General features: G+C 38.6%; 1 protein-coding gene and 1 long non-coding RNA gene across 3 annotated transcripts in view; both read left to right on the forward strand.

Moving 5' to 3' along the window:
* The window catches only part of nlgn1 (neuroligin 1), a 529,881-nt gene extending 525,003 nt beyond the window's left edge, over positions 1 to 4,878 (forward strand). The window contains exon 13 of the mRNA XM_034710260.1: positions 1 to 4,878. This exon is cut by the window's left edge and continues 2,892 nt beyond it. The gene's annotated coding sequence lies outside the window, so the exon portion shown is untranslated.
* An 11,402-nt stretch (positions 4,879 to 16,280) lies between these two features.
* On the forward strand, positions 16,281 to 49,295 carry LOC117805727. 2 transcript variants are annotated; one of them, XR_004629503.1, is made up of 4 exons: positions 16,281 to 16,424; positions 18,799 to 18,906; positions 48,921 to 48,983; positions 49,099 to 49,295. It is a non-coding gene; the product is annotated as an uncharacterized LOC117805727 (long non-coding RNA). The 2 variants fall into 2 exon arrangements; XR_004629504.1 differs by having other exon boundaries at positions 49,102 to 49,295.
* Positions 49,296 to 72,089: the final 22,794 nt, after the last annotated feature.

Consider the following 72,089-nt stretch of genomic DNA (forward strand, 5'->3'; position numbering starts at 1 on the left):
AGGCCTCTGTTGTGAGAATACATCCTTTCCCTTTTGGATTGCTCACAGGCACTGTGCAGTCATTCAAAATAATGAGTGCAGACTACTGGTACCCCATGTAACACTGCAGCACACAAGCTGGTTGGGGGAGGGATACAATCAAGCCAGTCTTTGGCAGTGTTGCCTTTTTGGGAGAAGATTTAAATTGAATAAACTAATTACATCTGTTGGCTCCAGATTGTTTCTCTGGATGAAATGAACTGCGAGGGCTTGATCTGGGATTTGAACAAAAGAAAGATTCCAAGGCTATTATCACACATCATCCTCATGGGCCAGAGGCTTTTTAATACCCTTCTCTATTAAAAACAAGCTAACAACTTGAAAAAGTGTGAATGTCAGAATTTGGAAACAATCAGTCCACTAGGTCTTTTGGCCCTGCACCAACTTCCTTGCTTCAACACCCTATTGCCCCCTTTCTGACATTTGTATGTCAACAACATCAAATATTTGCAGCTGAAGCCACATGTGGTAACACTCTCACACAACCATGTGCTGGGTAATTAGGCATGGTTACTCCTAGTGTTTGGTATCAACACAAGATATTTAATATAAGCTAATTATAAATATTGCCTGGACTTGAATGAAGATTTACTAGACCAATATAAAAACAACACCACCTTGTTTTTGTAGCAGATTGCTGAAACAGATTTCACATTATGTTTAGGTGAACCTTTACACAAAATAAAAACTGATGTTGTTTTGGCTGCCCACCAACAGTAATAGCTGAGGACATTATAAAATCAAAAAAATGTCTCAGCACAAGAAAATGTACTACACAGAATATCACATAATATCAACCCAACTGTAGCCAAATTAGGATTCAGATTTTGGGAATAAACCATTATTTTTGGACAGCTCTAAACATCCAAAACCTTTATAAAACACATCTCAGCTGTTGTTACTTGTTGCATTTAATTTATTGGTGCAAACAAAGATTTGCAAGCACCTGACATATTAGAAAAGCTTAAAGCTGTCTGCATGGTGACAGTCGCTAACACGATTAGGCATGTGTGGTGACTACATACAAACAACAACAGTCCTACTTCCCCTAACAGAACAGGCTGACCTGCTGGATTGCTTGAGGATTTAAAACTAGACGGAAGGTCTAAAAAAAGGTATTGGACTGGCAGTTCTGCAATGACTCATGAATCAAGCATTATATAAGCAAGTAAAGGCGTTAAATTGCTTCATCATGCCTTAAAACTGACAGAGGAGAAGTTTGGTTACCAAAGCAAATTAAAAAAGAGAGAAAAGCTGCAACTTTTGGTACTAACACCATCAGATGACCTTAAGAGAAGACGCTGAGAGGAGCGCTGACTGTATAGATTGAGAAAGTTAAAAAAAACACTGCTACTATCATTTAAACTTAAATAAGCAGCTCAGTGGAAAGAGAAGTAGTGTTGGCAAGACTGATAAAATCTGGAGCTAGCTTCGTAATTTGAGAGACAGCTACAGCAGACCTCATCAAGGCTGATTAAAAACACGAGCTATCAGATGCCTCCTTGGTGAATGAGAAGATGGGAAAGACGTTTTTAATACTCGGCGTCAGAAATCAAAAAAGGGAGGGAGAAATAATTCGCTGACCACCAAGAGAGGACCTATCATGTTTAATGAGACTGAAACAATTGCTGCTCATTGTTGGAGATACAGTAGATAGCATGCGAGAAGATTGGTAGTTCAATCAGTCATGCCACCATGCCCCACTTAGGAGACTCATGTACTTGAATACAATTTATACTGCAACATGTGTGCATAATGTCATTTTCAACCATATTGGATGATATCTGATTAGTTTAATTCAACTTTCTTATCATTTAAAGTTGTTTTTTTGTTGTTGAAAGTTACAGACTACAAGTGAAAATATCAGTTCATTTCATACTTGTCAGACTGTCTTCCTCTTGGCACATTCTTAATCTAAGCCATCAGTTATGAGGAAACAAAAAGGCTTTCTGAGAAGTTTTAAATTCATGTTTTTTATCTTCTCAGAAAAACAAGTTGATTATGAAAGGCTATCAAACATATCAAATGCATTTCCTACCTCATTTAACTTTTCCATAGTGCTTTAATTCAGTGGATGGTTGGGAAATTGCATTGCTTTCTTTGTATATTCTTCAGCCCTTCGACATGTTTTTCTCTTCTGTTAAAATAAAATGGTAGCTTTCAATATAAATAACATCCACGGTTGTCAGTTTGCTTTGCTGTCTCCAGCAATTGCCAGAAATGCTGCTCTAAGTGGATGTGCATTATTCTGCACAATAATACTAGGACTTACAAAAAGCTAAACACCACCTCTAGTGGTCATAAACTTGGCCACAGGGTGTCTTTCATGCGTGTTTTATAAAAACGTCACCTCACACTAAATAACTATGTTAATGATTGAGGGTGATGATATAACAGGCTGCAGCTTAAAACAGTTCATAATGAGTAAAATAAATCTTCCAAGTGGGTTTATTATTTCAGTGGAATAAAAATCACATTTTCCGATGTCTTTCACCCTCAAGTGATTGAATAATATACTGTACATATGATGTAATAATATTTCAGACAGCATATTCTTTTTACACTCACTTTTTTACAATTTGTACACTCCATGTGTGTTATCCCAGAGTGCAGCTCTTAGAGAATTCATAAAAAGCTGATTTCTCCCAATTTTGTGAAAAGCTGGAATAAAAGCTGTCAAAAATAATTATCTAAACTTGTTAGTTGGCCATCATAAATATATGTAAAAAGTGCAACAATTAAGTGTATGACCTTATCACCATTAGGAGCTTGGAAGTAATTGTAAGTGTCCCCTCAAGACTCAACGGCATAATTCAGCAGCATTAACTCCATAATAAGAAACTAAACCTAATTTACTGAAAGAGGTGGTGCTATGCTTTTTCATGTTTAACAAACAAATATTAGGTTAAAATATTGGATGCCAATACCCTAGGTGGGCAAAGTTGCAAATTGAGAGTTAAACATGTGTTGGAGTTATCCCAGGATGAGACTGCAGGCTGCTCTGAATGGCTTGTACAAAAAGTCAAACGAGCTAAATAGAGGAACAGGAGATTTGCCCTGATTGGTGAATCTACCTCAAAGTGCAACGCTTACCACACAGAAATGTACTGGTCTGTGCTTTGTTGCTGGGGATTTTGTTTGTCCTTTCCAATCTGCCTGGGGTCCAAAACATATGGCAATATTTCATAATTTTTCATATCAAATGGAGAAACACACCTTTGTAGCGTGGCAACATTGAGTGTGGGTTCTGGAGTGCTGGGGGTTGGGCCCTTAAAGAGACAGCAGCAGGATAGAAACATTTCAGACAGAGGGCGACATGAGTGTTTTCAAAGACAACAGTCTAAGAGAAGTCAATAATCTTTTGAGCTGTAAATCATGTACAGCTCAAACAAAGCTATCAAAGGGACAATATAACAATATAAAGCCTGAAAATGAGCATGATACCCCTCTTTAAGTTCTGTTACAAGCTTAACCAAAAGACTGACCAACTCACACACCTATCCTTTCATAGAGGAAACATTCAGCTTTTAAACTAAGAACTAATAACAATAAAACATGACTGGATCGTTAAATGAGCATGTAAAATATGAAAACAAGCTACAATTTAATTGCAGTTTTGATACTGTTCATATGCTCTGGCAGTTTTTACAGGGAAGATCTTTTTCTGAAGGAGAAGGGTTTACCTTTCATTTAAGTTTATGGGACCATACAGACATAAACAAGAACCTTTTTAAACATTTTTTTTAAACAAAGTCTCTGGTTCATGACTGATGTGTGGCGGTTACAACACTTATATTTCTCTAAGACTCAACAGTCATGTTAGGACACTGAGTGGGTGCAGCACGGCGCAAGAATTTGTTTCTTTTGGGTGTTTGGTTTTAAACCCACATATTTCAAGACCACCATGGCATTGTTTTAAACTTCAAAATATGCTTTTTCAAACTATATAACAGCCCTTATTGAGTGCGTTAAATGGAAATTCATGTTCTGATATTGTTTATTTTCCAGTTAGAGATACTTTCCATGGATGACAACTGAAGCTTGTACTCGATATTCATCAGTGTGTTCCTGCAATGTGCCTATTTTCTGTTTCTGTATTGATATATTTAATATTATGATTATTTCATGTGTCATTTGACATCTGGCTTGTCCTGACTAAGACTTGAATTTGGGTTTATATAGTCATGTGCTTGCAAGAGCACATGCTTCAAAACAAAAACAGTGTACACCTCTAAAAGGCAGATGTAAGATAAAAGTGTGAGGATGCTCCAGAGTTCAGAATGACTCCCACCCAATGTCAAGCTGTGTGTCAATCATTCAAAGACAGGAACTCGGATCCTATCCAGGTAGCATTTCTTCAGTAATTTCTGTTGAAATCCCAACACCAGTAAGTTTAAATGAGCCAGTCCATTTAGGTGAGTATGAATCCACACAGTGTAGGACTGAAGACTCTTAAGAAACCCTGTTCTAGGGGGACGCTTCACTTTTGTTCCAGTGTAAACCTGCCCTGACCGTGGTCTGCTGTCAGCCTGTGCTGTAGTGTACGGGACGGACAGGGAAGGGGGGAACGAGCACTGCGAATGAATGTAACGCAACGTGCCATTTTCTAACCTCAAAAATCGCAGCAGAAACGACAACAAACCAAACCCTCAGATTCATCCTGAGAGGTTTTTGCTAGCAGTCTTAAGGTGGATTTGTTCTCTGAATGCCATGTGAAACAGGGGGGTACTATGTGAGCTGGTCTGGCATTTGTAATGTAGATTATTTGTCACTTGTCTTTCTTTCTGGTTAAATAGTAATTACTCTTCTGGAGCACAATAAATGATTTTAATATGCTGATATGTTTTTTTCTCTCTCCTCTCTTGCTTCTTCATTTATTATTTTCTGTGCCTGTTCATGCAAAGTGACTAATTCAATTGGTGAAGCATACATCAAGTCTCACTCACAAGTAATTACTCTGGCAATTTATTTGTGGCTGGATTAAATTTGTTTTCAACGACTGAAGGCAGAACAAGCTTTGTCGTCATCTGCATGCACATTAGGACTAAAAGCTAATGCCTGCCGACACTTGGGCTTAAGGAATCCTACGCATCACACTGTAACAGGGAAACACTCCGGTAGCAGGTTTACATCCATCAAACAGTCTCAGTGTGAAGGGCTGAACCTGCTGATGAGAAACATATTAAACCATTTCATCCTTGCAAATCTTTCACAAACAGCTTATATGTTTATTTTTATACTCTGAGGACTCAAATGACATTTCTATTATGTGCAGCTTGTATTGTTTACTCCATTCATCTATATGTATGTGGGGCTTCTTTGATTCATTATAGCTGGATATGGTGTTGTATGTGAAAAGTTGCTGTTAGCTTAACATTATTGCTTATTGATTTTACCCCACATACAGTGGAGCTCTTTCACTGTACAGCCTTTAACTGGGCCATCAATCATCTTCAGAATCTACGGTGGCTCAGGAGGCTCAGTGAGCACAAGCTTAATGCATGCAAATAGACACATTGAAAGCTTAATTAAAAAAATCTCCGTTGGGAAATATTCAGAACATACAAAAAAAAAAAAAAAAAAACTCAAAGTGTGACAACTGCGGTAAATCATTCACACAAACAAAGAAGAAAATCACTTGATTTTTCCCCTTTTGGTGTCAACATTCTGATTGCATGATATCTGTATTACCTGATGATATTTCAGTTGTTTTCTCTGGAAACTTGTGGATGTTTTTTGGTCCTTTCTGCAACTGCTGTGTGTTTTGTCATGTCGTTTTTTGACTTCATGTTGTGTTTTTTCATTTACTTTGGTGTGTCTTTCCTACAAAGAAGGAATAGGGACACATTAAGGCTAAGAAACTGTCTGAGATTTTGATTGAGTCATAACGTTACAGGAATAACATTGTGATTCAATATTTGTTAATTAGGTCATGAGAGCAAATAGTTAACAATATAAAAGTTGTACATTTACGAGGATAAAGTTCCAATTTTATGAGTCGTAAAAAAAGTTGTAATCACAGGATATGGTTGATCTATGTAATTTAGTGGCAGATCAGAAGAACAGCCAGCCGCATGCACTACAATGCGGGAAACGTGAATCAATTTATATTCAACATCCGAGGACAAAGAGTGGTCGCAGATGCATCCCCGGGCTGCCTTTTAGCTGATCTTCTTCTCATCTGCTAAAAGATTGTGTATTCATGTATTTGTGAAACCTTTACCAAAGTGCAACTTCTTAAGATGCTTCACATTCATCATCTAAGTACATGTGGCCGGCTGTTCCTCTGATCTCCCCCTTCAAAATAACACACAGCACACTATCGACTAAAATATTGACTTCATTCACATACTTTGGGAATTAATTCTTGTAAAGTTATGACATCACCCTGCAAATGTATAATTTTATTCCTGTATATTCACTTTATTCTCAAAATCTCTCTTTTCCCCCCTCTTTAACACAGCCCTAATACTCTGTTGTACTATATAGGTGTGCAATCTTGATTTAAAGTGCTACTAACCCTGTCTCCCCAGCTATGCTATCCTGAAACCATACAGCACCCCGAGAGTGGCATTTGCTGGAATTCAACATTATTCCTCCCCGACAGAAAATCTGCTCTTGAAGAACTTCAGTCACAAATATTTCCATGTGGAGTTCAAAAGGCTCCAATGTGGGTCGTGCAGGAGCATGAATGACTTTCGAACTTGACAACTGATTGTTTGAAATAACCACTGAAGTAGCCCATGTAGGGCAGCTGACATTACATAATGTGTTCATACTTCTGGATTCAATTCAGAGCCTCGCAGCTGTGCTTTGTACCGGCAGTAAATGATGAGCGCAGTTTTGGCAGAGACCAGAATATGTCTCATTTACCTTATATAACTGACCAACCTTAGATTAGTTAGGTCAGTTTCATTTCTCTCGCTGCACTCATTTGTGAATTATTCCCCTCGTTTGAAATGATGCGGACTGTTCCCTCTCTGGTTTCAAAACAAGACACCAAAATGTCGGCAGGGTTGTGATTGCGTTGGTCATCCTTCTGTGTCAGGAAAAGTGATTAACACAGCTGAAATGTCACCTCTGAAACTGGCATTTTATATCCAAGAAGATGGAAATGTATGGTTTTTTTTTCCATGAGTAATTACAATTTATGATGATATTTAGGATGTTGGTTTTTATGTACCTAAAGAAAGATGCAAATCAGAGAAAACCATACTCTTTTTGTTGCATTAGCTTTTGTGTAAGTACTCCTTGCACAAGGAATGAGGTCACTAATTAGTGAGCTGTTTGCCTTAGGATTTAAAGAATCACATTAACCCATCTGCCTTCAATAAGAGGAGATCATTTCATATTTTGTATGTCTATTCTCTGATGACAGCCCTCGCTGGAGGCGTTATGTTTTTGGTTGTCTGAATGTTCTATTTATGTTGACGCTCTATCTTTAGAATGCCCTGGAGGATTTTCTGTTTTTATTTTTTTTATTTCTTTTTAGATGCGGCACAAACCTTAGGAATGAGCTTTGAAGTATACGATGGTCAAAGGTCAACATTACTGTGTCCTCACAAATCACATTTTAAGTCATGATGCAAGATTGCATTCTTATGAAATTGTGCATATCTGATCAGGTACAATGATGCAAGATGATATTCCAACAATCCAAAACATCAAAGGTCAACTCTGCTGTAAGATCACAAAGCTCTGCATACTTTGCAAACATTTTTCTGGCTGTTGTTTGAGCTTATGGAAAAGTATGTTATTATTTTTGGCCAGGTGCTAACCTGGATGCTCACCTTAAAGTTATGGTGGTCTTAAAGACAGCTATTCTGCCGAGACCAGCTAGAGTGTTTGGCATCCACATTTAGAATTTTTCAGATTATTTGCAGCAATATCCATTTAGCTGGTTTAGAGTAATCAGCTTTATTGCGGTTCTTTAAGTGTCCACTTGAAGCTGGCTCCAAAAGTACTGGAAACTACATACACACCAATTTAAAAAAAGACCATCTTTACAGCAGAAATAAACATGTTTACAGCCTGGTACAAAAAACGAGTGTAGTCTCGATAGCTCATTTCTGGATCGGCACACACTCTACAGGGGGTGAATTTTTTCATAACGAGGATATTTTGAAGAAATTAAGATTACGAGTTTTCCGTTATGAGAGGTGCAGCTGCTTGATTGACAGGCGGGAACCCTGTAGCTGTTGGCTAGGAGGCTCAAAGCCCGCCTCTTTACCTCAGCAGTTAGGTTGTGTTCAGCATTTCCAGTATGGCTCCCGCTGATGATTGACCTCAAAACAGCGCCTCAGAAACGAATGGGTGATGTCACGGATACTACGTCCATTATTTATACAGTCTATGCATGTGTCCACACTGAACTATCACTGATAAATATAAATTAATCATTATCAATTGTTTTTTGTTTTTTTTCTAAAAGAGGCTGAACAATATGAACAGAACGCAGCATTTTCTCACAACTTGTGTGAGAAGCAACTTCCATTCATGGGCAGTGTGGAGGGAAGAACAACTTGAGACTGGATCCTGCTTGCAGGACAGACAGAAATGCAATACATGACTCATCAACAGGGAATACTAATATTTAAGTCTATAGGGATGTTGTTGAGAGTGCTTATAGATTGTAAAAAATTAAGTATGGAAAAAGGGGGCAGTGAACAACACCAGGTGTCACCTAACAAACCTGAGTCGTGGCCTCTAATCCTCCATCATGACTCTAAAATGGGCCGACGAAAGATACACTTGAACAATCTTAAAGTGAAGACAACAGCCTAAAGAAATAAAATAACTTAACTTCACCACCTTATAATTACATTAATATCAATATATCTAATGTTTGTATGAAATAAGTCTCAACAGGTTGCATTATGTCTGGTTGGTGGTGCCCTTCGACTCCAGTTCTCTTTGCATTGGATGATCTCTTACGTTGTATCTTCTATTTTTATCTTATTTCCTGCAGCACCAATAAGGGTTTAGAATCAGTGGTGCTTCATCTCTTTTTCCTGCATGCGATTGCTTTTGTTATACTCCAGTGCCACAAATGCATGATAAGAGCTGTTCAAATTCAGAGCAGTGTGCTTTGTGGTGCTCCTCCCACAGACTTCAGGGTCTGTTTGTGTGCCTTCAGGGTTGCAATGCTTCATTATACAGTATTTCCTCTGATCTTAACTACCACACCCAGACGAGAACTCTCCAGCTTTCATTCTCATTCTTTCTCTCCCCTCTAACACAGAGATCCTCTAAAAAAAGACTTGTATTTTGTTTTAGTGGTAATTGGAAATCAATCAGAATTCATCCTTCTTGGAAGACGGTGACATTTTCTCGCTCTTTGCCAATGATTAGAAGCAAATTATGCCAGAGACTGACTGACATTTGGAGAGAAGGCGGCTGTTTGGAGTGGAGTGTAAAGGATCAACAGAGATGTATTTATGCTCTTTGCCACTGCTGCTGCCACTGTGTGTGTGTGAGAGAGTGTGCGTGTGTGCATGTATTTGTCTGACCAAGGGCATACACTGCTGTGGGCTGCTCAGCCAGTGGGCCCTGTAGGAATAGCTTGATAAGGGAGGCTTATTTACCATAATAATGCATCTCATCTCTGCACATCAAACACCCCTGCCTGGTCTGATAACCCGCTCTTTAATTTAGCACAACTGTTTGATCTAGCTGTGCTGCCGCTGTCCCAGGGCCATTGTCGCAGGCAGTACAACAGTTGGGTAATTGCTGTGTGCTTTAGCAGTGTTTCACAAATAGAACACTTATGCAATGTTGGTGCACCTATAGCGCAGAGCTGAAAACAGCGTGTGACAGACATATCCTCTGATATAATTGATAGTCTTATCTATATCAGTCTGTATCGCATCTTATCTGTATCAGGTTTATGGGACTTGAGATGACCTTAAAAGGCTTGTTAATGTGACTTTAATTTTGTCCACAGCTGTTGTCTGATTCCCTGATTTAAGTTCCATAGTCCCAGAATCTAGTTTTGGAATGACAAAAGCTCCTCTAATTTTTAATTGCAGGACATATATTGAGAAGAAAATTATTTTATTTAATTGTATTCTACCTTTTTAATGGTTCATTTTAAACCTAATCACACAATTCTTTATTGTTAGACTCTTCAGTATTCTTTGTGTTGCATTCCAGCATATTAAAACTGTAGCTTCACCTCCCAATATGATGCTATAGGTAAACTTCCAGCATCTCTTCTGGTGTGTGCAGATGTCTTTGGTCAAATTAACAGCAGTTAATGTGCACATTCTGGTTGCACTTTCAAAATAAAGCAAGCAAGATACCTTAAATACATTTGCTTAAATAATCAACATATCAGATTTTTGTCCTGGCTATAGTTTAAGACTAAAAAGAAAAGAATACATCTTAATGTCATGTGCTCACAGTTATCTGTGCTGAAGTAAATCCTGTAGGGGCTAAGTGGTTCTTAACTATCACTTTTCAAAATAAAATAACCAAGTTTGTCTGTGAAAATGTCCAAAAAGGAGTCAGCATTTAACGTGAGTTTCATGTCAGAATAGAGTCCACACTCCAGTATTAAAGTCTTGCACTTGTTTAACTCATACATCGTTATCATCTCAGTTGAAATATTCTGCTACTGTAGAACCAACTTTTGTGCAGTAACAGGTGGAGAGCATAGACTGTAGAATGGACAGCGTCGCTCCTCCTTTTCCCATTGTACGGTTTTGAAGCCAAAATATCCCGTTCCAGAATGCTGACATCTTGTACATTTTCTGCAGCCAGAGTCTGCATAGTAGGGAATTTGTGTTTCCACGGTAACAAGCTCCCCCTACAGCGTAGCATCCCGAGGTCCTACGGAGTTTCTCTTTACGGCAGCTATCAATCAAAGCAAACCCCGTTTTTTAAACTAATAACTAACGAAAAATAAACTTTTCAGAAAAAAGAGGCCTTGAACACAAAACAGTCAAATAATAACTACATATCACCACAGCATACAGATGTGGGAAACATTCGTACGACCTGTATCTATTTTTTTAAAGTTTGACCGCAGCTCCATTCAAATGAATTGGGGAGACAGAGTTTTTGACCTATACTGTAGCCAGCCACTAGGGGGAGCAGTTTTCTGTCAGCCGAGCGAGATGACGTCCAGTTTATATACAGTCTATGGTGGAGAGACGTGTGTCTGTGTGTGGCTCTGATTGGCCATCCCACTGCCCACCCTGAAATCCTAAATCATGATTTCCCTCGTCACAGACAGCACTTATATTATTGGAATCAGCTGTTTGAGTTGTGTCTTGTTTCTCTTTTTAACGGTACCATCTCACTTCACAATCAACATAGTCCACTTTATCGAAGGAAATGGCCTGTTAACTGGTTAGCAGCTTGTTAGCTAACCTAGCACGATATGGTCTCTCCATAGTCCACTGCAAAAACTCAGTAGTTTTGGACTTATTGAAGAAAAACCTCAACTGAAATATTATAGGGGAGGAGTTTAACCCATACATCAGATATCACTTAGATTCCCATTGGTATGAATAGACGGGTGATTGACTTGCCTCCACACACATTTAGTGGAAATGAGGCATTAACGAGCTAATGCTCAAGCAGCAAGAGACTCAGATCAGTACAGTATCATAATGTTAGTAATAAGACTGGACTGCCTTTACAGATATGCAAATAATCTTTTTAACAAGTTAAATGTATTCATTCTCTGTGGTATGTTTGTTAGGGAACCACACTGTGAAAGTACTCTGCTACAAGCTTATTTATAGGTTATTATGTTGTGATTTTACTGGTCCGGCCCACTTCAGATCAACTTGGGCTGTATGTGGCCCCTGAACTGAAATGAGTTTGATGTCCCTGCTCTACATGATCTTTCTTGTTTTAGGTTACCACATAACCACTCTGTGCCCTGTAAACTTCCAATACAGTGATGTACAGACAGGAATCCAGTTGTCTTGAAGACATCATCTGGTCCTGCTGCCACTCAAAAACCTACAAAAGCTTTTACTAAGTGAAATTACCCCAAATTAATTTAGGGGTCAACATTTTCACATAGATTAAAAATAATGATATTTATAGCTGAAATTCCCAAGCCACTTATTAAATATCCAAAATATGCTCTGCTCTGAGGCAGATGAGTCACACTTTCCCCTTTAACAAGAAGTTTTAATCACTCTTTTGTTCTGTCCCTGACAACACACACACAGAAAGCTTTGTTCAGCGTCTGTGTTGAATTTAATTGGGATGTGCTGAGTTTCTGCATCGTTTGAGTCGGTCCGCTGGATGCTACCCTCAGGTAAGGCAATTATAATCAGCGCACTGTTTCTCTTTTTTGTTCAAGGCCCGGCTTCTTCTCAAAGAGCTTCTCGTGCAGAAAAACACACAATGGACTTGATCGGAGCTCTGTTTACAAGTTTAATGATCAAACCCTTTTGGAGTACAAACATCTGTTCAGAGTGTTTGAGGTACCGACGATCTGAAAATTAAGTACCGGCTCAGACAACGTCATTGATCCTATTTTGGGTTCACGATGCGGAGATGAAATGTGACTGATGCTATTTCAGCTGTTAACAGATGCAAATCCAACTTAATGACTTAAAACAGAAAATAATCTTACACGTCGATCCTTTGTTGTACTCATTGTACGTAAAAGACTGCTCACTGAGAGCTCTTGTCATATTTCCTTTTATTTATCATATTTGATCATAATGGCGTGCAAACACAAACCCATATTGTCTGAGTTGGAAATGATTTGCTGTCAAAACAAGTGAGTGAAGCATTTGTCTTGTGTTTCATCCTATGTCTACAAGCGATCAGCCTGCCGTGATTGAACCAAACAAATTAAATCTGAGAGGATCTGATGCTTCTCCCTGCCTGTCCGTCTGAATCTCTTTGAGCTTAATGAGATCTGGCAGTCAGCCTCTTCCCGTTGTTTCTCTGGAAGTGAAGAAAGTTGGATAGTGTCGATAGTGAAGCTAATTCAACAAATCTGACAGCTCTGCTCTTTGCGCGACAACAGCAGAGTGTTGGAAGCTGCATTGCGTGCATAGATAGGAATGATCCATCAACACTTGAAGTGATACCGAGAGGCAGCAGTTGTACTCGTGGGGAATTGTAGAAATGTCTTCACAATAGATACATAGTGTGAAATATACATTTCTGTATCTTTGTGTTCAGAAACAAAGTTTGCTCTCTGTTTTGGGAATACAATGAACCCTATTTTACAAGTCCACAATATTCATCTTGACCTTTCAGACACTGTGTTCCCTTGTTTATCTCCCTATTGGGCCTCTGGACCCAAACTTAATTAGGCTTATACCTGTCATCTCCAAATACCCATGTGCACAACAGTTTGTTTATTCAGAAGCCAAGCCTGTTGTCTTTTTGACAGTCTCTGTAGAGCCTGCAGTTCTCCTCCCGTCCTGCAGTGGTCCTCACTGTTCAGGTATTGTGTGAAACTTTGGGCAGGACTGCATGATCCCTCATCCACCCATGTGTGCATTCAAAAGTAACAGCATTAATGAAATTAAGAACACCACACAGGGAACCAGTCAAGCACAGACAAATGCTTACTGAATCATGTTTATTTGTGTTTGTTGCACAGACAACTATAAGAGTGAACAGAGATGAAGGATGAGCTCCAAAAGCAAAGACATAAGCATGACTGATAAACGGCCCGATAACAGTTTGGACGGGTGCATGCTGACCAGAGATAGATGCAGGGTGCTGAGACTCTGAGGCTTCTATTACTTTAGTGAACCGCACAGCTTCAGTGCAAAATGTCAGAGCTTGTGTTGCAGATGAAATGAAGATGAATTGACTGGTGATGTACTAAGCTTTAAACATCAGCGGTGCTTTAAAAATGTGCTTCATGCTGCATGACAGTTTTTAAAGTTTTACAGATTTTTTGTGTGATAGCTGCTTGTGAGATTAGAGGGAAGGAGATTAACTGATAAATAAACTAATTGTTGTACAGGAACATCATTATTCCATAATAACGTAATAAACATAAGTCTTTACTAAGTTCTTACTAAGAACAGTCATACAAACATCAGTTATAAAGCTTAAACTACATAAGCCAAATTAAAAAAAAATCAAACAGGTTGTTTAATGCTTTACACTTGTTGAAAATATATGACAATATGGTTATCTATTTGCAACATACTTGGACTAAAGTTTAAATAAATAATGCAATATATACAGTATATAGACAACAAGTGGGTAAACGGATAGTTACATTTCATAATGCAAGCAGGGGCATGTCCAGAGGGTGGGCCAGGGGTGGCACTGCCCCCATTGAATCTAATCGGCCACCCCAAAATTCCTAAATTATGACTGGCTGCTAGTAACTTTATCTTCATTTCATTTTGTTGGTACTTTGTAGAAAAATTGGTTGCATTGCATTTCATTTCATTGCATTTCATACACTTTTTAATAATTGATACTTTATCTTGTTTGCTTTATATTTTTTTTGCACTGTTTACTTTGCTAGTGTGACACTTGAATTTCCCCATTGTGGGACGAGTAGAGGGCTATCTTATCTTATCTTATCTTGTCTTATCTTATCTTATAAAAGTGTATGAGAGGAATCAATCCATCAAAACTGCTGTGCACTATCTAGTTGTCAAAAATATGTCTATTGGCACAATTGGGTAGCCACTTTGGTAACCAGACCAGGTGTTGATGGAACAATATATTTTTGGATTATTCTAAATCATGACTTTGGACAATCATGTTCTATTTTAGTCCTCAGAGACGTCAAATAAGTTTTGAATATTCTAACTTTGTTATTTTGCCATTTTAGGTTAAAATATATATACATGAATATAAAATCTTGATAAAACTGTAATATTATGAGTCTAATTAGATATAACTACTGGGACAATAATGGCAAATAAATTACATTAATTTGTTGGTGCACACATGCTCAGGCCATCCCTGCAAAAGTTGTGCCCCAGTTGAGCCATGTAACAAAGGTAGTCTGGACACACCCCTAATTGCAAGGTCTTTTTGGGCTTAACTTCCCAAATATCAGACTGAATATGAGGTGTTTTTTGGATTTCTACGGTAACATTAGGTGAAATAACCCCAGAAAACACCTAGTATATGGTTCAAGATATGTCCAGATCTCAAATTTCTACAGAAAGAAATATGCTTTGATGTAGTGAACATTGCTTAATGGTATACAAACAATGTGCAATGGGACTTTTGCACAACAAACCAGCTTTATACTTATGAGTTTAACGGCTTCAAGTTTTGGTTCAGGGCTGGTGAATTTCACAATGTTCTTAAGAAGGAGGAGATGTTTTTAAAATGTCTTTGGTTGATTTTGCTTTTTAAGATTTACCATTTGTCCACACCTTTGAAAACAGAGCTTCCAGAAGAGTTTGTGGGAGTATTACATAATGCAATCATAACTGCATTTCTCTTGCCAATGTTTTTTTTTTAGTTGTCTGACTCCTGACTTAATTTCTCCAAGAATAGCAAAAGCTAACAGTGGGATTGTACTGGAGATACAAAATATGCTTGCTTTTTGGTTCTATGGGAAAATGTTCAAACTTAATCAAGTATCTCACAGGCTCATAAATGCTGCACAAAGTCAGTTAGACCAACATTTCACAAAATGGTCTTTAAATGACTTTATACATATTTTCTGTGTGAAAACAAAACCCAGCTCGTGATTGAATAAATACAAGTCAAAACTAAACAGGCTTATTTACTCTACTGTTTTGAAATACTATCTTCTGTTTTTACAGCTTGTTTTTTATCCATTCTCTGTCTTCTTATCTGGTGTTGGCAGTAAATGTTACGGCTTGAGCAAAGGACCAGGACCCAAATGCAGAGTACAGAGAAAAAAATATTTATTAAGCAAAAAACCAAGGTTCAACTAAAGCGCCTTGCGGGTAAAAACAACTGAGAAAAAGTACAAAACTAGGAGTAACACAAAATCACCCAAAAAGGGGGAAAAGGTTCTATCAAAAAACTCACAAACAAAAAACTAGGAATCAATCCTCTGGAAAACACTCGAGATAAGTTCACAGAAAACATGGCTTGAATCTCCTCAGGAGCAAGGCTACAATGGGACATGGAGCATGCGGCTAGAGGAAATAATCTGGCACTGGAGGAGTGTTTGGTGGCAGCTTAAGAAGCCAGTGCTGATGAGAAAATCAGGGACAGGTGTGCCTGATGAGCCTCACTCCTGAGGAGACCGGCCCCGCCCCTACCCATGCAACCTGCAGGCAGAGAGAGAGAGGGTTAGGGCAAATAACAAAAAAATCAGGACCATAACAGTAAAGGCATAGCTGCCACATGTTTGTGTCAGCCATCATTGACTGACATTTATTTTGAACCTGTGTGGGCATGCTGAAATACAGACAAAATAAGTATTATAGACATGTTTCAAGGTAAGTGAACTTATCTTCAGAGCCTGTTCTTTGTGCAACAAGTCAAACTTTAGTTGCTTTTAAACTTGCCTCAAATTTGAGCAACTTTTGACCTAAAGCTGAGATCAATAGTTCACTGGGACATTTAATGTTTCCCAGTGGATTTCTCGTATTAAGAGTGTGATTAACAAGATCAATACTTCTTTATCAGGGGTTCAAATGAAAACATTAATCCTGAGGAGGTCCTGCATGATAAACTGTACACAGTGGTGCAGTAAAACACACAACCAGGGAAAGTGCTCTGCAGTGACACTGAGCTCTTTTGCTCTTAAAGCTGTCACCATGTCTCACACTGAAGATGGGCCAAATAAGTCTTAGTCCTGTCGATATTTCTGAGAAGATGGCAAGTTTACTGTGTGGAGTTGACAAGTTTTTGAGTGATAAGATGACTGTCTCCTGTGAAGTACTGGCTTCAAGACACCATGACACTGCTTTTTCACTTCATAGTATCAGCCCCGTCTGTACTTTCAAAAAAGTCATGCTAGCAGAGCTGTGAGGCTGTTATGATTCTACAACTCTAAATAGATTAAATAAATAAATAAAACTGATTGAGGACCTTTCTGTTTTAATTATCTACTTGTGCAGGGACTCACTGTAGTGTTAGCTAAATCAGACAAAGTGAATCCCCCTGCGTGTTTACCCTTTTTGGACTTTGTAACACAAAATGTTTGAGGTCAGCCTTCATTGTGAGGCTGTTGGCAGCCAGCAGGTGAACTTTTTCCCTGCTGTTGATCCAGGGCTGTTCTACATGACGGATGAAAGGAAAACAAACACTCCAGTCATGTTCACAGGAGTTCGGTTGTAGAAAGAAAATGTTACTGACTTTTGCAACTTTGATTTGCTTTGATTTTCTAAGATCATCTTTGCTAAATGCTTTCATGGCGAACACATTTGGCATTTCTGAGTCAATTTGCTCAGAACAGCAGCTACAAATATTATGGTGATGAAACCAAACATGGACAAAGCATGGATATCAATTCACATTGTTGTTATTATTATTATTATTATTATTATTATTATTATTATTATTATTATTATTATTATTATCATTTTAAGTTGCATTTTTAGGCATTTTCGCCTTCAATGGACAGGACAGCTGATGAGAGACAGGAAACATGGGGAGTAGAGAGTGGAGGAGGACATGCAGTAAATGGTCGAGGCTGGAATCAAACCTGCGACCTCTGCGACGAGGGCTATAGCCTTTGTATATGGGGCGAGTGCTTAAACTGCTAGGCCAATGGCACCCCAATTCACATTCATTTAATGGAACATTTTATTGAATTTTTATTTCCAGAAAAAGTTTGACGCTTTCAAGCAAAACTGTTGATTTATCCAATCTGTATGATTGTATCACCACTTTTCTTTGTTGACGCTGTTGAAATATAAATCCTATGCTTAGTTGTGTATCAAGTGTTATCTAGTAAGTAAGTAAGATCTGGATCAGAATGATGAAGAATTGGAATTTCCATTTGTCCTGATTTTTAGACATGAAAACATCCCATGTATACACACTGTACCTTTTAGATTAAATATCTCGTTATTGAAATTGACAAGAAAAACATTTGGAAATTGATGTTTATTTTATGTATGTCACTCTGTCTGTACAGACTGGTATGAGTGAGAAATCTAAAAGAAATTTCAGCAGTATAGACTACATTGTATAAATGTAATAACATTTTTTGATAGTTTAAAATATTTGATATATTTTTGAAAAACATGTTTTTGGATGAAAGGTATTTCAGTTCTGTGCTCAAGAGTTTTGGAAAACAAACTAAAGGGTTTTATCAAGATAAAAACCAAAAACTAGAGTCTGTCACCTTGAACAATTTCAGAATATTTTCATTTTCCATTTTGCACGACTCACCCATTTTACTTTTCATTTAATCCTATAACAAAGTTCAGTTAGGTTTGTTTTGAACCACAGGGCCATGGATCTCAGCAGTTTGGTCATGACTAATGATTAATTGAATAACGTTCAAAAGATTTTTTTTTACACAATATCTTCACTGGACTTTGTAACTCTATCCAAACCTACAATTTATTTAACTTTTGTCTTTTTTCAAATAGAATGCTTAGGATCATACCAAGACTTAAAAAAATGCTTTTTGAATGCTGAAATGGGAAAAAGAAAATCAGATAAATCAACTTTGTACAATTACAGGATTTCAAATGACTCCAGCATTAAGCTCACAGTTAGTTAGAGTGGCAGGTTAACATCATTGAATATAACCTCTGTTTATGTGTATACATATCCATACATATGTTGGTACATATGTTCATAAGGATGAAGGCAGGGGCATCATCATTACTGTCAACATGCTTCCTCTTTCCTCAGGGCAGGACAGCTTCCTTTCCTCCTCAGGTGTTGGATACCCTGGCTTCGCCGTCTGTCATCCTGGGTCAACATCACACACTGATTCTCCCACAGGACCCAATAGGACAGGTACAGAATATCTCTGTCAGCCCTGACACACGAGTCACCCAGGGGGGGAAAGGCAGGGAAGACAGAATGGGGAGGATGGTAAGAAAGGATAAGATGCAAACAGACAGAGAGGGAGGGACAGTCTCCAGAGAGGAAGGTAAAGAAAGCATGAGCAGCATGCAAGGAGGTATGATAAGAGAAGAGAAGTGAGAGGAGAGCGTCAGGAAGAGATGTATGATGTTGCTGAGGTTTAGAAGACAAGTGTCTTGTGGTCAAGTGTGACACCGAGGAAGATACATGAGGCAAGTGGTCATTTTTTATTTCTGAGCAGGTGCATGGGATTTAACTGATTTTTTTTGTGCTAACTAGATGTAAACTAACCAACTTTGCTATCTGATTTTGGTGATTCCACCCAGACTTGCACCAAGAAGTACATAAATTCAACTCTAATGTTGTTTCATTGTAAAGCTAAATACTTGTATCCGTGTTAGTTTTGTGTACCTAGTAAAAACGAATGAAGTCTAATACAACAATTTAAGCTAATAGGCCCTACCTTCCTTCATGAAGGTTACAATGCTCCTCAATGAGGTGTTGGCTGATTAAGTTGTCTGGCTTATTACGTAGGGGGGGCCAGGGTTTGCTGTCACATTTGTTTTACTATCATATGAGTTACTCATAGCCGGTACCTCTTACAGTGGTTGATTCTATCATCAGTGGGTTGCCAGTGTCAGGAGTCCCTTTACTTAATATATATATAAATAAAGAAGTTGTAGTTTTAAAAAGCTATTTTTATTCCAGAAACACTGAGTCAGTTTTAAATCAATAACATAGCTATCAAACTTAGCATGCCTTTTGTGTTTCCGTATTTGTTTACTCTCTTAAAATAAGTAAAACGAAAGCTGCATGAGAAAATACTCTGACTCACAATGTTTTAAAATGACCTCCAGCCTTATTTTTTTGTGTGCTACACAAATGGCTACACAGGCGTAAACATGGCACTAGGCCAAAGTTTTAATATGGTGAAATAGGGTCCTATCCTTTGGCTGTAATGAGCACTGTGACAACCATAGACTGTATAAAATATGGACGTAGTATCCGTGACGTCACCCATCTGTTCCTGAGGGCTGTTTTGAAGCAAATCGACGGCAGCAGCCATATTGGAAATGTGGAACTCAACTAGGCAGAGTGTGACGTAGCATGAGCCTCTTAGCCAATGGCTGTGGGATCCCGATCAGGAGTCACGTCAGTCATGTCCTTATTTGGGCAAAACTCGTAATCTTAATATCTTCTGAACCTTCACGTTAGAAAAAAATTCACCCCCCGTACAGTGTGTGCCATTAGAGAGATTAGCTTTGTAGGGCCAAGCCGTTTTTTGAACCCGACTGTAAACATGTTTATTAATGCTGCAAAGATCGTCTTTTTCCCATTCATGTCTATGTGGTTTCCGGTGTTTCTGCAGCCAGCCTCGAGCGGATTTTCGATGTATTGCAGTTTATAACACTTCCGCATTAGCTCGTTTGAGACCTGAGTTTGCTACTTGGTGACAACCAGTCCTAGTTACAATGTTACAATGTCATTTAGCAGACGCTTTTATCCAAAGTGACGTACATACAAGTCTCAATTGAGTTGTTGTACCATTAAGTAATAGACTGTTTAAATAATGGATGTAGTATCTGTGACGTCACCCATCTGTTCCTGTTTTGAAGCCAACCATCGGCAACAGCCATGTTGGAAATGCTGAACTCAACCAAAAGAGTGTTACGTAAAGAGGCGGGGTTTGAGCCTCCTAGTCAACAGCTATGTGTCAGTCTAGTCAGTCATGTCCTTATTTGGGCAAAAAATCGTAATCTTAATATCTTCTTGAATTGTCGCTTTTCACCCCCTGTACAGTGTGTGCCGATAGAGAAATTAGATACGTAGACTGATGCCGTTTTTTGAACCAGGCTGTAAACATGTTTATTAATTCTGCAAAGATTGTCTTTTTTGAATTGGTGTGTATGTGGTTTCCGGTGTTTCTGCAGACAGCCTCAAGTGGATTCTCGATGAATTGTTTATAACACTGCCGCATGGGCTTCATATTTTGAGACCGAAGGTTGCTGCTTACTTTAAATACAGCCTGATTTTGCTCCAGATTTTACTATACATTTTTTTTTTTTATGCAGCTGAAAATAAACAAGCGGTGATCAAGTTATGTCCGATCATGTTCAGTTGGTTCCATGGTAATGGTATTCTTTTTTCTTTTAAAAAAAAATATTTTGGGGCATTTTTTTGCCTCTGATCGATAGGACAGCTGAAGAGAGCGGGCTGAGGGTAGCGGATGCAAACAGACTAAATAAACTGATCCGTAAGGCCAGTGAAGTTGTTGGGGTGGAGCTTGACTCTCTGACAGCAGTGACAGAGAGGAGGACTGTCAAAGCTCCACAGCATCATGGTCAACATCCACCACCCTCTCTACAACGTGCTGGTGAATCACAGGAGCACATTCGGCGCAAGACTGATCCCCCCTAAATGCACCACAGAACACCACAGGAAGTCATTCCTGCCTGTGGCCATCAGACTGTAAAACTCCTCCCTCTGATGACTGAACTATTTTCTGTGATCTGTGCAATAACGTGCAATACACTGTGCAAGATCCCTGACACTTTAACATCCTGTATATAATACCTTCATTCCCAGCGCTTTTTCACATGGTGAACTGTAACTATTCAGCGTTTCTGTATATACTTATTATTAATCAAATTTTTCATTCGTATTTACATCTTAGTTTATTCCTTCTTTCTATTCATAATTTGACTTTTTCATACTGTGTATAACAGCATTCTGTAACAACTGAATTTCCCCCCGGTATATATAAAGTATTTCTGATTCTGATTCTAAGAGACAGGGAATGTGAGGGTAGAGAGTGGGGGAGGACATGCAGTAAATGGTTGAGGCTGGAGTTGAACCAGCAACCTCTACGACGAGGGCTATAGCCTCTGTATATGTGGCGCACGCTTAGACCGCTAGGCCAATGGCGCAGTGGCAATGGTATTCTTATTCTTGTAAGCCAACTGGAAACCTCGAATGATCAAATATATGTCCCTTCATCAGACTGCTCCAGTGTTATTTTAACACTAAACATAACATTTTCATTCATGGTGAACTCAAAACAAGAGTGTTTTTCTGTTGCCGTTCCTGTCAGATGTAGGAAATAGCAGCAGCACCTGTGTAAGGTCGCCCTCCATAACTTTTCTGTTTGCTTTTTCCAGTCCTGTTACTTTGCTAAAGCACATATTGTGCTGGGGTTTGTTGTTGCTTTGTGTCCTTTTTATTTCAGTTTGGTCGATGTCTCTTTCACTCAGCTCCTTGTGTGTTGACATCCCTCTCTATTTTTTACTCTAGCCTCTTTTTGTCTGCTTTTGATTGGTCAGCCTCTAACCAAAAAGTTGTTTTGCTCTCCAGATAAATCAAAAGGATTTTTGCCAGACGGTCAACAAGAGGAGGGTAAATGTTAAACTATGTAACTGTGAGGTGTTCCTTGGTGCCACTTGTTCAGAATTATATATATATATATATATATTAATAGAAAATCAGGGAATAATTGAAAATATCACAAATAATGTACAAGTTAGTGTTATGGTCTTGACTGGACTGACCATTACAAATACAATACAAAGACATTTAGGGATCAAGAGCAAGTCAAGACCAAGAGCAAGACAGGATGAGACAACGATGAGACAAAGACCATTTAAAATCCTCTCTCTCTTCTTCGCTTTTTTTCTCCTTTTGTAAATGTAAAATCAATACATAAATACATAACATTTCATAAAAATAATTTAATTAATTTACAATATTGATTTGATTGTAGCAAAGTGAATGTGACTGAATAATTAAATAATTGTTGTTTCGTAGTTTGCACCATCAGGACGGTCTGGTTGTCTCTCTCATGGCACCAAACATTTATTTGCTTCCATTATGATGGTTTTTATGCTCCAATATTTACCTTTCAGGGCTGTTTTACAATAAGATCTAGTCTTGTGCATAAACAACACTTAAGTATATCCACTAATGTCATACAAAAACTACGTATGAACTAAATACAGAGTAGGCATACTTGTAATCAACTGCAGCTTTTCAAGATCTGCAGAGCCAATATTTGCTTTTCTGCACCATCTCATAATAATGATTTAGTCTTATGTTTCATTGTTAACCATTTTTAAAAGCATCCTACAGTCTTCACCTGCAACCTTTTCACATCAGTACTGAACACATTCATTAAACACTTTTTTAGTTCTTGTGTTTCTGCAGTCCACCTTTTCATAATGTGCTTGAATGAATGCATTTATCACTGGTGTGAAAAGGTTGCAGGTGAAGACTCAGATATGTTTAAACATGGTACACAAGAAACCATGAGCTGAATACACCCTATGTTTGGTTCATATGTTGTTTTGTATGAAATTACTCCTTGTTTGTTTTGTTTGAGCACTTGTGGAATGCCAATCAATTAAAAAATGTCATCCAGAATGTCATTTCTTTAACTTGAGGTAAGCCAGTGAAGGAGTAACTTCATTTTTTAATCAATTGGGACCTTGATTTTGTGTAATGGAGGGCTTGGAACAAAGTTTGATGACAGACACGGAGTATTCATATAACCATGGTTACTTGCTCGCCCCTCCCGTTACGCACTGGCAAGAGAAAGAGAGAGAGGAGGGCAGAGAGGTGCTGTGCAGCTGGCTGAGATTAGTTCGACTAGCATGCACCATCTCGTTTATACTGCTAAATAATGCAGATTTATTTTTTAAAATCAAGATACACTGACATACCTGCTGACGTCACCTCTTTCCGTTTTCACGTTTGCAAGTATTTGTCTCCTTCTCTGACAATCCCTATCAGCTGTATGTTTTATAATGTACAAAGTATAAAGTATAGGTTCCTGTTTTTGAAAGGTCCACTCCTGATTCCATTGTCAAATGAGTCTCGCATTAGGAAGGTTGTTAATGATGTAGAAGAGAGCTAAGAGAGTGCAAAATAATGTTGATAGCAACGAGGTGCAGGTTATGGAAGGTTATGGAAGCATACATGCATTCACATGAGAACAAAAAAATCTGCTCTGTTTTTATTAACGAGTTAATTATCTTGGAATTACGAGACATGTTTTTGTAAATAAAAAAAAAATCTGCTCTGTTTTTCTGAATGAACAACATTGCAAGTAAAATCCCATTAGCACCTCAAGTTCCACACAAGGAAGTGTACATGCCCCGGTTGTTCAGTTTAATACAGTTTTATTTTGCTTTGGGTTTTAAAAATTGGGAGACACTGGTGTCTCTAAGTAACATAGATGGTTTTGTTATTAGCTTGTCAACATTTTGCAGGCTTTCGCAGACTTTGCAGCTGTTGAATTTAAGGTAGGCCTCCCGATGACTCGTTCATTCAGAAAAACGGAGCCTTTTTTTTTTTTCTCATGTGAATGCAACACACTTCTGTAGCAGGTTTATATTTAAAGTTGCTGTTGGTAATCACAGAGTAAACATCTGTTACAAGAGAGGGACTTCCAATGTCAACACTATCCCTCCCAACCAGATTTCCTCTTAGCCATAGACTGTAAATAAAAATGGACAGCGTTGCTCCGCCTCTTCCCGTTGTACGGTTCTGAAGCCAAAAAATCCTGCTCCTGGGCGCCGCCATTGTGCAGCCAGAGCCTGTGAAGCCACTGTAATAAGCTCTACCCTACAGTGTGACGTCACAAGACGCTGTGTGTCCTTTGAAGTTTCACTCCACGGTGGCTGTGAATCAAAGGAAACCCGGAAGTAAAACCCTGTTTTTTAAACTCTAATAACTAACGAAAAAGAAACTTTTCAGGAAAAAGAGGCCTTGAACACAAAACAGTCAAATACTAACTACATATCACCACAGCATACGGATGTGAGAAACATTCGTACGACGTGTATTTATTTTTATATAAGTTTGACTGCTCCCCCATTCAAATGAATGGGGGAGACGGATTTTTTGACCTATACTGCAGCCAGCCACCAGGGGGCAGTCACACTGCTGAAAGCCTCCCCACCAGCCACCGGAACCTCTCCCTTGCTCTTAGCCACCAACACAGATCGGCGTGTGCAGTCATGATACTGCCGGACTCATAACCAATCGGAGGACGTAGTAGGGGCCGCCCCTTAACCAATCAGGACAGAGGAGTGGAGATTAGCTGTGATTGGTCCATCATAACAGGAACTAGAGGAACAATAACATAGCTTGATACAAAAGCATTGGAAAGCACAGAGATTTCGCAATAGTCTCAAATTACTCAACTTACCAATGAGTACCGATGGGTACTATGACCTTTTCTCCAAACCCAGCAGAAAATAAAATCACATTTTTTACACCATTCCTACCGACAGCAGCTTTAACATTAGACGCTTCACTGCAGTCGATGTGTTTAGCAAGAAATTGCACACTGCCATTTGTTTTCATTTGCATGTTGATTTGCAGATAAACTCATCATGGTTTTGGAAACAAAACTTAACTGCAGATGAGTTTAAGGACATCTCTGGTCCCCGGCAAACACCAGCCTCCCCTCCTGTCGTCTCTCCCGCTTGTATTCAGGGGGGCGTGCCACTCACTCAGACTGTAACAGACTGGGAAGGCTGCAGCCGAAACCAGGGGGGGGGGGGGGGGGGTGTGAAACCACTTACGAATTTCAGCCTTTGATTGTTTCAGAAAGGGACGTTTCTTTCTGCTCACAGTAATGATGTGGAAAGGTAGCATATCAGTGGTGGTCTTGACTGATTTAAAAATTCAGAGTCCGTCCAGTCTGAAACCGAGACAGGACCGAATACTACAATACTAATACAAAAACAGCAAATAGCAAACTGTAAAAAAAAAGTTGCTTAATTTTTCATTGCAATGCAAACACCTATAATAATCCTAACTTCAGGTTTGTTAAGCAATCAAGATCTGAAAATGTTTAATTCTCATATTACAGCATTCATGTGGAAGCCATGAGTAATTTCCCTTTACATTTATAAAGAGATTTTGGTTTTCTTCACATTCCTCTAGAGTACTCATCTTCTTTACTACGTTAAAAAATGGAAACTGAAACTATGTGACTTAAATCAAAGATCAGACTCTCATTTCAAAGCTCATCAGTCTTGCCCTGGAGCGATATTTTTTACCGTTTTTATGCTTACTAAATTAGAAACAAGCCTTGGAGGCACTTGGTCACTCTTCATGTTCCGTTTTTTTTTTAAAAGTGCGTATCTGATGCTTCAAGTGCATTTCTATCTCCTGACAGAAGGCCACAAGATGTGATGGCTTAAGAAAAGTTGGCATAATAGGCACTGGAGCTGTCAGTCAGTGGGGGGCTTCAGCAGGGTGTCTCTGATGCCTTTGCAGCAAACCTGAAGGAGGCGGAAGAATAAAGAGAAAACAGAAATTTATTTATATATTTTCTCATTCAGAAAGCTTTTTATTGCATACGCTCCTTTATTTTCTAAGGGCTAGGGATCGAGAAGGTCCCTGGGGACGTTAAGAAGAGGCATACATGTATGCTAGGAAGACATAGAGCATCAAAGGGAAAAGGAGAGAAGACAGAAAGAGACGAAACATGACAGAGGCAGAGGAGTCATCGCAAGGTGTCTCAGAGCTGTCAATCACTGCAGAGGAATGGATGGCTTGCTCTTAAGCGACCTGCAGAGTGATAAGTGGAATGTAAATGGAGATTAACTGTTTCCTGCAGAAAACAAATGCACAATATCTTTTAACAGAGTAATTGGATTTAAATTGAATAATGACGAACGTGAGGTAAGTGCAGGTTAAATGAAACAGATAAGCATAGGCATGATGTTAGCATGGAGACCAGCAGTGCCATTTTCTCCTCGAGACTGAGGGAAGCCAGGCTTTCTCTTGTTTTGCAGACTCTGCTGTCCATTTAAAAAAAAAAGTTTTAATTGTTTAGGAAAATGCATAGACTGTATAAATAACGGGCATAGTATCCGTGACGTCACCCATCTGTTCCTGAGCATTTTGAAGCCAATCGTCGGTGGGAGCCATATTGATAATGCTGAATTCAACCAAACTTAGTGTGAGGTAAAGAGGCGGGCTTCAAGCCTCCTAGCCAACAGCTACAGTGTTCCCGGCAAAACTCGTAATCTTAAAGCCTCTGGAAATGTAAATGGAATATTTAAAATGTATATAGAATATCAAAATATAATGTGTAATCAAGCAACAAAAATCTGAGTGAAAATAAACATCCATAACTCTGAAAAAACTATTTTCAATAACAGCTTATTTTACAGGTCAGAGCATTTCTCAGGACTGTGTGGACATGGCCAAACTCTTTGATTGACAGGTCAAGAGAGAGTTCCCAGCCTGCATGTTTGAGCCGTCTAACTCTGAATCTAAAGACATAAAAACTCCAGAATCTGAAAATTATTCCTTTCAAATAGTCTCTGAATGCTGAGTCACAAAATACTTCAGAATCAGGACTTATATAATGTATTAGTTCTATCACTTCGTAGTCTCTGGTGCGTTAGGACCATGGGACGCCCGGAGCAGCAGAGGCTGAAGTGCAGGAGCTCGGCTCTGGGTGTCAGACGGACCTGTTAGGCTAAACTCTGAGCTGTTTTGGGAAAGTTAGTGAACCGGTCCTGGGGAAATGAGCGGGACTGCTCTCTACTGCTCTCTATATGGGACTGCTTCAGCCCAAAGTTTCCCCAAATCCACCTCAGTTAGGGAACTAAAAGAATGACAACAAGCTGTCATCTTCAGCAGTGGATGTGCAGACAGGGACACACGAGCACAGTGGTGCAAAGAGCAGAGAGACAGCTATACAGACAGATTACAGGCAGGACGTGATTAGCAAACAAGCTAACAGCTAAGACAACACTGAGGGGAGCTGGCTGAGACATCAGGAGACAGTCTGAGCAGGAGCGAAGTAGTTTTGTTGAACATGTGTGACTCAGTGTTTCATGTATGACTGTTTAGATATTTATTTTGTCATAAATATCCAAGTTAACCCTAGTTGTGTGGTGAAACTACAGTGGCCATGAATTAATTTGCCTCTGTCATGTCATGCTTCCTAAGGAAGCCAGGTAAAGTTGGCATCCCTTGGCGTGGGAAGGAAAAAGATCGTCCCAGCTTTACACCAATGATATCATAGCAATGTTTTTGTCAATATTTTACATTTCCACATGGAGTTGTACAGTACTTGGACAATCTGGCATTGAAGAGGAAATTGTTAGGTTGAATAAACTCCACACCCCACTCTATGAGGATCAGTATGTGCACACCAGTTGTGGAAACACAGCACTAAAAGTTGAGAAAGACACATCCCAAACTAAAATGTATAATTTAACAGACACCAGCTTACTTTTAACAAAATAGGAATGCCAATGTTATATTGAAAGCTGATGGAATATTGTTACACTGTACTAGCTGTAAAACAAGTGCTTTATTTTTTAATACTTGTAAATTGAATACTGTATATTTAAAGCCCCCTGCCAGCCAGATGCACAGTGGTAACTGTGCAATACTACAGATCATTCACTTGTAGTGACCTGCTGCAAAGTATATGTGGACAAATGTAGCACACTGTCTTTTCAGAACTTGGACAAAGTTTATCTGACTATATTGAAGACAAAATAACTTGACCAATAGGAAAAGTTTGAATTGTGACAGTCATCACATTGTTCAGACACCGCAAAGGTCACCGAGCCACTGTGTTCGAAGTCTTAGCTCTCTCTTTCATCAAAAGGGAGCCCCAAGGTTGAGCAGTATTCTCTGTTGTATTTCTCACATTTGTGACGCAACACTTTGCAAATGTTAAAAATGAAGCCATAAAATCAGAGTATCAAGATGACAAGATTACAGTAACAAATGTTTTACAGATGTAGATGAAATACTTTCTTGCCGAGGGCAGAACCACCCACATGGGTAAAATCTGTTTGAATGCAAATTCAGTTTTTCAGGCTTCATGTTCACATTAGAATAATGGATCTGGTCAATGCTTTCATGATGGAAAAATGTGATTCTGTCTAGGTAGTGCTGAGTCGTATATTATATTTTCAGTGAACTATGAATCCGTCAACTCGGGACACAAATGAAAAGTTCAGAGTAGTGTCATTGTTTTCATTTAATACATCAAAGCCAAAGTGTAATGAGGTGTCCATAAACTCCCACAACTAATAAAATGATTCATTATTACTGGGGATGCACTGAAATGAAAATTCTTGGCCAAAACTGAAAATAAGGAAAGAAAGGCTGAAAACCGTAAAACCCAAATAAATTATTATGATAATTAAAGCCGCAAGCGGCGATGAACGGGCCCTCGCACACCTGCGACCGCCGCCTACGCGAGCCGCCGCCACACATAAACCGCCTCCTGATGTTTGCCACCACACGATGCGAAAACAAGATCTTAGAGTATATGCTGCCTTAGGTGGTGCAAATGTTCCAAGTTTTTGGCAGATTGCCAAGAAAACCTCAAACTTCAGAGTCTGCCACGCCCACAATTTTAGTCTGACCAGAATGCCTTTAATGGTTTTATAATCGTCAATATGTCAGCTATAGAATGTGCCTTGTTTGGACTAAATCAGAGAAAAACTCTAGGAGGAGCTCTCAAAAGCATGCACCCTTATCGGGCTTCATTCTTCACATTCAGAGCTGTATGTGCGTTTGATGCCCCGCCTCAACGCATGCCACGCCCACATTTTTTGTCTGATCAAAATTTGTTCTGATAATTTTTTCTCGTCAAGGTGTCTACTATAGGTTGCCCTTGGTTTGGACTGAATCGGAGAAAAGCTCCAGAAGTTAATAGCGTTAGTATGCACCCTTATTTTTACGCCACTTTTCATGTTCAAAGCTAGGTGGCACTCTTCCTGTTGAGTATGGGATATGGGTGCAAGAGGCTTTTTTGTGCATCCTGATGCCATGAATATGTGTAAAATTTTTCAAGCATGTAGCTCAAAATAACCCCTATAAGGAGGGGTTTTTGAAAACTGTAGGGGGCGTTAGTGAGCACATTTTTTTAACTTTTTTTTCGAAACCCATAAAATGTCGCAATTTTTCCCAGCACTAACGAGTGTGTTGGATGAGGTGAAATTACGTGCATTTTAAAGTTACAAAATTCCCTTTTCCGACGTTTTTTTTTTATGCCCCGCCCCAAAGTCTGACACGCCCACATCTTTCGTCTGAACGGAATGCCTTTAATTTTTTTTAATTGTCAATGGGTTTACTATAGAATGTGCCTAGTTTGGACTGAATCGGAGAAAAGCCCTAGGAGAAATTAGCAAAAGTATGCACCCTTGCACGGACCCATTTTGGCCCCATTTTGGCCCCATTTTTCATGTTCAAAGCTAGGTGGCGCTCTTCCTGTTGAGTTTTGAATATGGGTGCCACTGACTTTTTTGTGCGTCCTGATGCCATAAATATGTGTTCGATTTTTCATGCATGTAGCTCAAAAACTCGATGCGTAGGGTGTTATTTTTACCTCTAGGGGGCGCTACAGAATTTTTTTTTGCGAGACCTATAATAACTTGCAATTTTCACCAGACCCGATGAGTGTGCAAAAATGTCCGTGCTTTAATTAATGTTCAGGGGTCCAAAACTGCAATCTCCTATAATAATAACCCTTAGGGTCACAATAGGGCCTTCGCCACCAGCGGTGCTCGGGCCCTAATTATTTGTACCATTGCATTTATGGCCATGACTGTGTACTAGGGATGTCAGCAATTAATAGACTATCGATTAATTGATTGTTAAGAACTTACTCAAACACATTTTGCTACTTTGATTTTCTATCACATGGAACAAACATCATGGGGTCTTATATTTTTCCAGCTATCAGGGAGGTGTTTTAAGTGTAAAGCATGTTTCGATGTGAATCAGCTGACTTAAGGTGTTGCACACAGTGGAGATACTCAGCTGGGGGCTGCAGCTGAGTGACAGGTCTCCATGAGTGCTTTTTTGCTCCGCCACCGGACTGATTATGACCAGGTTGCTCTCCTGGCTGACACCTGACACCACGTTCACATGCTTATTTTTCTCAATAAGAACGAGTAGACAGAAAACTGGACACTGTGAGTCTGAAATATGTTTCTGTTCAGTTACCTTGTTGAAGTCCGAGCCTTCACTTTTATGACTGTATGTGCGCGGAGATCATTAGCCTGCTCCACATGTTGATATTCAGCGTGTTTAACATTTTGTACGCCTCAATAAGATCCGTAGCTATTCAATACTGTCAGTTATATACACTGTGCCATGAAAGAAATTTGATTCAGGGAAAAAAAATGCATTTGGCATTGTTTTGATGATTTGCTGATTAATCGATAAGTGATCGTTAACATTTCAAGGCAAATGGGTTCTCTGCATCAATCGCAGCCTTGATCATTACTCGTGCGCGCTGCTTTATTCTCACATCCAAGTAATGATCTTTATAACGCGGATCAAGTACAGTCACGATGAAGTGCAGAGGATCCCAATAGATCTCAGTGAAACGTGTGCTGACAGACTCTAAGAGTGTACATTTCATTGTTTTCACTCCGTGGTCCGTCCCAACCTCTTTCCTTAGAAGACGCTTTAGTGCTGCAATTAAAGGAATAATAGATGCAGACATGTTGGCCCTTATCCCGACAAGCGCGTACTGGCCACAGTTTTTGCTTGCGTCATCACAACATTCTGTTTCGGCCGTGTTGTTTCAGTGATAAAAGTCTTTCGGTTCATCCCTAATTATTACTAGTACTTTAGCAATCATGACATATACCGTAAATGCGAGCCCTTGTTAATATCACCAAAGTACAACTAACACTTTATTTGCACGGGCCTGAACAGAGCACCTGATTCCTTTTTTTAAATGTCTTCATGTCATGACTCTTGGTGAAAATGTAAAATAATGTATGTCTTTGGTAAATATTCAACTTATACTGTGTGAATATCTAGATGTGCAGTATTTATTTTCTTGTCAAATATACATCATTGTAATTGCTAATCAGCAAACCTGTAGGGGGACTTATTAGTTTCTGGATAGTATCATTTCAAGTATATTTTTTAAATTTTATTTGGCTCTCATTTAACCAGGAAATAAAAAATAATTGAGAATAAAAATCTCTTTTTCAAGAGCATCCGAGTCAAGATACACTGCAAGAACTCAAAAGTAAGCAATTGGTATTGCCGGATTCCTAGTACAAAATGTCTCATTGGACTTGATACAAGCCACATTCATGACTAAGTCCAGATACATGTCTTATTTCAAGATAGTATAACAAAAAAATAAGGCCTGATTTGCTTGTAATGAGTAAAAACCAATTCCCCATGGGGTAGGACAAATATATCTGTTAAGTTTCTTGAATCAAGACATCATTCTTTTCCCAAGAAAATCAACTCTTATTTCAAAAAACACAACAAGTAAATGTTTTTGCTAGTAATATCATTAAAAAAAAAGATGTTTATCAGGACTTGTCGAGCAATTGAAGCTTATATTAAGTCTCACATGATATTTTTCATTGGAAAAGAGAAGAAGACATTGGCTTAGTTTATTTTTTTTTTGTGTAGGCAGGAGCAGAGTTCACAGAGTTTCTGACAGAGTAGCCGCATATACAAACATAATACAAGACATTTTGAGGACATTTAGATACATGTCATAACAGAATAAAACAACAAAACAAGTATACAATTAAACCATCTTCATAAGTCCATCAGGCAGAACACCTGCAGCCCAGTGTGTCTACCTCCAGCTTGTTTAGCATCACCTTAAAATCATCTAGTGAGACAGGTTAATTTAGCTACAGCTCTTTCTGTAATCTGTTCAAAGTAAAGGGAGCTGCAAATTTAAAAGCCTTTTTACCCATCTCAGTTCTGACCTTCAGCACAGCTGGTAAGAAAAGGTCCCGGGATCAAAGGCTGTAAGTCCCTGTACTCTTGTGCTTGATGAAGGTGAGAAGGCATGAAGGCCAACACATTCATAAAGCAAACAATGATGAGTTAATGCTTTAAACATAATCATTAACCTCAGTGCTCTGTGATAGACAGAGTCCAGAGCATGTAAACTCTGAGAGGAGGTATATACTAGACATCATGAAGAAGCTATCACATGGGCTCTACTAAGTGCTGTCTGCCCAAAGAAACAAGACATACAAGAGATCAAGAGAAAAAGGCACCTAGCATCTAAGTCTGACCCTGATGAAAAAAAGTCCTCATTTTGCAGGGTAGCAGATAATTGCTGGCAGTGTCTCTAATGGAAACACAATGACACGGTTTCAGTATTTACACTGCGCTCATTAAGGTAGATTCTCCCTCAGTTATGATCATTAATTTTTTACTGCAGATCATTAAACTGTTTGCCATTTAAAGCAGAACACTGCCTGTATTGATGTCCATTAGTGTAAAAAAGGAGTAAATGGCAATTGTTACATCCTGACCTTTCTCCTTTTTATTGGGCATTGTATTCTATCAATAACACAAAGAGAACAGTGGGCAGTAATTATTGGCTTATCCGATGTAGCATACACAAGTCATTTAGCCTCTCTGCTGCGCTGTTTGCTTATCTAATGATTCAGGTTTGAGGGGGAAAAACACACGGTCACATTAAAGCGATTGCTGCTTGAAAACTCGTCAATCTAGGGACATTGTTGAATGGATCGTTGTTCTGCATCTAATCAGTGTTTGAAGCATTAATATTCAGAGGACCAATTAATGAGAGATCCAGGGGTGTCATTGATTGCAAACAACAAAGCAGAATGTTGTACTAATTGCAAGAACTTATCTGTTGTATTTAAAGCCATGTCCTCATTAGATTAAGGGCTATTTCTGCTACATCAAACTTTACAAACATAATGAAATTAACCCTTAAAACGTAAAAGAGGTCCATAGAGTGACAGGACATTTAATGTCAATCATATGGGAGAATGTGCTCATTTAGTGTGTTTGGGCTTTTGATACCAGGGTCACAGTATCACAGATCAGGAGCGATCAGGAGCAAATAATAATTTTGTAAACAAATGTTTCCTGTCTTCACAGTAAAAGTGTTCTTAAAAAGGATAAAACATTTAAATCAGCCCTAATCCTAGCAACATATTTGACGTACAAGGACTAGAGGATTGGGCCGGGAACCAGTCCCAGCAGCAAATGCAAGTGAGCAACCAGGCATCAGATTTTTATGTGTGGGCCAAGAAAATCAACGCACATTTTTTAGGACTTCCTAAAACAATAAATCAAAGACATTTAGTTGTTTATTACATATATATGAAATAGGCTACAATACAAATAAAAATATATTATATACTGTATAATCTGAATCATTTCAAATGAATTAATAATGAAGGCAATGACACACCTAATGGCAACCTATGGCGGCACCCAACAGTGCAACCTTTTATTTACATGAATGACTAAGTTGCCAATGAAAAAATCAAGCGTTGCAGTTCAAACATAAACAGTCTGATGACTCCACTAGGGTCCTATGATTTCGGCGTTCACGGAATCGCGGAATTGGCCAATAAAATGGAATCTACTGTTAAACGCAGAATATCACGGAAACGGACATAATGTGACTGAAATGCTGTCATCATGAGGAGAAGGAACGTTTGTCTGGGGAAATGTTTCCGGGGACGGCTCATTCGTGGCACCACCCGTGCATCTCCTCACAAACACTCACCCGCCCCCTCCCGAAATAAACAACATGTCGAAGCGGCAACTAGAAAACACCGGATAAGTCTGCCAAAAAACTACCAAACTCATCTCTTGCTCCAAAATACAGAGCTGAACGGTTCCAAAATGACTTCTATGTGTCAGGTGACAGGTCAGGTTGTTTTAAGAAGCTCCTTTGTTACAAATAACAGACTGAAATTAAGTGTTGTGTTCACAGTCTGTGTTTACAGAAACAAAAAGCTTACTGAGCACTTTGTGTTTTCTTTTTCAAACAAAACAACTGAAATGGACTTGTGTTTACATTAATTTATTCATTTTACTTGAAGCCATGTAAAATTATAAGCACATTGTACTTATAGCACTTATTGGTACATTTTGTTATGAAATCATGTTTTGACTTGAAATACTGGGCACAATTGTGCAATGATGTGTTGCATCAATAAATTTCAGGATTTTTGCATTTCATTAACGGACATTTTATTCACTGACACAAAAAGCACACACTACATGGTGGTAAAATAAGTGCAAAGGGTAAAAAACTGAATTCCAAAGGATTTAAATCAGAAAAATGGAATTTGTAAAAAAATAAAACAGATTTCATAGTGCCCTAATCCACTAGTTATTAGTGCAGGATAAAGTTAGTAATACCATGACTTTATGAAAGTCACATCAGCATCATGGACAGCATACACATCAAGCAACCATGATGGAAGCTTAGACGGAGGGCATTATTCTACTACCTTAAATATCTGTTACTCAACATTGGCAAACATTCACTATAAAACACGCACATTTTTAAACTGTCTGTGGGTGAGAAGCCTCTTCATAGAACTACTCAGAAAAATCAACAAAGACCAAAATTAACAAAATGTTTTCAGCATGACATCAAAGCAGCATTACATTTACAGTGGTTCTTGAAGACAGGGGTTCCCAAACTTTTCAGAAGCTGAAGCTTAAATAACTGTGCCAGAGACTGGTGACCCCCACTGGTCCTCGGGTGTTTAAATGTTGTTCATTGCCACATGAAAGCACTAATAGGCCAATCCAAAAACAACAGAAAAGAACACAAAAGCCAAACAGAGAAGCAGAATAACCAGAATACAAGTAATCTTCATGGCAACATTTCCATTTCCACTGTAGCAACTGTAATACAATATTCAAGAAGTAGACTCATAGGTGGGTATGTATGCATCTGAGTTTCACACTGGCTTAAAACCTTAAATAGTTAATACAGCTGCTGTGCACAAAATGAACCGGCTCCTGTGCAAATGTTGCGGTGTTACCTGTGCTGCCATAAAAAAAAAACCTGCTGAAGCTGATGCTGTTGTAATCTGTTGTAACCTCAGGGGTCATGTGACAGCATATCAAGCAGAAAACTAATGAAACAATTTTTATTTGCATGGTTTTGTTTTAAATTCAACTTTTTTTATTCAATAATACATAAAAATTCAATTTTGAAATTATTTAAATTGTTGGAGTATTTTAATGTTTTTCTTTTTTGGAAGTCACCTTTTGACTCCTCATCAGTGTCTCACCACCCCAGGCATTGCAAAATTTCATATCCAGACAGTAGAAAAGGAAAAGGTAAATGATCAGGTCTTACTTGAAAAACTTTGGAAAACATGATTACTTATAGGATGTTCGGCTGGTGGTGGACAGGGCTCAAGCTTGTATGTACCATCTCTGATTCACATTGTATTCTGTGACACCGATTATCACCTATCCTCCCTCCAGTCAGTCAATGCTGTATATTTTCAGTCACTGCAGCAAGTCAGAGAAGAGCTGAATTTTGTTATTGTCAATCCTTCACAGTCATGTGGTGTAAGGTTCTGATACATTCTGGATGTACCGTAACATTCGTGTAATATTTGTGACACAATTTTCAATTTATTCCTGCAGGGCCATTTTGGACAAATTTGGTGTCCGAGGTGAGACACGCACTGTTAACAGGAGCACAGTGAAGCTGAAAAGGTTAACACTGTTGCTTAACCCAAAGCACGTTAGGTGTGTTAAAAATGATTTAATGGAGCAGCTTTTGACAGCTGGCAGACCTGAAACCCAGAGGTTACAAAAAATAGTGGTACAGAAATCGATCTGTCTTGGTCAACCACAACAGAGAACTTGTTTTTAAATCCACTCCGTCCAGCAGAAATTTGGAGCATCACTGTTTCTCTCCTTCAGAATACTATCTCACTCCTTTGCTCTCCTGCTGAGGTTATGATTACTCTGGTTTGCCCATTTTATGTAGAGCAAACTGTAAAGCGTATCCCACAAAATAATGAAAACCAAGCTAGTCCTTAATACTTCTACAGTTGTTTTATAATATGCAGCATTTAAGCACCACACTATATAATATTCTCTCTGCATATGGAAACTCTTTAAACGTAAGCATTTTTTTTAAGTGCAGAGCAAATTGGGTGTTGATAGTAGCCAATATTTCTCTGTGAACACTTGCATGTGCTTGTGGCTCCCAGCACAAATAGTTCAATGATTGGGAGAGAGACGCAGCATGCAGCATACACGTAGCACTCAGCCGACCAATCAACAAACAGACAGAACCATAGAGCTGTGAAACGTGTGTGTGCTTCACAGCCAATCATTGATCTACATTTTGTGTCAGAGGAACTGTTAAGCACGGTTTCATCTGAACCAGGCACATAAGAAGAACTTATTGACTCTCTGTGTTCAAAATGTGAACAGTCTATATTTGGGTGTGAGTTGTCAAGTGGGAGGTGTAATTAGTTTAGATGCGTACTCCCATAGAGTGTGCAAATATTTGACATGCCTTGCTTTGTCGACTGCCTTTTGGAAGCCTTTGTGTTTCAGCTGTCAAATGGTAGTTTTCAAGAGTCAGAGGTGACCATTCTATAAATGAAAAAGCCCGCCTTGGAAAGGAGCGAGGGATTGGCAAAATGCCAAGATATCAGAGCTATGCCAGAGCTATGCCATTCGTCCAGTAAACTGACATGTTAAGTATCATGTTTTTTCATGGAACGGTGTTGTATTTGTGGTGGTAATTGACTGTCGTTGTTATTTTGGCAGACAAAAGGGAGAGCTTGTGTAACGTAGCAGACTCATTGCTACCTTGCCAACGTCTGTGGTAGGAGAGCTAGCAGCAGCTAAACAACACAAACGTGGTGACTTAAAGCTCCTGTGAGGGTTTTTTTGACTGGATGAGAAACAGATTGAGATTAATACCAAGGTTCTTTTGACCTTTTAGACCACCAGCTACAAGATTGACCGTTTCTTTATTGTAACTATTGATGCCTGAGACCTCTGCAAGGGGGTAGATGTTACAGCAGAATACTGACAGCACACTGAAGAAATAGCTTTTCTGTTCAAAGAAAGCGGGTTGCCTTTTCTTTGTCAGAAAATGACTACCTTGGCATGTACAGGATAACATCAGATAAGTGACAGGATGGCTTCAGGGGCTGTCAAATGTGATAGAAACATGAAGTTCTTTCCAGCTGTATTAAAAAAACAACATTCTAATGACTCCTTTGTGAAGCAAACAACAATTACGTCTTCACAATTTCAGCACCAGATACATCAATGTGTGACAAAGTATGAAAGACCTTGAAAGTCAGGTATCTTATAGAGCACCTTTGATGACATGCTAGTTGAATAGATTGCATAGAAAGACATATTATTTGTCTAATATTTGAGTGACAGAAATGTCACTGCTCTCCGCTTCACTGTATTCTTTGTCCTTATAACATATTCTGATGCATGTCAAGTTGAAAATGTAACCTGAAGAACGATAGTGCCTTGATGCAACTGAAAAATTATTCTGCTCCGTGCAATGGACATGACCTGTAATGCTCTGACATATCACTCTCTAAAGCCGATGATTTCATGCTACTTAGTGAACTGATCTCCCTCTTTACAGAAGATACAGTATGTTCTACACATTTGTGTTTGCTTGAAAATTAAAGAAGCATTTTACCTCTCAGCACTTATGATTGCCTCTCACCCAAGCCTCATACGCTGCAAGACACTTCTTCTGGGGACAGTCAAGCAGTAAGGATCTGACCTTGCCTCAGACGAGGCCATCAGAAGCAAAGACTTTGTCAGTTGGAGAGATCCTCATCCAAAGAGACAAGCAGATGATTCAAACCCTCTGCTTCATTTAATGCAGGGGTGACCACCGACATGCTCCCCCAGTTTGACCCTCATCCTCCTGCCACTCAAGAGGTGCAAGCCACTGTCACAAGGACCCCCTAATCTCCAGTAAATTGAACTAATCTGAAAGCCTATTACTGATGAACTGATTTTGCAGCTTTAATTAAAGCTCTGTTTCCTATTGACGGAAGTTGTGCATGTCAATAACTGGTAATGCAAGCGTATCTTAAAAGCTCTTTGCACTTGAACAATGCAGTGTTATTGACAAAATGAATGACCAAATTGACACTGACAGGGAAATTAGAAAATTAATGTTTCACCCAAGATTTTCAATCCGGGCTCTCCATGAGCCATTAGTCAAAGGGGTTTTCCATTGACATGTAGATTGACATTGACTCGAGGAAGTGTTCCTTCAGCTGCGGCAGTAATAAATGTGAGCTCACTGAGGCACAATGTTATTCAGCTCCAGTGCCCAGTTGTTTTATAAAAGGCATCTGTTTTTATTTATGCTCCGACATTATAGAGATTTAAAACGGGATGAAGAGGGTGCTTAAAAACCTAAACCATCATCTCCATAATCTCCAGCTGAGTAGGCTCCGCTGGAGTGAGAGAATGAAAATTACAGCCTGTCAGGCATCGATGACATAGAGAAATGGGGAAATGGTGGACTTTTAACAGCCCTCTCTTTTTAGATACCCACAAAAAAACATTCTTGTTGGTCCATTAAACATTGTGTCAGGCAAGGTCACTCCCCCTTAGTTAAGTCTGCAGAGAAATTGAACCTATATTTGAAGATTAAACATTGTAATAGTTGAGGACAGCGCTCAACTGAGCTGATATTGCATGACGTAAACATAGAACTGGCAGGTGTGCATGCCCTAAAGCAATATGCAGAATAATCCTTTGCTTTAAGCACAGTTTGTTATTCAGACAGCATTTAAAATAAGTTATTATTGTCTGTAAATAAATGTGAGCCACTAAAAAATGCCATCAACAGTGTTTTCTAAATATACCAGACTTCTTGCGGTTTAATTACTTCACCAACCAATATTAGTTTAATATTACTTCTTTACTACAACAGTGAGGACAGTTGCCAGCAGTCTGAGCATGCAGATTCTGCACATCTCATTAAAACCTGCTCAGCATGCAATACCAGCATTTAATTACTTTACAAAGTAAACAGTATAATTGAGGATCATGACTTTCTTCTATCCTGAGTTACACTTTGCAGCAGAAACATGGAAGTAAAAAAGAAAGACATCAGTGTTTTTCTTCTTTGTGCACCAAACACATGAAGTTGTTTATGTTGTATGCTAATGTTGTTTAAGGCTAAACATTAAATACTGTCCAAACTTATGGAGATTGGTTCAAACGTTTGCAGATTCAAGTACTTTCCATCCATTTCCCCCTCATTTCAAATCTGAGGTAAAAGAAAAATGATATTCCCCAACAATGCAAGGACAACAAAGTAACATCAGAGGACTTGCAACCCTTTTCCACCTTTGTAGCTTTAGGGAAATACATATAATAGAGTTAGAGCAATGATATAGCAAAATACCTTTATTTGTTGGGTAAGGGTTTACATGTGCCCTGTATCCTAATGGGTCCCTGCTTTAAGTCATTGGGACATCATACAAAAAAATGACCTGCTCATAAGCTATTTATTTATTGAGAGCTACAAAATAAATTGTAGCTTCTAATCTAAAAATAATATTCTTGTTGAAGCACCAAATATATAGATTAAAAATTAACTGTGACACTGGCTTCACAGGAATGTACCACTGAGCTTTTACATGTATCTGCACTTTAAATCTGGACCTACTTATTGATTTTAACCTGTAGCTAAATGGTTAAAAAGCAGACCAAACTTTGGAATTCTCAGCTGTTGAGTTCAAAAGCAGCTTTGTATGCACCGAGTGATGAATACTGTGCTGTAGTGACTGCAGTGACTGATTTCATGTCCTGTGTGTCTGCCGAGTGTCAGACATTCGATTTGATCCTGTTAGCAGTTCCTCGTGCCCTGGTCACAGCAGTAGTTTGAGCTTCTGTTAAGCTAGTTTCAAAGACTAAAAGGGGAAACTGACACACATCCCTGAGCGCTCCGGAGATCCTGATTAAGGTGATGAGCTTCAAACTATTATTGTTATTTTATTCAACTATGATTCATTCACACCATAGTTATTAATATTAAAACGTCATCTGCTAGCATTAGCTCTTAGCCATTACGTTACCGCTACCAAGCCAGAACACGTGTGAAAGGGAGATATTGTGTGCAGCTGGCTAATGCTAGCTCATTCTTCGAGTCACAGATCCAGCATTCTCTCACTTCAAGGCTAACTCCTCTTGCAGAAATTAGTCAATTTGGAACATATATGAAGGGAAACAGTATAAAACGTCTATAGTTAGACTGTCGCTCACATACATTTTGAACTTAATGCTAAATGAATGCGAGAGATACAAAATTCATAAGCATTTAAGGAGACAATTGGACATGCAAAGGTAATGGTAGGCAGGACAAGGGGTTAATGGGACTAGCAGCCAGTGGATTTAACATTGATACTTTTTTATCTCGACCCCCACATCTTGAAATCACACTATCTACATACCCAAGTACTATTGTGTCAAATGATCAAATAATTGATCAAACCTGTCGTTTACTTTAAACTGATCAAAAGGCAGATTATTTGTTCAAACTAAAATCCTTCTTGGAAGTTTATTAAACTCAATAAAAGATGCATGTATTTGCTTATTTTTTCTAGTTTTGGCATGGTTGAAATTAGGTTATGTGACTTAAACCATACCAAAAATAATAGAGAAAGGGCAATTCAATGTTAAACAAAAATCCCAAATAACTCCCCATCATGTTCTCTCCTTCAACCAAATGTCATGTTGGTTGGTCTCTTGTTTTCAACATTATAGACAGGGGTAAATCTATTACAGAGCTAGATTCAATCTCTATGTCCACCCTCAAGCACTCACTGACTTTGAGGCACGTTCCCGCTAAGTCTGTGAGGGTTTAGGGCTGTTTCACTGTCAAAACATCAAGTGTGTGAGGCATCTCTCACTGACTTTTTGAGTCCTTTATGCCCCCTTTCCATAAGTGGGCATTTTTGCAGACTTAGCCTAAGGGAATTACCCAGAGTTCATAGCATTGTGGCGTGAAACAGGGGAAGCCCGCAAGCATGGAAAGGTAAACAAACGCTGTAACATGAAAATAAAAAAAAGTGCGACAGTAAGAAAAATGTGTACCTGTAAAAACGTACAGGTAAAAAAGTTTGCCTGTAAGTATAAATATAGAAAACAGCCTCAATCTAACATCTCACAGATGTTTGTAGAGAGTATAATTTATACATGGACTGTATAGTTATATAGCCTATTTATATATTTTAAATTATGTGGTTAAGCAGTCTGTACGGTAAGAGCCTGGATCACATGGCAGTCAGTTGTCACTTAAGCGACTTCAATTTGAGGAAAGTAAAAATTGTGAAATAATAATTCCTAATATCTCTAAGGTGAGCTGGTGACGTCATGACGTCATGCAGGTCACGGGAGAAGTCTTAAAGTTCTGTCCCATTCCTAGTTCTACAGTTTGAGCCCTTACAGCCTCCTGTCCTCAATCACTTTACAGGTGATGTCAATTAAGTCAAGAAGGGCTCAGGGCTTAGGGTGGACATTGGGATTGGGCCCTAGTGTGAACCATCCTAAGGCAGCCATTTGTAAAGAAACTTTTTTTAAGCACTGTTGATCATTAGTTGATGATGTCAAGCTTCAATGATCTCCAAATTACAGATCAAAGTTACAAAAATGTGTTTAAATTGCAATAGCAAAAGAACACTGAGAGCATGTCCCCTTAATTTCACCACTTACTCAAACTGTCAAAGCATTAAATTGAAAGTCAGGATGTCAAAGTACTCATAAAAGTAACTACTTAGCATCACCCACTGTGGGGAGCTTAATGCATGGTTACAGGCTTTTTCAGGACAATTTGTATTCAATAGCTGAGACAGAGACATCTGTGAGTGTCGCTTTTAGTCACCACATCTGCTGAGCTTTTCTAAAGGCTTTGCACTGATGTTGACATAGGTATAATTTCAGTGGCAGATAATATGTTAATGTCACAATTGGCATGTTGCCTGGAGGTGCTCAGATTCTGATGGACATCCACTTTACAGGGGTGTAATGTACATTTTACAGTCATCTGGTGGTTCTGACATTTTTACCATCCACACGCCAAGGCTGGTTGTTTTAGTTACCTAAGAGCTGAGCCAATAATTTATGCCTCCAAGTTGAGGAGTTCATATATCATCCCATTTACAATAAGTTATGAGTAGGACATACTGTAAGATTTACTGCACATACATGGCACTGTGAAAGTTAGTGTCAGTTTTTAGATGAGTGAAGACGATGTTATTATCTGTTCTTGTTTTATTGGTGACTTTTACAGCTTTTCTAATATTGATTTTGCAATTACCCTCTGTCTAAAGACGAGACAAGAAGCAATTAACAGACATGCTCAGAGCAAAAATATCTTAAAACACCTGAAGTACCTTCTGTCACATCCCGATTTTGTTTGTCTATTTAAGAAAGTATTGGCTACTCTGTCTCCATGCCCTTGAATTATGTAGATTTGTTATATTGGAATATAAATCACTCTGATACTCTGTGCTCTTTAATGGCTACCACAGAAATAAAAATATTTTATGCTTTTTCAGTCACATCCCTCTGGTGATATGAAGTGATGAGTGACAATTATTACTTCATTTTTTCTCATTTAAAAACATTCCCAGTGGTGGTGTCATTAAAAGACACTGTTGCAGACAACAGTTGGTGTAACTGAGGATTTATTGGCACCCACTCTCAGTGAGGTATATTCCTCATCTTTATACAAACAAAAGTTTATGGCATAATAATTATTGGTATGATCAAATAAACATTTCAATTCAGAACCTCTAAAGGCTGTTCATGCAGATGTTTTCAGTGCCTTTTGGTATTCATACTCCAGTACACGCGACAACTTTGTATTGCAGGCTAAAATGAGGTCTGCAAACTGCAGAACATGATAAGGATCACTGGAAGAAAAAAAAAGTGCAATGTATATTTTTTTAATTCTGAAATTAATGTCAGAATTCTGAAAAAAAAGACAGAATAATTAGACTGAAATCAGAATTCTGGGATTAAAGTCAGAGGTCTTAGAAATAAAGACCGATTAATGAGAGTAAAACCAGGATTCTGACTTTAATTTCATAATTATGAGATTGAATTCAGAATTATGAGATTAAAGTCAGAATTATGAGATTACATTTATAATTCAAAGATTAAAGTCAGAATAATGAGATTGAAGTCAGAATTCTGAGATTACATTTATAATTCAAAGATTAAAGTCAGAATAATGAGATTAAAGTCAGAATTCTAAAATTAAAGTCAGAATTATGAGATTAACATCAGAAATCTGAGATCAAAATTCTTTTAAAAAGAAGAAAGGGATTCGGGCTACTGGGAAAAAAAAGTTTTTTAAATGTTTTATTATGAGATTAAAGTCAAAATTCTGAGATTAGATTTATAATTCAAAGATTGAAGTCAGAATTCTGAGATTGAAGAAGAGGATTCGGGCTACTGGGAAAAAATATATATTTTTAATTTTTATTATGGGATTAAAGTCAGAATTCTGAGATTAAAGTCAGAATTCTGAGATTAAAGTCAAAATTCTGACTTTATTCTCAGAGTTCTGATTCTTTATTTAAAATTCTGACTTTTTTTATGAGAATACTGACTTAAATCTCAGGATAAAAAATACAAAGTCTTATTTTTTTCCAGTGTTCTGAATCCTCTTCTGTAACAAAGCTGGTGTATATATACAGTAGATATATATATTAATTAAATGAAGTGACATAAACTAAAGAATAACTTGTCTTGCATTAACAGATAAAACAGCAGATGTTTTGTTGCACAGTTTGTACACACAGTCTCGGGGAGGTCTAATCAAGCAACAAGTGAAAACACCTGTCACATTCAGACTACACAGGCCAGTACCACAGCATCAAAGCCACCCTGGCATGAGTCACCTCACGATGTTCATTGGAATATTCATCAAGTCTGGGGCAACATGAACTTTTATTTGAAGTCATTTTTCTGACCAACTGAGCAAAGTCCAATTTTCAGTCTTCTTGAAGTTTTTTCCTCAACTAAAGATGAAGGAAAACAGGCTCAAAGGCTCATATGTGCCTAATGCTAATAGCTAGTTTTTGCCTGAAGTTTTGAGCTTGACAAGTTGTGTTCAAGGAATGTAGTTCATATTTTTAAATGCTGGAATGATGGTGCTGCTTGGGACAAGATGAAACAAGTTTAGTGAACCAAAAACAAAAAAAAGGTCAAATGCCAAAACCCTTATAGCAAAGCTAACAGCCTCTGTAACTGCAGAATCTTGTAAAAGTATACGTGGCTTTGTTAGAATGAATCACCCTTTACAAGTATGCTCTACATCAGGGGTTCCCAAAGTGTGTCGGGACCCCCTGGGGGGTCGTGAGATGTCTTCCAGAATATATATATAATTTTTTTTTTTTTGAATGATCTAAAAATAGTACATTTAACCCATTACAGTAAAAAATATCAACAAAAATAGTAGTTAAACTTGAAATAAAACCTTGAAAATAGAAAATGTAATGAGTTTTCTGCCTTTCTTTGTTGCCAGGTGACCCCTAAGTTTAGGGTTAGTGAACAGTTAATTATCAAAAGCATCAGTAGCAGTAAGTTAAATCATAAAGATAAGATAAGATAGTCCTTTACACAGCCACATGTTCATATAGGTAGGGTCATTTTCTGCAGACCAGCTAAATGAAGCCACATTAAATCACTTTGAGGGACAGTGTGGGGTCGCGGTCACCTATATTTTGGGGGTTGCAAGCTGAAAAGTTTGGGAAGCGCTGCTCTACATGAGTTACAACTGGTTTTCTAAAGGGACCAACAATTTGCCTTGAGCAGCTCCCTTCCCAAAATGTAACAGAGTAAGAGTAGCCCATGTAAGTGTGAACCTTTTGCAGCCTTTACCAGTAATAACTCATGCATTTGATGAGGCAAACAAGTTGGTGAACAGCCAAATAATTACAGTACAAACTGGTTATTCATTGCACTTTCTTTGCCAGCTCTTGAGAAAAAAAAAGATTTATTCCTAGTTTCATTTCTTTTTAGCTAGTCCCTAACTTTGCCAGTTAATTAGAGTTTATTCATATAAAACAGCTGCCTGCTGCAGCTTGGTGTGGGACTGAACTCAACATGGAAGTAACACACTGTGGAATCAAAAGGACATGGAAGAGTTTTACAGCTTAAAGGAATGAGTGATGAAGGGTGATAATCCTCGGTTGATTTGTCACCCGAAGCAATGCCTTTGACATTACACATTGTCATTTAATACATCTTCGATATGGACATATACATTTGTGCAGTTTAAAGACATAATGTTTATCCAAGTGAAAAATAGAACTTTCATGCTGCAGTTTTTTCTTCCTCTACTAAAGAAATAACAGAACTTAGAATAACAAACGCATCACTGTTGAATTATTGTGCGTCATTGCATTCATGACACAGTATTCATCTTGCTGTGGCAATATTTTTACAATCTGCTAGGTTTCATAAAAACACTTCTAATATACTACAGAAAGAGAATTGAATAGATGAAGTTAATTAACTTCAACCTATCCAGTAAAGGCCAAACAATCAGAATTTGAATAGAGCATCTTGGAGACTTAAGATCCTGCAGGTGAGTCATACAACTCAATGAATAGAATCATAAGGGAAATGTTTTCTAAGGGATGATAAATAAGTTTCGACTGAAAACCCACACATTTTTATTCAAGTATAAGTTTTTAAATAAGGTCAGAATCTCTTGTACTTCTTGGTCTCAGCTAAACACCTTTACCTACATTATTCTGATGAGCTGTCGCATAGTTCCCCGGACAGCTAAATATAGCTCAAGGCTGCGAGGATGGATTGAAGGCGACGTGACACCAGAGAGGGAAATTACTTGAGCTTAATGAAGTACATAACTCATTGCTCACACCCTGCCTACTGTATAGCACACTCTCTCAATCTGTGAGGACAGTTTAGAGGGCACTACACACACTTGTAGGGTAATAGTTCATTTCCTAGCATGCTCCTCCACTGAGACTTCTTTCCAGCTTGACCCAGTTTATAGGGGAAAATTATGACTCAGTCATTACTTCAAATGGTTGTCGAGTCATTTTAAATGATGATAAGTTTTGTATTCCTGGCGGATCAGATGTTGAAGAGCTCTTGGTAGGGCTAATGTGACTTTTCATAGTACAAACACTCATGTTCGTGGTTTAACATATTTTCTCCATGCACAATGGCACACATATCACCAGTGTTGGAAAAAGTCCTGATTTTAAATTGATAGTATAGTATAGTATAGTATAGTATAGTATAGTATAGTATAGTATAGTATAGTTTAACGGTTCAAGTATGAATTGTATACTTCAATTCAGTTAAGAAGTACTCTATGTTTTTAACTTGAAAACCACAATTGTTGTTGGTTGTGCAGAGAGAGAGTTTGTGTTTGTGTATTTTATAACAATGTGATGTTTTAAATGTCACCTGCCAAGGGAAGGCAGATGTAAAATAAAAATGTATATTAACTCTAAGCTAACTCTGGTACAATGCATACAATTGCAACATTCATGTTCAATATACATGGTCCCTTTATAAATAAAATATATTGAATATCTAATCTATCTAAGGCATCACATAGCATTTATTCAAAATATACACTACAACATTGTACAGATGAATCAGTCTACTATATCATAAGGCTGTATGTTTTTTTGTGATTGCTTTATTTTGCTTTGCATTTCTTCTTGTTTTTATTGCCCACTGTGAAGCACTTTACCTGTTTTGAAAAGTGCTATATAAATGCAGTATTACTATTATTATTATTATTATTATCATTATTATTATTATTATTACTGTTTGCATGCACCGCACATACTACAACAATCCAAACAGAAAACCTCATTTTGTTTCAAAAAATCATACTTTTGATGTATTTCAGGAGTGCCATCGGATGAATGTGTCTTAAATGATAATGCAAAGTATAAACATTCAGATTTACTGAGTGATAAATAAGAGTATAGAAAGTGGATGTGAAATTGGCTTGTGTTCCATTGTGTACTGCATTGCATTAAAGGCTGACTTAACCGTCGTAGTAGCAGTAGGGAGCTAGCTTTTACCTCCATACTTTAAGTTTGAGTCCACTTAATGTCAGCCTTTGGGTTGACTTTCCCCAAAGTCCTGAGTGAAATCTGAAGTATCTGAGATAACCAACCAAGATTTATTTGTTTTATTTTTTGTACATTATACCAATTGTTGATTTTTCATCTGTGATGAATTAGTCTAACTTTGGTCCTTGAACAAAAACTTAAATGAACCATGCAATACGTTCAAAGGGGGGATATCTTTTGGAGCTGCCATTAACTCCAAGGCATTTGAAGCATAGCTTGCAGTACATCTGTTAAAACCACATGCACACAGACTTCTTCTTTGATCTTAACACACTGTTTCACTGTGTGAAGTTTGTTATGTGATCTTTTTTTTCTTTTGATGAAACAAAGGTGAGCAAGCAATAACTGTGTAACAGTATAGTTTCTTCTTGAATGCAGTCTATAAGAAGTACACAGTGCAATAAAACCAAACTACTCAAAATAAAAATACCTGAAAATAGTACATGATCACAGTACCTAAATAACTGTACATAGTTACTTTCTATTATTGCAAGTCAGTGTTTTACAGCCTGAGGCAATGCTTCAAGTCCTATTTTGGGGCAGGTATTGTGAATGGTTTCCAACCTATCCAAGGCTCCAAATGCTCCAAAATCCTTCTGACAAAGGCGTTTGTAGCATCAAAGGCATCTCAGACAAAATAAACCCACAAAGAAGGTTTTATCAGAGCACCAAAGAGGGTTAGTGTAGTTTTTCCGTGGGGTTAACCGTTTCCAAATGGTTGGGGTAGTAGATTGGAAGTGAAGGGCGTGCTCCTGGGCGAGAGAGGGGAGAGTGGATGAGAGAGCGGCCCTAATGCGGCATCTCATTACAACCTCTGTCAGGATCCCTCTATTCTACCATCAGCTCCCCTTAACTTGGTAAGAGCCCAACTGTCGTTTCGAGTGAGTGTGCCGCCAAGGAGCCATTTACAAATAAATGAAAAATGTCACATTTGATTTCACTCCTCTCGGACTGCGGCGCCTCAGCTTTGTCACAAACTGTCTTTGTTGTTCTGGTCTCTCGCAGGTCCCGCTCCCGGTCGCTGTGGATAGGTTCTGGCAGGTTCAGGCCCTCTGCGTCTCTCCCAGGGTAAGCCCGCAGACAATGACCTTCCGTTAATGTATTTGAAACACTGATTCCACCGCTTTTTTTCCTCCCCCGTTCTTCTTCTCTCATCCTTGTCCTTGAATGGCATGCGAGCTAGCAGGAAGTTGGAGCTGGTTTTGCGATGACGGGGAAATAAAGAGCTGGTAAAATGGCGTGGCATGTCGTTCAGGGAGAGTCAGCATGGTATCGTCTTTAACCCTTGGCTTTGTGGTTCGCCTGGGATGCCCCCGCTACAGCTGCTGCCGCCACAAAGGCAGGGAATTAAAGACACACTGCACCTTTTTGATCTCGTTTGTTCGCTGGCATTTATTTTTTATACTATATTTCTGCAAGAGATGTCGCCATGGTTTTTAGTGTTTCGGGATGAAATCTTTGGATATTTCTGCCTTTTATTGCGGCGATGAATGATAGCTTATTTTGTTACTCTCATAATATATGTTTTAAACGCGCTGATTTCATGATATTATAACACCTTTGACCGGAAAATACATTGTATATCGCTGTTGTCTCATAAAAGCACGACTGAAATTTCAGCTTTAAGGTTATATTTCGATTCATAAAACGCGAAACTGCTTCGCTCGATTAAACGTAAAATGGCAAAATGTTACGCTAAAATAAACAATGCAGTCTTTTTAACTGCAAGATTTGCTGGAAAACTGTCATATGCTTTTAGATAAGGTTTATTGTGCAATGTTTACATTCTGTAGGTAGTCAAACATGTAAATTCCTTTTATGAAAGCATTCCTTTTACAGTACAATGCATTGCTATGAATTTGAAGCCATTTTAGATTGTGTCTTGCAGTATTTGCCCGTTAAATCGTTTCTTACCGACCAGTTTTCTAATCGCTTTAAAGGTATATTTAATCTCATGGACTGAATACCAGCACAGTTGCAAGGATTTCATTGCAGCGCCATGACAGTAATGTCATTTAAGAAGCGTCCCAGAGAGGGTCTATTGTGTGTGCTTCACTCTATAATCCTATATATTTCATAATGCCATAACAGCCATCAGTCTCTGCCACAACAACAAATCCACAGCTGCTGCTGCTGCTTTATGCACCAGCATCTGATCGACATCAGACTCTGGCAATTCTTTAAAGCTCGACTGTTTGAAATGAGGCTTTTTGAAATGTTGTTTTGCGGTATTTGAATGGCAAGTTACAAGGATGCATCAGCTCACAGCCCATCAACCATGCTGAAGCAGCAGAACGGCTTCTTTTGATGTTAAAAATCCCGACTAGAGATGTCTTTTTCATTAAGGATTACCTGCCATCAGACCGCTAATGCAGTCACATCAAAGAATAGACTCGCATACCACAACCACTTCAGATCTGTCAACCTATTCTCAAATATTCATATCCTAAACACTTGTCCAAACACTTAAAAGTATACATACGTATGCTTTCATAAGTTGTAACAAGCCTCTGTGCTTTCACCTACTTCTAACAATCCTCACACCTCTTTGGACGTTTATTGGAGAAAACAAGTGTTATAGAAAAAAGGTTTTACTCACCTGCTGCTGCCTTTAACCGTCTCAGCACAGCAACTGGTGTATTCTCCATAAGGGCACTCAGTGAGATGCCATTTGTAGCTTGTAGCTTTTTTTATAGACTACAAATGCCCCATGCAGGCTATTTAGAATGGGCTGTTAAGCCTCTTTAGTAACACTTTAAAGAGTGTGTGTAGTGAGTGGGACGTTGTAAGGAGGGGGAGAAGGACGGCCTGTTACAAGATCCTGAAGGCAAGACGCCTCTTCAGTTTAAAAGTTGTTAATGATGCATGTCGCTCACTGAGGAACCAGTGGACCGCAGCCTGCAGGTTTCTTAGCCTAAGCATGTGTGTGTGTCTCTGAGAGGAACACCTGTTGTGTACTCCACGGCCAACCTTCCATTTAGCAGTGAGGATGAATAACAAGTAAAGCCTTGTGTGGAATAAAAGTGGTACCACTCGCTGTTGCTGCTGCACCTTTTGAAGGAGCAAAACTGAAGAGTTGTTGATGAGGAAGGTCATTCATTCAAGTGATCTTAAAGAGATTATGCACTAAGCAGCACGCTAGGTAGATGCATTTGATTTGTATTTGCAACCTTTAGAACTTCTATTTTATTCACCTGGCATGGCAGTAAGTGTCAACATGCTTTAGGTCGACACAGACTGAGTCTTTAGAGCTTGCAGAATAACTCTATCAGAGCACTAAAGAGTCATATAATGGCACTTCTGATGATGGGGACACAGTAAAATTGGCTTGTGGTCTTTATTCAGATTAAGGGTTCAAAGGTCAGACTGGATAATCTGCAGAGACGGGGCACCAAGATTTTGTTGCATTCACATAGATTGAAGAAAAAAGTGTATGGTTTGTAGCCTGCATTTATTGCCCAACCGTTTCTTGTAGAATGATAAACAAATAAGCCTTGAACCTTCAATTCAATAACCTCTTGATGCTCATGGATTTTAAGAGGAAGAAAAAGAACATTTGAGATGCAGAATTTGGAAAGTATGACCTTATAATACAGCTCAGTGGAATTTGGTTTCAGCCCATTGCCTTTAGCAGTGTTGACATATTTACTATTGAAAATATATCGTAACGACATGCTTTGAAAAGATAAAGGAGAACAGTGAATGAAAGAAAATATTTAAAGAAATAGCACAAGGACAAAGAGTTCAGTCGTCTTTTGCCAACATTTTTATTTTTCTGTTTATGATTGTGCCACATGTGACGACTGATGCCATCAACAAATGCAATGAAGCATAAAACAGGTTGTTAGTAGAGGATCTCACCCAAACAAATGCAAAAAAAGGGTAAAAAGTTCACAGAAGCAGGTGATTTGTGATGGATAGAAAAGCATCTTTTCACAAGAAACAAAAGCAAGAATTCTCATACCTAGCTTAAATGAGTTGTTCCTGGGGCTTTTTTTTCTTTTTAAGAAAGTAGTTTCATTTGGAAAGTCCACAATATGAATTCTCGAAAATATGTTACTGGAATAAGATGTTGCTTTGGACCAGAATGACATATACCATAAAATTCAACTGTATGTTATCACATGCTTAGGCTAGATTGACCATTGCAATTGTTAGAGCCATAGAGTAATTTGAGTCTATGTGCCTTATCTAAGTAATTTTATAGAAACAAGAGACTTGGTCTTTACCTTTGGTTAGAATTATTTTGATAATATTTTATGTTCACCTAAATGCCTTTCTATGTTCATCTATCTGGTCAGTGTATCTGTGTCTTTAATTGTTTGTTGCAGCTATTTGGTGCTGCTGATTAGAGCAACTGAGCATGTGCGCTGCAATGAGTGCTTTTGATCTGAGCAGGACAAGGAGCAACAGATTTTCTGACTGTAGCTTTGTTAAGTTGTTCATAGTTTTGTTGCTTTTGAGGAAAATAAAAGTATCTTTCTTAGTAAGCCAGTTAACAGAGACTATAGAAGTGATTTTTGTTTGTTAGATTTCGATATTTTTAATAAACTCTCAGTTTGTTTACAATTATACGGCATCCCTTTCATTTTTGGGTAAAACTGTTTTTGGAAAGCATGAGTCAGAAACATTACATCCTGCAGAAGTAGCAAAGAAGATTTTTGCTAAAAGTTGCCACTACAGCAATATTAGATGTCTTAGGTAAAATAGGACATGGTATTGTTTGATAGTAGATGTTTGACCTAAAAAATGCTCTCTGAAACATTGAGTAAAGACTAGCTGTTAGATAGGCTGTTTATACATACTAAAGAGAATGTACGTAATTTGGGAAAGAGACTTTTAAGAAGGAATTCCTGCCCTGGGTCTACATTGTCCTCGACAGAGCCGGCCCTAACTGACTTTGTGCCCTAGTTAAGATTTCAACTGGTTCCCCTTGTATTGTAGCCAACTCTACCAACAATCACATCCCATACACTTAAAGCTAGGGTTGGTAGTCTCGGAAAACCAGCATGAATTTGAATGTAGCTTTTCCACATGACTCCGTCTAACCCCTCCCCTCCTCCCTCGGAGCTCCTCCAAAACGACGCCCCCCCCGCTCACATGCATGAGCGCCGCTGATTCTCGACCATATGATCATGACTGATTCAAAACCGGTCCTCACCAAAATATTATCATAGTGAAAGTTAAAAACACAAACAAACATGGCTGCTGTTAGTACTCACAACTGTCATGCTAACATTATCCAGTTGTACCGGTGACACGATATCAGGAGAAAAGTTCTAACACATATAATACTGTAACAGATCTACTGTTTGTTAAACGTGTTCAGTGTAGATGTTCTTAATTCCTACAGTGTTGACGGTCAGTGAAGGCATCAGGAGAGGTGTATAGTGTGCGAGTGGGAGAGAGCAGAGACAAGAGGAGAAGTTTTTCATTCATTCAAACATTGATTGTTGCTTTGTTGGTTGGCGTGATCACGGCCGACAGTGACCGGTTAGTAAAACTCAACGTGTTCACGAATCGGCTTGTCATCACTACAGCGTCCGGACGGACGCTACCATAAATATATATTTTCTGTAGGACTTACTGAACGTCATTAATTATTCTGCTTGATGGTGAGAGCTTTTTAGACTCTGATCCGGACAACAGTCCTGAGCAAAGCACCTCATCAGGTCAGAGGGGACAGGCCCGAGGATGAGAGAGAGGGGCAGTAAATAGAGTCAGGGGAAGTAGAGGCAGGAGACGGGGACTCGGAGGAGTGCACGCCGGAGAAATTAAGTTACCAGCTTCCAAACAAAAGTGAATCACAAGCTTTTAAATGTATACTGGCATCACTCCGCAATTTAACCCATAATTTTATTGGATAAAACAATATTATTTTTCCTATTATCTTCAAATTGTCTTCCTCACTCTTTAAGGGTGCAAGCGATGCCCCCTATGGATGGCCGGCGCCCCTAGCATTTGCCTAAACTGCCTATGCCATGGGCCGGCCCTGGTCCTGCACCATACTGTAAAGGCACAGTATATATATAGAGTATGTATGTAAGGGTTAACACTTTTCAGCAAGAGGTCTCACCCTTTTCGATACCAGTTAAAAGAACCAAATAAAGCCTGGGAATGTTGTGATCACATAAAAATAATAACAAACTTTAAACTGAATCAGCAGCACAAGGATGTGATAGAGCCCCACAGTTTATCCCTGTCTGTGTTGTCTACTCCAGCAATGATGGAGGCAGATTCGGTAGAAGACATGGCTGATGAATATCACTGAGCACAGTACAACATGCTCAGTGTCCTTAATGTTGACAAAGACCTTGGTCAGTTGTGAGGAGGCTGTGTGTGTGTGAGAGAGGGGGGGTATGAATGATGAGTTCAATTCACTCAAGGTGACTTTTGAGGAGTCATCCATTTCTCAAGTCATCGTCTCCCATTACTTGCTTCAATGCACCACTTATGCTCCACACACAAGCAATCACGGCCTCTTATCACACTTTAAAGTATACTTCAATCTATAGAGTGGACAGACTATTATACAAAAGGGTAAAAATCAAGGTTTTTGGACTGAAAATAATTTCTAAATGTGTCTCAGAACTGTTAGATATCTCTTAGGAGCTCATCTCTGACAGCAAGCTGGCAACTACAAATGAGCTATGAAAGTGAAATATCCACTTTTATCAGCATCTGGATTGATCTAATTATGGGCTTGTTTTACAAAGTGCTACATGATCTCCCTGAGTGCATGTTATGAGTGACCTTACCCTGCACCCTGCTCTACTTTATGCCTCATATCACTACAGCTGCCAGTTCGATTGCTGATGTGCTTCAAAGACACACTGTGTCTACTCAGGGCGCTCTGTGCTGAAGAGTTAGGAGTATAAATACATTTTTTTCTGTGATATCTGCAAAAATATTAATTTGTTTGCTACTCTGTATTGTTTAGAAGCAGCTTGATGAAGTAGAGGTTGTTGAACAGTGGTTGGCAGCTCTCCCCACAGAGGTTAGGTCCCAGTAGGAGCACCAATGATGGTGGATGAGTAAAGCCCAGGTATGACCTGTCGATCTTAGACTGACAGGTAAACCTGATACCCCGTCAATCGCGAGACACTGGAAAAATGTTTTCCCCATCTAATAACGTGGCATCATTCGGTGTATTTGCGCCTGTTTGTTCCAAACAATCACATCACAGAAAAAAAAACCAACCTAACTTCAACACATCATAGTTTAGTTATTGGCTATCTGTTGCACGAGGGCGGCACTATGGATACGCTGCCTAGCGACTTGGAGTCAACCTGGCCGGACATGGGTGTGATTGGAAGGTGACAGCTGTCCATCATTTAGTTAGCCAGCGTCCTCTTCACAGCACGGGAATGGCAGGGAGTAAACCAGCACAGATGTATATTTCAGCCCAAGCTGGAGGAGGACTATTTTTTGTTTTCTTGAATTCAAAGTTCATTTGCCTCATCTGCAAAGCAAGCGTGGCCTTGCAGAGGAAGGGGAACTTGGAGCGGCATTTTAAGATGGTGCACAAATGCTATGAAACAGACTACCCAGCCAAACCAGCTCTACGTAGCCAGAAAGTGAGTGAGCTAAAAAGTTAACTGCCTCCTCCCAGTGCCAGAGATCCCACTAAGGTAGACACATGTATTTTTGCCTTTCTAACTTCTAAAAGTACTCTATCTTTGACGTTTACTTGGTTTACTTCTGTTTCTGTTGTTTACAATAAATATTGAGGAAGGATACTACTGCAGAGCAGAACAGCTGTGTGTTTTATATAACTGTAGTAGACCTCGGCACACTGGCAACTTAAAAAGTAGATCTTGGTTTGAAAAAGGTTGGGCACCCCTGCCATAGACCAAGGGGGATCATCAAAAGTATCACTCAATGATGTAAGCTCCAAAGAGGAATGAAAGTAGAGGCTTGTTTTGGTCCAGAAGAAGTAGACAAACTGTTTTCGCCCAGGCTAGATATTACGATAGGTAAAGAGAAACAGTTTTTTTATGGATTTGGTGGTAAAATGTGATGTTTGATGCAATATTCTCCCAGTGTTACAATCACCTCTGAAGTTATTTGCACTTGCAGGTTTGAGGGCACTGAAGGCACTGATGTGCAGACTGACTGACACATTTGCTGGGCATTTTCTTAGAAAGAAAAGCATGGCAAAAATGTAATAACCATTTCATTTTGTCTAAGACTTTAATTTAAAAATGGCAAGATCTTTATTTGGTCCTGTTTGACTGAGGATCTAAAGTTGCTGTATTTTTTTAAGATGTAGATTCAATACGTTCAACAGAACTTGTTACATGCCATCTTGCAAACACAGGGTCTGCTGCCCAGTCTGGCTTTAACCACAGCAAAAAGGCTGTCACTTGTCACACATAACATGGACCTTTAAAACTCCCAATGTCCCCGGATTAATGGACCTGAAGGACCTTAGAGTTCAGCTTAGAGACAGATTTACCACAAACCCTTGTACTGTTTGAACCTGTATGTGAGTTTCACTGTGTTGCACAGCACAACGTTGACTCAGTGGGGAATATCTAATTTTTTGGGGGGGTGTCAACCCCCATCTCTGCAGCCTGCAGACTTGTATAGTGTAAAGTCAGCACAGTGCAGTCTCTAACAAACAGCTCAGATATATATGTCATAACTGTCATACACAACTTATATCACTCAGTTTCACATCTATCATGGCTGGAAGTAATTTGATCTGTGATAACTAAAAAAGGCCATTATTTTGAAAGTATCTCAACATGTGTTTAAACACAAATAAAAACCTGCTGGAAACTCTGTTATTTGCCAAGGATGGCAGTGTTGATTGGTTCTCACAATTCCAAGATTGTAAGCTGAGATTCAATTAGATGTCTACATATATCAATACCGGAAACAAAACCATGGCAGCCAAAGTTGAACTTGTTGGCACTTACAAGTGGTATTCTTTTTTATTATCACTCTGCAAACAGTGCTGGTGCAGAAAGAGTCACTGAACACAGGCCATCATTCAATATGCTGTTAATAGTGAAGACAGGCATAGTAAATGGGATTTTCTTAAAGAATAATGTGTATCTAAAATGAATGAATTCCTCTGAAGTATCACTAATAATGCAGAAGAAGTATGTGGGGGTGTCTTTATATGCGGAGTGCGCTCTCTCTATGCATTTCGTAAGTTTCTTGGTGTGGACATTTACAGTGTCAGTGTGCTTAATGTGCCTCGCCCTATTTGTAGGTTCCTTGTAATGAAATATACATGTTCCAGGTTACATTCCTGTTCTCTTCTATTGGCAGCAGACAAACTTGATGCTTTATGGACTTTGTAAACTTGACGAGATATCAAAATAACTTCACAAAAGATTTGTTCCGTCTGACATGTGAATTATAAACGGATTGCGATGTTTTGGGGCTCTATGAGAGCTTCAGAGGATGAAGCACACTAAACAAAATCTAGCACCTTCCAGCATGTTTGTATGGCGGTGTTAACATGTTTATCAGTTATGTGGAGCACAAAGGCATTGAAATAATCAGAAAATGATGTATTATTTCCATTTTTCATCACTTTGTTTTCACTAACAGCCCTTGGTTGTTGCTTCATTGTTCTGTTCATCCAGCACTCCCACTGAAGCAATGAGATTGGCTTTGGAGATTGTGTTTTTTATTTGTAGTCCCTAGAGGGTGGTTTGCTATTTGCTTTGAAAAGAAAAGGCTTCATTTGGTAACCCGGTGGCTGATGTAGAATGGCATGAGAATGTGTTAATTTAACACTTTCATCTCAATTACAATCTGAACCTGGCTTTTTCTTTTTTGCATTGTCTTTGTTTCATTGTTAGTGGACAGTAGAATGATTGATCAAAACCCTCTATATGGCCATTGAGAATCCAACATTCAAAACGAAGTGTCCTTTATGGACTAATTGGTGATTTCTCTTGTCCATTGAGACTGGTAATGTTGACCTTGTCTGATTAATTCTTGGCTTAATGCCCATACAGACCAGGTATGAGTACCTTGTGCATTTAAGCATTGGAAACCAAAAACTGTCACCCAATATTTTCTTCAAGAGTTGAGTTATATCTACTGCACTGTGATATGTACCAACCCAATTCCTCACAATTTGGGCACTGTGTAAAATGTTTATAAAAATGGATTTTGATGGGATGCAAATCATGAATCCTAGAACAGAAAAGTATGGGACAAGATTTAATTTGCAAAACTCTGAAAACTGGTCTCTGGTTCCCAAACTGAAAAGAAGTGATGCAACACAATTGTAAATATTCCCTTTAAAAATAAAACAAATAATGAGTATATGTTTTCATAAAACAATATTGTTAAGCATTTTAAACATTTGATATGTTGTCCTTGTTATATTTTCAATTAAATATAGGATTTTAATGATTTTCAAACCATCACAATCTGTTTTTAATAACATTTTATACAGCATCTCAACTTTTTTTTCCAGAATTGGGGTTTTATAATTTAACGAAAGAAAAGAGTGTAAGTGGACTCATAAATTGGCTATAGAAAATTGTATACACATTTTTAAATCACATTGCGTCAGATTGTATCATGAAACATATAAAAATGCAAAGACAGAATATATAATTGACTTGAAACAAACTACTGGCATCATCATGGAAAGAGGCCCATTGTGTGTCAGTTTTGTGTAAAGACTCTGGGGTTGCACTGACAAAGCAATTGCCCTCATTGGAATTACTGTGAATAGTCAAGAAGGCATTCTTTGTCACCATGTATGACAAGATACAACATATCAATGCAGTAATCTCCCTGACAAAAGGTTAGCTTTGCATTATAATTGCTGCTGACATTTCCCGCTTAATTTGTTCACAGGGGTGAGTCATGGGTGTGGGAACAGCAGTGTGCAGGTTAACAGAGCCATTTTCTCAGAGCCCCACTTCTGTTTTTAATACATATTTTATGATTCTATTGGGAACCAATCACAGCATTATACTAGCGTGTAAATCAGGCTAGTGTTTTGATATCCTTGCACAAAAAATAAAATACTTATAGCCATTCATGATATTTTTTGCTAAACTATGTCATAATCTTGAGATAGACTTGTACCTGTTTTAGCATTGAGAAGCCCTGCAAGCGTTGAATGCAGGCTGACATGTATAAGTCAGAAAAGTCTTACCCTAGAAGTCAACACAATTTCCCTCTCTTTACTCTATCTGCTGTCTATCTTTTTCTATCAATTCCTCCCTCTCCTACCCAGTCCCCTGTCGACCTTATCGCATCCTACAATGACACATAACTCAGCAGCACACCTGCAACCCTTGACAGCTGAGCCCCTGGCCTGGTGCAGCGCTGTCACTCAGCTAGCTAACTGCCATTAAACAGCATGACCCTGCCGCCCCATTAGGCTTGAGTCAGATGGGAGTGTCAAACCATTCCCCCATGCACCTCACTGTTTGGTGCTGCTGAACATTTGAAGTCTAGGTAGAATCATACCATAAGTCCATCTGGCTCTACTCATTTGCCAGATAGTTGGCTAGGTTGAGAGACACTGTTATGAAAATATAGGTTTAATGATGCTCCCCACAAAATGAAGAGGGATTAAAAGGAAAAAAAAAAGATAGCAAAACTGATCACTGGTGTCTTGTTGGTGCTGTTCATTGGCATTCAACCCATGTAGTTTTGTAACCCTTTCAAAATGTCTATTATACTAACTGCTTTGTCATCCATTTTACAAGATTAAACATGCCTTTAAATAATTAAACTCTGTTTTGGATTGAAACTCTGAAACAGGATTGTTTAACACAATTTTAAATGGCTAAACGATGAGTGTTCAGTGTTGCTGTAAAATTAATGACTGCATTATAAGTGAGCTGACATCTTTTTTCTAGTTCAAATACCTAGTGTTTAAGCAATTTGTCTTGTACAAACTCAGAATCTGGATGCATGTATTTTTTCAAATATATTACCTTTCATGTTTCTACAAAACTTTGCAAGCATTTAAAAATTCAGGGAATTCATAGGGATCATGACAACAATATATCATGTCATTGCCAGTGTAGCCATATGCGCCTAAACAACATCACTGCAAATAAATATAATTGTAGAATCATTCTAGAACAAAGATTTAAAAAAATTGATAACAGCAGCTGCAACCTGAAAGAGATACCTGGACAAATGCATTTACCGAAGCAGTTAAATACTCCTATCAAAGTTTTAATAACAACTTGAATGATTTTTTTAACCTTAGTTTTTTGAAATTGGCAAAAATATTCCTGAAAAAGTTACTTGTGGTTCGCTGATCGACAGCTGCCATCTTGCATGTCTCAAGTGAGGGCCTTCTGGTGAATTCATTACGGACCCCTGGTGGATTGTCCGTGCACTGCATGTATCCAATTGTATACATCGGATATTTACAAAAAAATAAATATCACACTGATGATGTAGAGGTCTCAGAAACTCATGTATCAAATATGATGCGCTTGGCGTCATAGGGTTAAACCATGCATTGAAACTTCAGTGTATGTTTGGACCAAATGTAACTGCTGGAATATCCAATTGACAGTATCGCAAAACGTGGATAATCCTCCATTAACACCATTGTGATGCCGTAAAGAGTGGTGATGTGTTTTCACTGGATAAGATAAGATAAGATAAGATAATATTACTTTATTGATCCCCTGGGGGGGAAATTCAGTTGTTACAGCAACCCAGACATAAGTACAATCAAGAAAGAAGTTTCAATAAGTAAAAATAAGTAAAAATAAAATCAAATAAAAATAAAAATAGATGAATAGAGCTAGAATACAATTTAGATACACTACCGTTCAAAAGTTTGGGGTCACCCAGACAATTTTGTGTTTTCTATGAAAACTGACACTTTTATTTATCAAATGAGTTACAAAATGAATAGAAAATATAGTCAAGACATTGAGAATGTTAGAAATAATGATTTTTTATTTGAAATAATAATTTTGTCTTTCAAACTTTGCTTTCATCAAAGAATGCTCCCTTTGCAGCAATTACAGCATTGCAGACCTTTGGCATTCTAGCTGTTAATTTGTTGAGGGAATCTGAAGAAATTTCACCCCACGCTTCCTGAAGCACCTCCCACAAGTTGGATTGGCTTGATGGGCACGTCTTGCGTACCATACGGTCAAGCTGCTCCCACAACAGCTCAATGGGGTTGAGATCTGGGGACTGCGCTGTCCACTCCATTACAGACAGAATACCAGCTGCCTGCTTCTTCCCTAAATAGTTCTTGCATAATTTGGAAGTGTGCTTTGGGTCATTGTTCTGTTGTAGGAGGAAATTGGCTCCAATCAAGCGCTGTCCACAGGGCATGGCATGGCGTTGCAAAGTTGAGTGATAGCCTTCATTATTCAAAATCCCTTTTATCTTTTACAAATCTCACACTTTACATGCACCAAAGCAGCCCCAGACCATCACATTACCTCTACCATGCTTAACAGATTGCGTCAGGCACTCTTCCAGCATCTTTTTACTTGTTCTGCATCTCACTAATCTTCTTCTGTGTGATCCAAACACCTGAAACTTCGATTTGTCTGTCCATAACACTTTTTTCCAATCTTCCTCTGTCCAATGTCTGTGTTCTTTTACACATATTAATCTTTTCCTTTTATTGGCCAGTCTCAGATATGGCTTTTTCTTTGCCACTCTGCCTAGAAGGCCAGCATCCCGGAGTCGCCTCTTCACTGTAGACGTTGACACTGGCGTTTTGCGGGTACCATTTAATGAAGCTGCCAGTTCAGGACCTGTGAGGCATCTATTGCTCAAACTAGAGACTCTACTGTACTTGTCTTGTTGTTCAGTTGTGCACCGGGGCCTCCCACTTCTCTTTCTACTCTGGTTAGAGCCTGTTTGTGCTGTTCTCTGAAGGGAGTAGTCCACTGTGCTAACGTAACTGCACAAAGGTTTTCAAGGTGTTTCTAATCATCCATTAGCTTTCTAACATGAATAGCAAACACAATGTACCATTAGAACACTGGAGTGATGGTTGCTGGAAATGAGCCTCTATACACCTATGTAGATATTCCATTAAAAACCAGACGTTTGCAGCTAGAATAGTCATTTACTGCATTAACAATGTATAGAGTGTATTTCTGATTAATGTAATGTTATCTTCATTGAAAAAAACAGTGCTTTTCTTTCAAAAATAAGGACATTTCTAAGTGACCCCAAACTTTTGAACGGTAGTGTATATACAATGTTACAGTGGAATTTAAATTAAATAAAGTAACTACAGGCAGTATCAAAACATTTCAGTAGTGACAGGTTGACATGGTGTGATTATGGTTGGTAATGACAATTTAAGCAATAAGTAAAAATAATATGGGTATGTAATATGGCCATGAGTTGTAGTTAGAATAATAATGTAATATAACATAATATAATAATAATATGGCAAGATAATTCTAATACAGTATATTATGCACTATAATGCCAGCAGCAGTCAAGAGAGAGAGTTTGGGATGAGATGATGGAGTGTGACAGACAGAGCAGGGATGGTATGGATCTGTTGTCAGTGGTCAGCATGGTGCAGTCTGTGGCCTCTGTTACTGTTTAACAGTCTGATGGCGGTGGGCACAAAGGAGCGCCTGAAGCGTTCAGTCTTGCACCTTGGTGGAATGATGCGCTGGATGTACAGTATAAGACTTTCATTTTTGAGGGTTTGACTAAGCAGTATTGACTGAAGAGTGGTTTTCTTTTTGTTCTCCTTTCTGTTCAGATTATTTCTCTCTAAAACTTTAATGTATACAATCACTTTCCGCCACTCACAAAGAGCCAAATATGCACTGTTTTTATTCCTCATGGCTTTACTGTTTTATTGTGTTGCTTTCTATGTGTTCTTTTTAACACGAGCAGAAAATAAACAAAAATAACAGAAGTATCCATAATGCGAAGTGATGCTGTATAAAACATTTGTGTGCAGTATATGATCTTTAAGCATCACATTTGGCTTTATGGACGTCTTTAAACTTAAGCTAAAACACTGATTCTCCAAAGGTGATAAAATTCATGGCAGCCCATTAGCTCACCTTACTTCATTCTTATTTGTTCACAGCTGTGTTTATGTAGCTTTGCATTTATTATAAATATGTAAATTAGTCTTTCCACATTCATTTCCACCAATTAGCTTCTCATTGGGTGGTAATTATTATTGATGATGAGGTATCAGCCTTCGCAGTAACCTTCTGCTTTCAGAGACAGAGATTTTAACAAGGTTGATGGAATTAGTTGAAGCACGCTATGAGGCAAGACTGCCAAATTAGTAAACATGCAGTGTGCATCATAACAATTGTTATCACATCAATGATAAGGACAACTTTTTAACATATGTTACCTTTCTATAACAGATTTTTACCAAGTGCTTTGTAGGATGAAATTACAACCATGAAAGTGTACAGCACAAGAACACTGACTACAATGAAGTTTCACGTCCCCCTACTCTCTGAACCACCTCAATTTGTCAGATCATTGACTTTGTGAGGTATCAGAGGTATTCCACTGAGCAGCTGGCCAACAGGTCAGATGGTTCCAACAGTTGTCGTATTGCCTGGCAGTGGTTTGTCTACGAAAACCCTTGTTCCAATGTATCTCACAAATGTTCACTTGGACTGCGGTTTGATGGCTTGGCTGTCCGGTTGAGTGCGCTGAGATTACCTCGTGCTTACAGGATTTATCCTGGAAAAGCTAATCCTGACAGTGTTAGCAGGAATTTGACGGTGCAAACCACAGTGATTGTCTTTGGATTGTTATGTTTATCAGGCCAAACAACAACCAAAAAAATCTGTTTTACACTTTTTCCTACCTTCACATAAAGTAAAAGACTGCCCTCATGTATTGAAAACCCCACTTATTTTCTTTAACTTGTTATGAGTTACAAGAAAATGTAGGTCTCTCAAAGGGTGCACAGTTAGCATTTTTGGGTTTCCCTTAGTTCACAAGCAGGTCTTCCATTAAGTTGACTTGTCTTCCTCTTGATTCTTGTTTTGCCCTGTCGTCTCAACATTAGTGTATAGCAGAGCTGTACAGCAGAATTTGTGACAACATACAAGGGGATTTAAAACATGATGTGACTGTTGTTGGTTTTACAACAGAGATTTGGAGCTCTGACATTTTTCCCTTGTGATGGATTGAATATATGCAGTTCTAGTTAATTTGCTTGGTGTTCTCGGTTCAGATTTGAGTGATGGGTTTGACTGTTCATATATTGGTGCTTTGACTTGCAGTGACAGTACACTGCTATGTTCAATTTCTGCCTTAATATCAAAACAGAGAGTTACTGGTTTTAATTACCTGTAGGAAAAAGGCCAGTCGGTCCATTCTTGGTATAAGGCTCTGTTGTCTTTGTGAATTTATTTTGGATTGAGGATGCTCCCTTTATCTGACTCACTCGTCTCTTCCAGCTGTGTCAGTCCTGTCAGCAGCTAGCTTTACACATTGGCCAGTAACTTTCTTGGGCTGCTAAAACTGCTACCGTAAAGTAGTAAAAGTAGCAGGGTTGAAATTAGACTTATGTTATGGCACTACAGTGGGGATAACAGACATGCTTATTCAAATTAATAAGAACGGTCTGGGTCCAGAGAGGATGGCATATCAGACTGGATCTGGCCCCGGGTTTGCCATTTGATGATGTCTGGCTTCCATGATGTTGCATCTTATTTACAGTTGTAGTCAAGGATTTGAATAACTGACTAGGGACAGATCCTGTCACCCATTGTCTCTGTCTCTGTGTCATACATCCAGTGCTTTTTCTCTAATGTATTCAGAGCTACACTTCAAACTGACCTTTTTTGTCATATTGTAGATGTCAGAGCTTTCAAACCTGTTTTCCAGCATGTCAGATTAGTCCTCATATCACACCACAATCTAGGGCTGCCACTGTGATGGCATTTTCCCATCGGTCAACAAACTCTTGACAGCATTGGTTTTGCTGATAACACCAAACATTTTCTAGATTTCAGATGATGATGAATATCTGTGGAGGATGAGCTTCAATCACATCTTTCAGGCAGACAAATGAATAGGGCAGTGTCCAAACACTCATATAGTGCATGTTCGATCTAGAAATGACAAGTGTCCATATACCAATAGAATCATGATATAGGTCATTATCATACAAACAAAGATGGTTCAAGGGGTATGAAGCAACAGAAGAAAAAGGTGTCTTCATACATGAGACACCAGAATTTAATAATACATGCAATGTTGAAAACAATTTCTCAAAGTTTAGTTTTTTCATTAATTTCCAGTTAGCACAGGCAGTTTTAAACTCAAGATCACCCAGCTGAATTAAATACTTTATTCTGATTGGTCAACACCCCATTGACAATGGTTGTTAGTTCTAAATAGCAAATGTGATGCAAGGGACAATCAGACTTCACACATACTGAATCTGTCAGTGGACATGAGTTACAGCACATCCAGTATACTGTTTATGATGTCAACTTTTCCTGTTGACAATATGATAAAAGTGCTACTTTCTGATAGCAACAGTAAACAATAGTCACATACCTGTGTTTCAAGGTCTTAAAGACGCCCTCGTTTTCCATGACATTGAATGGGTCGCAAGTCTTTCCACATGAAGTAGGTGATGGGCTTGTGTATTTCCTTCACTTATTCTGAATAGTGAGGAAGCTTTGACAAGCTCAGTTTGTCCAGTGTTGGTTGTTTTTTCAGCAGAGCTGATTTAGCATTAGCTTTGCACTCATGGTCCAACATTATCACTGGATGATGGTGAGCGCTCATATATGTTGAATTCCTTGAGTATTTTATTTGCAGCACATCTTGCTAAAACAAATCTAAGATAATCTGTATCTCTTTCATTAGTTTATATTCCTAAACGTCTTTGTTATGTTACAGTTGCTGACATGAGCAGCACTCAACAGCACTACCAAGTGGACTAAGCAAGCACATTGATTTTATGTATCCAACATGAAAACGTAATGTAGTATTTGTAACAAATATAATGTTATAAAAATAGATACTTGGTGGCTGTGAATCGATACAATATCACAACACAAAATATTGTGATATGTTGTACCACATTTTCTCCCACCCTTTTATGCTCCTACTTTTCCTCACCTTCTTATCAGAAGTGACTGGGTTCATAAATTCAGCAGACTGCCCATGAGTCACAGGGTTGGCAGCTCGATCCCTGACTCTCTCTATCCACATGTTGTAGCGTTCTTGAGCAGAACTTTGAACTTCTAGTTCTAAAAGATTTGGTCAGGGTATTATTAAGCTAACAAATAATAGTTCAGTGATGGACCAAAAAATGTCCCTCTAACACTTTCAAATTCGTTCTCTACACATGCTGAGATGGAGAATCAATTAGAGTTGGCACTCTTCCAGAGACTTCACATATGTTTCCAGTGAGCTCAGAATGAAGTTAAGATGAATACATTTGCCATTACTGACACTCATTCGTATCTTCTAATGGTAAAAATACTTTTCTTAATCTTGCTGCAGGTTAGCCAAGTTTTTAAACAGAAGTAAGCCATTTTCAATCAGTGCCCTTTAATAAACTAATGGCAGATCACTATCATTCCAGGATCATATTTGATTCTTGGGCCACTTGTGATTTATCACCTGATCGAGAAGGGATGTCTAGAATCCCCCTCACTTTGCCGAACTAAATGTATTCCCTTTTTATATTGCTGCTAAAACCACTAAAGATGTAAGAGTTAGGACTGAAACGGTGGAGCTGCCTGCACTCTGCAGCACTCTAATGCTTCACAATCCCTGAGGGACAGAGAGAGAGTTCATATTCGGAAAGAGAGAAATAGCAATAATTAGAGACAGGAAGTTGAGAAAGAAGAGGAGAGTGATTGGAGGGCAGATAGATATGTGAAGAAGGGAGGTACAAGAAAAAGAGGAAAGTGCAGAAATGGCATTAAATAGACTAGTTTCCTTTTTAAGGATGAGTGTGCAACACCTATATGATGGTGAATTCACATAGTAATAAAAGAGGCTTTGCATTTACATCAAGAGTCTCCTAGCAACCATAGCTGGCACCATTATGGAGCCTGAAAAGTGGGAAAAGTTTCAAATTGTGAGTTAAAGTCACATAATAACTAAATGATTCGGACATGAGATTTGCACTAATTGTGACATTATTGATTTGTAAATCTCATTAAAAGACTATAATAAACATTTACCAGTTATTTGTTGCTTTGTGGATTTATTGTTGTTTCTTTTCCAATTTTTGCAGGTTAGTATTCAGGTCCATACTAATAGCATGACATTGTTAACGTAACATAACAGTTTCATAAGGTGTTGTATTAACTTAGCAGAGGTATTTTAACTGCTCACAGAGAACACTGTTGTGTTTTATTTCCCTTTCAGCCTATTAAAAGCCAGAACTCTTATCATAACCTGTTCTATTCCTTTGCTATTTGTAAGTTAGCATGGTGATCTAGTTTCGTTAAAACAGAGCCAAATTTGTGGTAATGAAATTTCTCTGTTTTCACTTTGGGTTGAACATGGTTTTCACACATAGGCTGAAAAACACATAAATACACAAACAGGATCCTTTGGACATGCACTGAGGGAGATATGTCACAGTGAGGGGTTTCATATGGTGAGTGCCCTGAGCAGTCTTGGTCAGTGCCTTGCTCAAGGGCACCTTAGCAGTGCTCAGAAAGTGAATTAGTACCTTTCCAACTAACAGCCCAATCTCTAAACTTGGTCTGCCCCAGGACTTAAAACAGCAACCTGCCAATTCCCAAATCAAGTCCATAATCACTGAGCTACTGCCAACCCCTCAACAGTGGATGAGACCATAGCGACTACACCTACTTTAATGTACATACTGTACATACCTTCTATTCATCCATCGAGCTGAAGGCCTGTAGTATCAGTACATTACCCTGCAGATCCCTGTACTTTTATAACACCAATTATTTAAGCTTTGTTTTCACATATCAAAGAATGAGGAAAAAACCTGAACTGAACTTTGTGAAATACTTTGCAGGCTAATGACGCTTGGGCTGGCCTTACATAGCCAATGTATACAGTGCCTTATATTTTAGAGAGCAACAAGCACTGCATTCTCAATAAGGTTTGTTTAACAGAGGATGTCCTCTTTGAACTTAAATATCTCCTCAAGGAGAGTGGCCCAACAAACTGTGGCTGTGATGCAAACTGTGGATACCTATTTGGAATGAAGGAGATTATTAGGCACTAAGAGGATTGGCTGGTGAGAGGTATAATGTGGGACAAGCTTTTCTGTCCCACGGGATCATAAAGCGAGCAGGGAGATGATCAATTCAAGAACTAGAGATACCACTGTTGTTTAGAGTAAGATTAAAACAGATTAACACGCAGTTTGCCATTTGAAACCCCAAGCACTTCTTAAATATCTCTCGGTTCAGTGAAGGGTTTTGTTTTAGACACGAGCTCCCAATTCTCTTAAGGCTTTCCTATCCTCTTTTTGTTTTTTTTTCTACCAGTCTAAAAATGTTCACCTGAGGCAGCTGTTCAGCTTTTTAGTTACCTGACCCTCTTTAAGCCCACATTTAGCCAAGCTTACCTTCCTCTGAGGAGCAACAAATCCTGTGGAGCATGCCTAAAGTGAGAGTGGGGGGGAGGGGGGGAGAAGTGGTTGGAACACTATCTAAAAATAATGTTTGCTGGATGGAACATCCCTTTAACAACACTTTTAAAAGTCCTCCAGAGAAAATCGAAGTGGGAGGGGGTGGCTATTGCCCCGCAAAATTGTTGCAGTTATCAGTTGGGCTTTCTTTGATAGAAAAGAAGTGTGGATTATTATTGTAGAAGCATCAAGGCTGTTTTGTCCCAGCCTGAGTCCAGCGATAGCCATCTGTAGCCTGTCAATGCTGTTACCTTGCCTTTGGTGCTATCTGGCAGACACAGTAACACAACCCTTGGCATACACAAACACACAATGAAGGCTGCTGAGTAAAATAACAGGGCAGTGCAGAACACACATCACATTTGAGATTTTAACTGAGATACTTTATCTATTAATAATATACTTGAAATGTCAGAAGTAACATGCAACGACTACTTTTCCTATTCCAACCCTGCATAAAAGAAATCAACTCCCCAGGTCCTCCTCACCCTCTGCACATCTTAACCAAAGCTGTCCATGGTTCCTTATTAATCTCTTGTGAATATTTCACTGTTACTTTCTAATGTTCCCCTGCCATAGTCCTTTGAGAAGTAGCTGTTCACTCTCACTGTTTGCACAGTTTGTGAATTCGTACACAGTTTATTACCCATTGCATACAAATTTGTAAACCTCAGAGAGTAATTTGCAACCCATGTGTGAAAATGTACAAACTGTGCACATAGAGTTGCACATTCATCCTTTTTTCTCAAACTGGCACCCAGAAAAACACAGGGTAACCAGGTTCAAAACTCTCACAGTCATTCGAGTCTGGTCAAAGTGTCCTGGGCTGCATTGATTTTCTGTTTTAAGTAGGCATCTTTGGTTTGGAAAGATTGGGGTTCAGGTATTGGAACAAGGATGTGAATAAAGACAGTTAGAGTGAACATGCAGTTCTCACTGGAGTATGGTAGTGAAAAATGAGAAAGTTACCTTGATAATCACAAGAGATTAATAAGGAACCATAGACAATTTTGGTTCAGACAGAGGCAGATGTGCAGGGAGCGAAGACCTGCATTTAAACCTCAAATGTTATGTATGATCTGTACTCTCCTATTATTTTACTCCATAGCATTGATATTTGCAATTTTGCAATAAAAAAATCGGTTACCACGGTCTATGAACCTGTCCCTAAGGATAACAATCCATGGGCGTGAATATTTAACTGTGCACACTGATTCGTGAACTGTGTGCCAGATTTGCATGTGGTTCTTTTTTTTTTTCTTTACCTGGCACCTGGGCTCTGTAGTTTTGTATGGACACAATTGCAAAACATTTGCATTATCACACTAGATAAACAGGAATGCTTCAATCTGGCTGATACCTCTGGTAGCTTGTGAGCATAAGAATGAAAGTTAGAAAGATCACCAAAATACTACAAATGCTTTGTGTAACTAAGAATATACGACTTAACTAAAACCCTAAAGCTTAAAAAATTTATTCATGACCCTTCTTTTATTATTTTTTTAATGGTTCAAGGTGACTTTGATTCAGAAGAAAGATAACTTTGAGTATGTTGGCTCTGAATATTCAGAGGCTGATTCTGGTGCCGGCCTCACAAGAATACAATATCTGGACATAATCATCCCGCTGTATTAGAACTTCTAACTGTACTTATTTTTAATCAAATATGATCTCTTTCCTTGCCTGTGCTCTTCCTACTGTAAAAGATCTTGTCCAAATATGTTTGTCCTTTGGCTTTTTATGGTGAATTTGACTCTGGTTGGGGGTTAACTGTGCCATGTCAGGCAACTATCGATTTTTCTTTTTATACTATTCTGTTTTGGTGCAGAGTTTGTAAAAGCTTGGGTTACCTGCACCTCATGTTGTGGTAAATAAATGTGAAACCAGCATGAGGTTAAAAGACCTGATTCTTCAGTTTCTGGAATCAGCATGCTCCCTGATCTGTGAAACTACTGTCAGTTTGTTGAGCTATCACTTAAAATCAGTTTCTATTGCCGGGTAATAACCATTAGAGTCAGTGTATTGAAACTTAGCAGATGGTTTGTGTTGCACTGATGTAGCAAACTGAGCAAGAGGATGTAATACAAGATATTCCTTCCTCCACCACCACTTTCTACAGACATTTGCAAGGATAAATGTGATGTTTGATGGGGATATTCCTTCATGGTACATCTGTAAGACCAGGTTTGAATGTGTTACCCTTGTCACAGCACCTCTATTTGCAATGGCACTTGCAAAATGTAAGATCATGCTTTGTACAGTAGGTATACCTAAATAATGAGGTATTGATTCCTTGATGTGAATCATGAATTGTTGGGGGCCTTTTGTCATTTAAAGGGAGATTGGGTACATGCATCCTCTTGACTGCTAACAATCTCGAGGACTGTGATTGATAAAGACATCTTTCTTTACAGAAGATGAGCTCCAATAATTTTTTTTGGGGGGGGGACAGCACTTCAAAAGCCATTACCAAGGAGTGCTTGTATTTATCCTGATGTGAAATAGCAGCTACTCTATCAACTGGTACAGTTTTACGACAGGGCTTCCTTTCATAATCCCAGCTCGGCTCTAATGTGTTGCCCTAATCAGCCTTAAATTGTCATCTTGGTTTGATTTAACTCGGCCATAATGAGAAATCTGCTTTTAGAATGACAGCAGCCATCCATTTATCCTTTTCACATCTCTTTACATGGCCTCTCAGCACCTCCCCCACACTGTCCAAATTGAAGCTGGAGGAGACAGCAGGGCTGGATTGTGTGGTGACAAAATATATATCTATATTTTTTTCCTGGACAGAATATTACGTTTTTCATCATTCATATTGTAGGCTTATAAAAGAGTGGGGGGATTATTGGAAAAGTTAAATTCAAAGGGTTCTTTGAATTAGATCACTGATGGGCTTGGGTAAAATGCATTTATGAGTTTTGTGGCCGTGTTGACTTGATAGAAGTACAGAGTAAGGGCAAAGTCTAAATGGATCACATGCAGGAGGGAAAGACCCTTTGTGTTCACCCAGCATCACTCAAACTCAATTTCCCTCATGTCTGCGAGCGATTATCAAAGAATGAAAGTAAAATGAAAGCAGCCCTATTTCTGTTTAGGCTGCATTTGCATGGTGAAATGTTCGTTAGGTTTCTGTTGTGTTTTAATGGGAATATGCCACAGAGTCTTGGTGTTGAATTGCACTGAAGGTCTCTGTTGTTTTTCTGTCACTATGCATTACTTTCACTTTACCTTTTCTGCATTTCCTGCACTTGTTTCAGCCTTCTTGCATGTCAATTAAGTACGTTGCAGTGGTTATGATTAGAATTCGAGTTTGCATTGGTTGAGTTGCAAGAGAAAGCAATTTACATGACATTTTTTATGTTAAGGCACAAGTCTTAATTGGGTCCAGCATACTAAATATACTGAAATGTGTCGATCTACTTTCTTGCAGGTTATGGCAGATACAAGCTGATTCCTTTGTAAAACCTTCACAAGCAAATCAAACTATCAGTAAGAATATATATTATTGTGTTATTTTGTGTAATGGGAATCAGAGCAGCCACTGGGTCAATTTCAGACCAGGGCTCAAAATTACAACCACAATTGTG

This window comes from Notolabrus celidotus, chromosome 2 (genome assembly GCF_009762535.1).
Source record: "Notolabrus celidotus isolate fNotCel1 chromosome 2, fNotCel1.pri, whole genome shotgun sequence".
Lineage (NCBI taxonomy): Eukaryota > Metazoa > Chordata > Actinopteri > Labriformes > Labridae > Notolabrus > Notolabrus celidotus.